The sequence below is a fragment of the Ascaphus truei genome, chromosome 3 (assembly GCF_040206685.1).
Source record: "Ascaphus truei isolate aAscTru1 chromosome 3, aAscTru1.hap1, whole genome shotgun sequence".
Classification (NCBI taxonomy): Eukaryota; Metazoa; Chordata; class Amphibia; order Anura; family Ascaphidae; genus Ascaphus; species Ascaphus truei.
In genome coordinates this window covers 87,685,765-87,757,853 of record NC_134485.1, presented here as the reverse complement: position 1 = coordinate 87,757,853, position 72,089 = coordinate 87,685,765, and the positions used below count along the sequence as shown (strand labels likewise).

Sequence of the window (72,089 nt, the reverse complement as noted above, 5' to 3'; positions counted from 1 at the left end):
TAAGTTGGACGGTAGGAGAATGGAAGATATCAAAAACTATTACCTCTTTATGACTGTCGGCCAAGGTCAGTGTGAGAGGAATGGACTCCCAGATGATAAATGCTGGCTGGAGCAGGCAACCGTCAATGGCCACGAGACCAATAGGTGCTTTTCTCTTGACAATAGGAATTTGGTTCTCGGAGGCGAAGGTCTGGTCGAGGAAGTTACCGCCAGATCCAGAGTCAATCAAAGCCTTTACTTCCAGTAGGAGGTCAAGGCCCTCCAGAGTAACGGGAAGCATAAACTTCTTCGGGAGATCCTCAGGGAGAGAGGGGCAAGGAGAGACAGTACCCAGTAGAAGCCCCTCTACCTTTACTGGGTGTTCCCGTTTCCCGGCTTCAGCGAACAGTTCTGGAGGCGATGTTCCGAAGAACCACAGTAGAAACAGAGTCCCTTCTGACGGCGTCGCATTCTCTCCGCGGCCCAAAGTTGTTGGCTACCGATTTGCATCGGCTCCGGAGCATCCAACGCCAGGAGAGATGAGGAGGGCGACCTGAGTGAGACAACAGGGGAAGGAAGAGAACGAGAATAGTGTCTCTCGTGCCGTCGTTCCTGGGTACGCTGGTCCATACGTACACTGAGTGTAATCAACTCCTCCAGGGAAGAAGGCCAGGCATGGGTAGCAAGGTCATCCTTCAAGGTGTCAGAGAGACCATGCCAGTATGCGGCGGCGAGTGCCTCATCATTCCATTGAGTCTCCGCGGCGAGAGTACGGAACTCGATCGCGTACTTGGCAGCAGATCTTCGAGCCTGTGAAATATGGAAGAGAGAGAATGCGGCTGTCTCGTGCCGTGCGAGAGTGTCAAATACTTGCTGGAATTCACGCCTAAATTTGGGGTAATCTTGAGTCAATTCACTCTTATGCTCCCAGAGGGGAGAGGCCAAGCGAGGGCGTCACCGGTGAGCAAAGCGTAGATGTAAGCCACCTTAGAATGGCCAGTAGGAAATTGAGAGGGAGACATTTCGAATTGCACCTCGCATTGGTTTAGGAAACCGCGACAAGCGAGGGGGTCCCCATCATAGCGGTTAGGCGGTGGAATTTGGGGTCCAGTGTTAGCATGAGTCGTAGCAACAGGGGGTGAAGGGGCCATTGGAGTTTCCTGGACAGGGAGATTAGCCAGTTGCTGGCAAATAGTGGTCAGCTGGTTGCTCACAAATTGCAAGCGTTCCAAAGTCACACCTTGTCCCACCTCAGGGGGGTCTGCATTTGTTTGGCTCTGCATAATGTAACGCCTGTATGCCCGCAGACCTGGCCAGTCCCCAGTACTGAGGTGGGAAGGGTTTTACCACGCACCCACAGCAGTGAGGGCGTGCCCGGAGTGTGGTATGGCGTTGCCGGGCCTGTAGAAAGATGGTTAGTGATACTTGCAACGCCTTTGGAGTTCAGAGTAAGAGTAGTGGTGTCCGTGTGCCAGAGTCCTGGGATATAGAGATCAGGATCGTAAAGTTCGTAAGCCAAAGTCCAGGGTTCACAGAAGTCAGCAAAGTCATATCCGTAAGCAGAGTTCAAGGGCAGTAGAGTGCAGGGTAATCCAGTACAAGCAGAGGTCAAGCCAGGGAAATCCAGGGGTAAGCAGGAGCAGGAACAGAGGCTGGAAAACACAGGAGAGCCAAGCATAGGACTGCACACACAGAGGTTACAAAGAACTATGCAGAGCAATGAGAGAAAGGACAGACAGGGGTTATAAAGGAGGGAACACCAATGGGAGAGAGAGGAGGAGCAGAGGGAGAAGTGGGAGACAGCAGGGATAGGTGGAGAGGAGAAGAGGAGGAGACAGGTGAGCCAGAGAGGGAGATGGCCTGTAGAGTGTGAGAGGAGGAGCCAGGGGTCTGAGAAAGCCTACAAGAGGAGCGTGTGCACGCGCCCTCTGTAAGGTTAAACGATGGAAGTATCTCTACCACGGGTCCCGGTGGGAAGGAGGCAAATCCAAAAATAAGGACAGCAAATACTATACAGAACCAGTGCTAAGCGTACCAAATCCAGAACCTCCCTTGGATCGTGGTGAGAGCTACCAGTGAAGAATACCAAATGCATCTTTATTAATGCTGCTTATTATTGTCTAAAGAGAAGATGTCCTTATATGTAGAGCATAATCAAGGCAACGAATAAAGAGCTCTTGTTTGTACCAATAAAGCTTGTGGCACCCTTCATTACCACCTTTTAGCATACAGGCCCAGCCAGCCCAGATGCCAGCACCCTGAGAAGGTAATTAGAGACCCTGAGCACCACTGTAAATAAGACACCCCAATGTAGCACTCTTTTTGAGCCTGTAAAGAAGGGATATATATGTAGCCATGTCTGGTACTGGCTCACCTTCTGCCCCTCCCTGTCATGTAAGTCCTGATAGCTTACTTGGTCTGTGTGCAGCCAATCCAGGTGCAGACCTTGTGCCCTCTCCCTCTGTACTAGGGAGGACGTATGCCAAATTATAGTCAGTCCAAGTCTCTCCCGGCTGGGATTGAGACGTGCTCTCAGCCCCTGAGGGGGTGGAGGAGAACACCAAGCAGGATTGTGAGGCCTCAATTCTGAGAAGAAGCCAGGCACCATCCAGAGGTCTGGGACCTATGCAATAATAGACTGCATTCACTGTAATACCATCTGCAGTGGATGCTATGCAATAAAGATGATCCTTAGTCTACAGTCTATTGGGTATATGTATGCTTGATGACTTTCACAGTGGGGACTGTCTCCAGCCAGGGGGAGGGAGGGAGGGGGGGAGGGGGAGGGAAGCAGCGCTACATATACATATACATATTCACATACATATATATCAAATGGAAATATTACTGTATGCTCATTTGCATCTGCTAGACAGGTCTGCAACCTTGCCTTTCACCATTATCGCCCAGCATAGAGTGCTTCCACTGCAGCAAGGGATTCTTGGAAATGACATGCAAATGAGCACACAGCCTTTTGCTTCAAATCCATTTTGACATGGACCCCCATAAGCTTATGCTTGCTGCATTGCACAGCTTTTCAGCACAGCCTGGGTTATGCTGCAGGGCCACCAACAGAAATCATGGGGCCCAGGACAAATGAAAGAAGCAGCCCCCCCGCCCCCCAACCCATAGCGCACCTACCACGAAAAAAAATATTTTAGCGCGCAACTTTTACTTAACAGTTTTCTTCTTATTGTAATACGGAAAAAAACATTACAATGCAATCTGTTTATTTTTATATTTTCAACAAAAGACAAACATACCCAATGCTACATCCTATGTGACAAAAGGCCTGGGGGGTTCAGTATGGGCCTGGGAGGGAGGGGGGGTTAAGTATGGGCCTGGGAGGGAGGGGGGGTTAAATATGGGCCTGGGAGGGAGGGGGGGTTAAGTATGGACTTAAGGGGTAACGTACAGTATGGGACTAAAATGAATTACAGTACCTCTCTTCAACCGGCCGGCGGGGGGGCCTTCAATCAGCCTACGCTTCAACCGGCCGGGAGAGCCTTCAACCGGCCCATGCTTCAACCAGCCAGGTGGGGGTGGGAGAGGGGTGGAGCCTTCAATTGGCAGGCGCAGGCTCATTTCGGAGGGGAAATGGAAGGCACGTTGACTGACTAACTGACTGCCTGGGTGGGTGACTGACTGACTGCCTGGGTGACTGACTGACTGAGTGCCTGGGTGACTGACTGACTGACTGCCTGGGTGGGTGGGTGACTGACTGACTGCCTGGCTGGGTGACTGACTGACTGCCTGGCTGGGTGACTGACTGACTGCCTGGCTGAGTGACTGACTGACTGCCTGGTGGGGGGGGGGTGACTGACTGCCTGGATGCATGGATGACTGACTGCCTCGGCTGACTGACTGGGTGACTGCCTGTGTGGGTGACTGACTGACTGACTGACTGCATGGGTGGGTGACTGACTGACTGCCTGGTTGGGTGACTGACTGACTGCCTGGGTGACTGACTGACTGCCTGGGTGACTGACTGACTGCCTGGATGACTGGCTGCCTGGGTGACTGACTGACTGCCTGGGTGGGTGACTGACTGACTGCCTGGGGGGGGGGACTGACTGCCTGGGTGGGTGACTTACTGACTGCCAGGGTGGGTGACTGCCTGGGTGGGTGGATGACTGACTGCCTGGGCTGCCTGACTGGGTGACTGCCTGTGTGGGTGACTGACTGACTGCATTGGTGGGTGACTGACTGCCTGGGTGGGTGACCGACTGGGTGGGTGACTGACTGCCTAGGTTGGTGGGTGACTGACTGGGTGGGTGCCTGACTGCATTTGACTGACTGCCTGGGTGGGTGGCTGATTGCCTGGGTGGGTGGGTGACTGCCTGGGTGGGTAGGTGGGTGACTGCCCCTTGACTGACTGCCTGGGTGGGTGACTGACTGCCTGTGTGGGTGACTGCTTGGGTGGGTGACTGTCTGCTTGGGTGGCTGACTAATTGCCTGGCTGGGTGGGTGACTGCCTGGGTGACTGACTGCCTGGGTGTGTGGGTGACTGACTGCCTGGGTGGGTGACTGCTTGGGTGGGCGAATGACTGCCTGCCTGCCTGGGTGATTGACTGCCTGGGTGGGTGACTGACTGCTTGGGTGGGTGACTGACTGCCTGGGTGGGTGACTGCCTGGGTTGGTGACTGATTGACTGCCTGGCTGGGTGGGTGGGTGACTGACTAACTGACTGACTGCCTGGGTGGATGACTGTCTGGGTGGGTGACTGACAGGGTGGATGACTGACTGCCTGGGTGGGTGACTGACTGACTGCATGGGTGGGTGACTGACAGGGTGGGTGACTGACTGCCTAGGTTGGTGGGTGACTGCGTGGGTGGGTGACTGACTGACTGCCTGGGTGGGTGACTGACTGACTGCCAGGGGGGGGGAGTGACTGACTGCCTGGGTGGGTGACTGACTGCCTGAGTGGGTGACTGGCTGCATGGGTGGGTGACTGACTGTCTGGGTGGGTCACTGACTGCCTGCCTGGGTGGGTGACTGACAGCCTGGTTGGGTGACTGACTGACTGTCTGGGTCACTGACTGACTGCCTGGGTGGGTGACTGACTGACTGCCTGGGTGGGTGGGTGACTGCCTGGGTGGGTGACTGACAGGGTGGGTGACTGACTGCCTGGGTGCGTGGGTGACTGACTGCCTGGGCTGACTGCCTGTGTGTGACTGACTGACTGCATGGGTGGGTGACTGACAGGGTGGGTGACTGACAGGGTGGGTGACTGACTGACTGCCTGGGTGGGTGACTGACTGCCTAGTTGGGTGGGTGACTGACTGACTGCGTGGGTGGGTCACTGACTGCCTGGGTGGGTGACTGACTGCCTGGGTGGGTGGGTGACTGACTGCCTGGGTGGCTGACTGCCTGTGTGGGTGGCTGATTGCCTGGGTGGGTGACTGCCCTCTGACTGACTGCCTGCGTGGGTGACTGACTGACTGCCTGGGTGGGTGACTGCCTTGGGTTGGTTACTGACTGCCTGGGTGGGTGACTGACTGCCGGGGTGGGTGACTGACTGCCGCGGTGGGTGACTGACTGCCTTGGTGGGTGACTGACTGCCTTTGACTGACTGCCTGGGTGGGTGACTGCCTGGGTGGGTGACTGCCTGGGTGGGTGACTGACTGGGTGGGTGACTGACTGCTTGGGTGACTGCTTGAGTGGGTGACTGACTGCCTGCCTGGGTGGGTGACTGCCTGGGTGACTGACTGCCTGGGTGTGTGGGTGACTGACTGCCTGGGTGGGTGACTGCTTGGGTAGGTGACTATCTGCTTGGGTGGCTGACTGACTGCCTGCCTGGGTGGGTGACTGCCTGCCTGGGTGTGTTGGTGACTGACTGCCTGGGTAGGTGACTGACTGGGTGACTGACTGCCTGGGTGTGTGGGTGATTGACTGCTTGGGTGGGTGACTGACTGCCTGCCTGGGTAGGTGACTGCCTGGGTGGGTGACTGACTGACTGGGTGGGTGACTTCCTGGGTGGGTGACTGACTGCCTGGGTTGGTGACTGACTGACTGCCTGGGTTGGTGGGTGACTGACAACCTGGGCTGGGTGGGTGGGTGGGTGGGTGACTGACTGCCTGGGTGGGTGACTGACTTCCTGTGTGGGTGACTGACTGCATGGGTGGGTGACTGCCTTGATGGGTGAGTGACAGCCTGGGTGGGTGACTGACTGCCCCTTGACTGACTGCCTGGGTAGGTGGGTGACTGCCTGTGTGGGTGACTGATTGCCTGGGTGGGTGACTGACTGCCTGGGTGGGTGACTGATTGCCTGGGTGGATGACTGACTGCCTTGGTGGCTGACTGACTGACTGGGTGCGTGTCTAACTTTGGGGCGTCACTGACTGACTGCCTGGGTTTACCGACTGCCTTGACTGACTGGAACACTCCAGTGGCTATTCACGCACTAAGAGGGATTTTTTGATGGAGAGTATTTGGTTCATTTTAACACATAATTATTTCACTTTTAATTCCCACTATTACATTCAGAAATGTGGTACCGCTATGGGCACGAGGTTTGCTCCTAGTTATGCCAACTTATTTATGGACAGTTGGGAGGAGGAGTTCATTTGGAACAACTGTCCCCTAGGAGCAAACCTGGTGCTCTGGCGGCGCTACATTGATGATGTGATTTTCATTTGGTCAGGCACTCAGGATTCATTAAATGATTTTTGCACTTATCTAAATCACAATCACCTTAATTTAAAATTCACTTGTAGTTTTAGTACTGAACACATTGATTTTTTGGACCTCCACATATATGTCAAAGATGATATATTGCACACAAAAACCTTTTTTAAGCCTGTGCAGGCAAATAACTATGTGCGCGCAGATAGTCACCATAATCCGCAGTGGCTGCGAAACATTCCAAAGGGACAATTGGTACGTCTTAAACGTAACTGTTCAGAAGACGAGATTTTTAAGAAACAAGCAGAAGATCTAAAACAAAAATTCATTAATAGAAAATACCAAGAGTTTGAATTAAATGAGGCTTTTAATCAGGTCAATGAGATCAATAGGGACACTTTACTTCAATATGAGGTCAAAAAGAAGGAAACAATAAATACACGTCACAATCAGGTAGCGTTCATTACTCAATATAATGAGATGGCGCCAAAAATTAAACAAATTATAAATAAGTATTGGCCTATTTTATTACAAGATGAAGTATTGGCAGATATCCTTCCAAAAAAAGCCAATATTATATTTTCCAAGGCTAATAACTTAAAATCCAAACTAGCTCCCAGTTGTCCGGTGAACCAAAAAAAGCAGAAACTAGGAGGGAATTTAAAAGGTTTCTTCACCTGTGCAAAATGCGTAGCATGTTCATTTAGTAAAAATTCAAAAAAATTTACATCCAATGTTACTAATAGGAGTTACCCTATATATAATTTCATCAACTGCCACTCTACATATGTTATATATTTATTGGAATGCCCTTGTGGCTTGCAATATGTGGGCAGAACAGGGAGAACATTCCAGAGACGTGTCTATGAGCATATTTACAACATCAGAAGGGGCTTAGTGACACATAGTGTCTCACATCATTTTTCTCTGTACCACGATAAAAATCCCAAGGGTCTTATCTGTCAGGCAATTGAGCAGGTTGATGTTAATCCTAGAGGGGGGAGTAGACTCCAGCAGGCCAGTATACGTGAGGCTTACTGGATATATGAACTTAAAACTCTCTCCCCTAAAGGAATGAATATCGACTTTGAACTCAAAGCCTTTTTATAATTATTTATTTTTATTATCCATTTTAAGTCATTAATTCATTGTTCTGCCACTGTATATTTTTAATGTCTTTTTAAATGTTTTTAACGTTTTTCCTCTCTTTTTTTCTGTTATCCCAATTAATGTTGTATGTTTGTTATGTATGTTGATTAGCATAGGCCGTTGTTTATGTGCTGTTGTCTATTAGCCCTAAGTGGGGTTAATACCAATTATCCAATTAACCAACCAGGACTTTGGACTGATGGTATATATACCATAGAGACTATTAGACCAGCACATCCCTTGAAGAAGTACGCGCATGCGTACGAAACGCGTCGGGAAGTTTCAAGTTTTTAGAGTGTTCCAGTGTGGTGTAGTCTGCAGTTCCAAAGGAGAAATCTGCAGTCTCCAATAAGTGCTTTAAACCGAGGTGCGGCGACATTGCGGCTGCTGAGGAGGACTGGAGGACTGGAGTCTTGTGAGACGGTGGAGAAATTACAACGGAGGTGACGTCACGTCCGCCCAGAGGCCTCGTCATCTGAGTCATCTGCCTGGCATCTCAGTCACGTGTAGACGCCAGCCCAAGTGCTCCGGTCGCCATCTTGAGAGCCCAGCTGCACGCATCAGATCGTTGCCTGTACCCTTCCAGCATTTTGTGAGTAGGGTTGTAATTTTACCCCTCCGGATGCGGTTTATGCACTTTCCACACCAATAAATATGCTTTTTAATAATATTTAGGCCGTGCTAGTGTTTTATGTTTGTATGTCTTGTTTGTTTTATTGCTAGTATCTGTGCATTCCCCCCCCCTGTGTTGATTTACTGCACTATTATCTGTTTCTTTTTCTTTTTCTTTTTCCACATATGCACTGCTGAGGTGAGAATCATCCCTATTCATCATCCCAAGGACTGTATTTGGACTGTTACACCTTCTACTGGTCTGGTATTTACCCCTTTTTGGCGCCGGTAACCCCCTTTTTTTCATTTGTTTTCCCTGACTGGTTGTACCACCAGTCTTCCACCTGGCTGCCTGAACATTTATTTGATTTCATTTAATATTATTAGCGCTGTTTTGCACCTATTCTTTTTTTCTGTGACTGCCTTCGGGTGACTAACTGCCTGGGTGGTTGGGTGACCTTGACCGGGTGGGTGCTCTTTCCTTGCCTCACTTCCCCCCCTGCCCCTGATCCCTGCGGCTGCTGTCCGGGGTGGGAGGTAGGCTCGGGGTGCGGGAGGTAGGCTGGGGGGCGAGACTGGCAGGCTAATTCCTGCAGGAGCATCTAGGAGCTGGGTTGGCGAGTGCACCATGGCGCTTCCCCTCCGTCCCATGTTGGAAATGGGGGGGGGGAGCAGGTCCACGTGGCTGCTTCTGGTCGGGCGGGAGGGACAAGGCCAGACACTCCGCGCATGCGCACGAGACATCTGCTCTGCGCATGCACATCGCCAGCATTTAAAAAAAAAATTCCTGACACTTTTTTTGTGCAGGGGGCCCGGGCGGTCAGGCCCCCTGACTCACCGGGTCCAGGACGCCAACCCTGGCAGACCCCCCTCTGTTGAGCCCTGTTAAGATGCATAGCCATTAAACCTACCCACAGACCTTTTTGGTCTCATCAGTGTGAGGCTGGTTATACTGGCTATGCAATTTGAAGCTTGGATAGGTATCCACCACACATTATATATACACACGCATAAAGAGAAGAGATCTCAATGGGACCTCTAATTCAGGTTACTAAAAAATAAATTCTGCTTTAAAAACTTTTTGGACGTTGTGTTACATTAATGGACTGATGTGTGTATTTCTTTATGCTCTGGTCCTTGTTATTTTATTATGTGACCTTTCCTTTCTTCTGCTTGTTACTGAATTGAAAACTCCCCAAAAACGTCACTTTAACAGTGGTGCCTCCCTTTAAACACTGCACGTGAGAGACTTAGTCTCCGACCCAAGTGCGCGCGCGACAGGGTGCCTGGCGGCGCTCGTTCCCTGCATCAAATCGATCTGATGGACTCCAGGCAACTCATGACGGGGAGGGCAGCGGGGGCGTGGCTATGACATCACACGGCTGGTTTGCACTCATTGGCTGAACTGCTGTCGTGACGTGGCCAATGCTTGGCCGCCGCCCCAAAAGACAAAAATCTTGTCTTTTGGCAAAGGTGGTCGTGCAACGCGCTTTGTGTGCGCACGCACACACGCCGACTGGGGCCTGCCCCATAGAGGGCTGTACTTTGTGCGCGGCGCGCACGCCATCGCAGGCGCAGCCACCGGGGACGAAGCCTAATAAAAGACCAGGCAGCAGCACAATGGTGACAGGGCTGTGACAGAGCTGTACCTGGTGCACGTGCTGCAGTACAGAGGGGCCCTGTGCTTTCTGAGGAAGTGCACAGAGATAAAGGGAAGGAAACCCAGGCCACAACGTTTGTGAAACACACAAACACACACACACACACACACACACACACACACATGTCGACTTTGAAGCAAAGAGGAACGTGCTCATTGTACCAATAGCCTTGGCTTGCTAAATTGCTAAAATATGTGTTACCAACCCCTTCTGTGAGGCCTGCAACATATTGCTATAAACCTAGTACGAACATGCTTAAAATACTTATTTAAAATTGGACCAGACGTGCATTTTGACCCCATTTCACATCTGGAATGTGATCTTTACCTGTTCCCCAATATCGAAGGCTGCCAATCGTCCCAAATGTGCAGGTAATGTCACAACTCAAGGTTTTTGGATCAGTAAACTGTCCCCAATTATGTGACAGCTTTCATTTTATGATGGTATTCACAGAGCTTAGTGGTGGGCATGTGTAGGCTGTAGGGAATAAGAAGTATAAAGGCCCCCATTCAATATGCTGTGAATACACCTTCCTTGTGCTGCAGAAGATGTTTGTCCCCTTCATGTGAATGGAGATGAACTCTTCTCCGACAGGCGCCTCCACAGCCTATGAAATAAGTGCTAGAGAGGGAGAAAGGAAGGCAGGTCTCATGTTCAATGTAAAGATTGCTGAGTGGTGCTAGCAGGAAGAAGCTTTGCGAGCTGCTCACCACCGACTTGTCAGCAGTGTAACCAGATGCTATTTGGCAACGTCATGAATACCCACGAGTGTCCCTTACTTTAACTATTTGAAACTCGGTAGCCCTACAAATACAAAACTTCCATGAAATGAGGGGTAAATGTTTAATGAATTGTGTTGAACACACTTGGCCAGTTGATTTTGTTCAAATCAATTCAGTTGGGTAAACTGTAAATCGGTTAGCAAGTGATGTTCAATAAAATGAACATGTAGCAGCTGATGGAGAAAAGCCATTGAAGGCCACATTTTTCAGTTGAATGTGAAATTCCACAGGAATGTGATGAGCCAAAGTCTTATTTTACTAGTACAATATCTGAAGAAAAATGTAGCTTGTCTGCTCTTGGAGCAAGATGGTGTCAGCTTCCAGTAGAGATATTCCCAGGCCAAAATCGGTAAGATTTGGCAGTTCTTGGTGAAAATAATGACATTTTAACGAAGTACTGATTATTATCAGTGCTAAAGGCTATGAGACGCTGATGATAAAAATCTGTTAGACCGACTCTAAATCAGTGCTAATCACAGGAAATCAGTGAGTGTTGACAAGTCTGGAGGAGGAGTAGTGTGCATCTTACAGGAGACCATGCATTGCGTTTGTATGGTGATTTAATGGCCATCGGATTGCATGTGAAACAATCTAAGGACCTTGCGTGCAGCTGTTTAAGAGATATAAAGGTGTGTGCACCATTCACATATGAGCTAGATTTTAAAATGGTGCAATCAGCGAAGTGCGATGCCTCTGCAGTGTGGGCAAATCTGAAACATGGTCCCTTTCATTGTTTGAAACAGTACCTGCTATAGATGAGGTCAGGGTTATAGATTGTGTGAAGAAGCGAGAGGGGTACATGGTGAGATGCACAGCTGAAGGTACAAGAGTCCTGATCATTACGGTAATCACTGTGATAGACAGAGTAACCCATTTTAACCTTGGTATTTTATGGCCTATGGATATGGTCATGTGTTTAAAGTAATGCATTGTTCGAGTATATACAAGATCCCTCAAAGAATAGAAAACCCAATGGGTGAATGACCACTCAGTAATACCTAGGTTCTCCTCTGCAGGATTGGGAAGTGAGAATGACAGAAAGAATCCTGGGTCTCTTGGATTTTCCCACCAATTGAACATACTATATATTGCCTTCTGCTTAATCCATAACCTCTAACCATACCTATTTAGCAGGTACCTCTTTTTCTGGGTTCCGTGCTTAGTTACAGATTTCTGCAATTGTTAGAAAGTAGATTCAAACCCCAATGCTGGTTTCCTGCAAGCATTGGGCGAAGATCAGAATCTTCAGGTAATAAGATCAGCATGTGATGGATGACAAAAGCTGATCCGATAAACATTTTTATCAGAGGGAACCCTTCCTCCTGTTGAGTGTGTGCATAAAAGATCATACAAATAAAACCAACGTTTTTCATGGTAAATGGCATTAGTGTATAATACATTAAAGAACCTCCACAGGAAGTGCTTGGAAGCTCTTTGAACCCACATGGATGAGGCACTAGTAGTAAGGAGTGGCTCAGTGAGTAAAGACACACTCTGTCAACAATGACACAGAGTTTGAATTAGGGGAACCTAGTTAAATTCCCGATGTCGGCTCCTTGTGACCTTGGGCAACTCACTGTATCTTTCTGTGCCTCAGGCACCAAAAACATAGATTGTATGTTCATCTGAGCAGGGACTGTGTCGGTAAAACTCCTATGTGTGGTGTACTGTGCACTATACTATAATTGTGACGCGCTTTGAAACACATTGGGAGAAAAGTGCTATATGAAATAAAGTTATAATTATTACCTATTTTCACATCCGCTTAATCCCATTGTGGTACTAAAGCATTGAATATCTAATCAACGTTTATGGCCCCAAACCAGCTCAATTTAGGGTTTTATTTTAAAACTAGAATTATTCGATTACCATTTCTATTTTGTCTTGTGCTCCTGCAAATAAGGTCACAGCTCAGCAGGACTTAAACAGAAACCAAGGTTTGAGATGCATGCGTTGCTTTTTTTGTGGTTTGACGCCGTATTGCGAGAGGAGTTCAGTCCTTTGGGATTACAGACCTTGTTAAGCCTGTGTTATAATAAGGCTGTTATAATGGTGGGGGAAGGTGCGGTAACTTAGCCATTGCGCCTGAGCAAGATAAGAACGTTAAAAAAAAACCCACTTATTATTTCAACTTTCAATTTATCTGGGGAGTTGAGTGAAAATAGATATTTAGAAATTGACAGCATATAAAGACCATTTAAACCACCTAGTCTGAAAATGTCCCTACTTTGACGTCTGTGAGGATTTAAAACTTAAAAAATAATATAAAAATTGAAACGTGTCTGCCCTTCACTATTTTTGTAAGACTCAAAGTCCTGGACTAATGTGCTGAATCGCGCCCAAATCAGTGATATCTATCAAAGTCAATGGCGGATATCGCCGAATTCAGGCGCAATACAGCGGATCTCAGTTTCATAACTCCGGGGCGAAGAGTTATGTTTAACTTTTGTGTAGTTTCATATTGTTTGTATATCCTTTCTTACGTAAAAATAAATATAAAAATAAATATATATATATATATGCTTTTTTTAAATTATTGTAAGCATTTTTACCCCCTTTTTATGCTTTTGATTGTTTACACTGTATTATGGGAAACGGTATCTAGTAAGCATTGCACACACACACACACACACACACACACACACACACACACACACACACACACACACACACACACTATATAGTGGTAAGAGTGGGCATTCATGGAAGTGCATAAAAAATTGATAACCATAAAGAAATAAAAGGATATTACAACTTTGTATAAAATGTGGTGTGTGGTCCCCGCACTCATTATTCTACATCCTTGCTACCTTATCGACCAGCCGCCTGAATCCTGAGTGAAAGTAACCCTATGGCAGCGGTGCGCAAACTGGGGGTGCAAGATTATTCAGGGGGGACGCGGGCGGTTGCAGAGGCCCCGCGCTCTTCCCCAAAGGCATTTAAATTAATGCTGGGCGGATCGCGTGAGGCCTCTGCAACTTCACTTACCTTCTCTTCAGCGACGCGTCGCCGTGGCAACGCGGCGTCAAATGACGCAGCGGGTCATGTGACGTCACGTTGGCATGGCAACGTGACCCCGGCGACGTCATTTGACGCCGGAGAGGAGGTAAGGGAGGAGGTGCGCGAGCCGGGAGGGAAGCAGGATGGCGGGCGCGAGCAGGAAAGATTGCGCAGCGCTGCCTTATGGAGTAGCCATACATAACACACCAACGTAATCTCCTTGGAGCCGGTTATGGAGGGTTACATTTGGTGCCCAATGTGGGGCTGTGCAAGCAAGAGAAAGAAAGGAAGAAAGAGGAACAATGTTTGTGTTTTCCCCATTTTGGTTATGGCTGAGCTTCCTAAAGAGAAGCATTTGGTTTGAGTTCTATTCGGAAGTCCGATGGGCCGCAAGCTAACATGGCTGAGTTAGGCTGATTGGCTTATCTGGGATTGAGTCAAGACCTGGGGTTATGAATACCCCTATGTTCCAGAAAATACTATGAATATTGTAGATATGTTTAGGCGCTACTGGTTACAATGTACAGCTGAGGCTCCGATGCCTCAGTATGGTCATACTCAAATTACCGCAGATCAGGAAAAAGTAGATAATATAGTGAAAATATGGCACATTGGTCGGAGCATTATAAAGACCGGATGGAGTATATAGATGAAAAGGGGCCTAAATTGCTTCACTATGTAGAAGTACTTGATGGCAAGGGTGGTATGGTCAGGAAGCCCGATCCAGCCCATTATTGGCTGTCGGTGTGTTGCTACTCACCTATGTGCTAATAAGTGTCTGATCCCGTCTGGGTCAGATGTCACTGCAGTAATGGTTACGTTATAGGTTCATGTGCAATACACTACCCTCTCCGGGACCGGAGATATATTGTATTCTGCTCCCACTGCCATGTACGACACATCCATTAGAATATAGGAAGTGGTAATATAAAAAGAGTACGCACTTGCCATACGAAACCCATGCATGTAGTGCAGCTACCTGGTTAGGATAAGGTTAGGTACATACATCTGAATGTTAATGTGTAAAGAGTACAATATGTTATTAGATTGTGTGGGTATATATAAATGTGTGTGTATTTTAGTATAATTGATGTGTATGTGCAATGTAGTGGGCAACATTGGGTTTTGTTAGGGGAGAGTGTAACCCCCGTTCTAAATGGTTACTAATATGGTTAGCAAGTACCGGGCTCCACCCTGTGTTGTCATGGGACCATGACATCACAGAGTATATATAGAGAGGGGAAAGCTTGAGGTTACGTTCCAGAAAGACACGAGTAAAGGAGCCTCGGGGAGAGTGGATAAGTTATGTTTATTAAGTAATAGCCCAGACCAGGCCCCTCTGTTTATTATGTTGTAGATAGGGATAGTACCCTTAAAGTCAGGAACCCATAAAAAGATTAAGAGGTCCAATGCAAGCTTTGAAGTATGCAAACGGCATGCCAGAGTGCCTCAGTAACGAGGACTCATGGGTGCTGGCGGATTGGTTCTGACCGCGGATCTGCATTAACAGCCATCTCCGCGGCAGGGGAGTGACAGTTCCTGCACCTACAAAAAGGTATTAGGGTCACTTGTACAGTACCCCAAGGTGTCCCAATGGGACTAGCATTACTTAAATAATACAGAGGGGTTTCCCGAACAGAAGAACAAGGGGGGGGCCCGGGTCTCAGAACAGTTAAGCAACTAAGAGATATACCTCCCTCTGAGTGTTAAGAGTGGGCATTCATGGAAGCGCGTAAAGCATTGATAACCATAAAGAAAGAGATATTGCAACATTGTATAAAGTGGGGTGTGCACCCATTATTCTACAACCTTCCTAACTCATCGGCCAGCTGCGTAAACCCAGCACCCCGAGTCAAGGTAACTCACGCGGCGTAGCCATACATAACATACCCATGTAATCTCCCTAGAGCCAGGCAGGGAGGGTTACATGTATTTTGCTGATTGTCTTAAGCAAATGTAGTGGATTACTGCCCAACTCTAATGTTGATCCTCTAAGTGTATAACATTCTACAACAGTGATAGTGAACTTTTTGAACGCCGCATGCCAAACATGAAGCTTACTTAAGGTGGTGCGCTGGAGAGGTTTGTTAGTATGTTTTCCAGTGCGGTGGTTTCTCCTGAATTTATTCTCCTGTCCTCTTGGTTGAGGGTATAACATCATTATGATGAAGCACAACGCATTCAGAAACAACTGAAGTCATTTCAGCACCTACCTTCCCACCCCTTATACACAAATAGAAAGGTCTTCCCCTCTCTCCATCCAGTAGATCAGACAGCCAGATGCCACCATGTGCCATAACCGGACTGGGTGCCGCAGATTACCCATTGCTGACCTACGAGTACATTTCTCTAGAAGCAATGAGAGCACTTGAACTGTGAAAATAATGAGTGAGTTGGTTGCAGGGTCCCGAAAAAATATTCCAGCTTGGAGACCACCAAAGGTTTCCAGTTTCTAATTCTGCAGAACGGTAAAGAGGTTGAGAGCAACGCAAAAGAGCACTAATTCAGTACTAACAATTGCACTAGTAGGTAGTCATGGCCACGTGTCTACAGAGAAATCGTCCAGTGTTTATTGCTTATAAACAAGTGCATATCTATAAAGGGAATGAGACCGCTCATCCTACAATATACAATAAATGAATAGTATTGGCAGGTGCATAAGGGACAACGGCCGTCGGGAATAGACGTCACTTGCTGACGTCATCAGAGGTGGCGACATCCTAGTGAACCTGTAGATCGAGGGAAGACAGGCTTGTATATGCGGCTGGGTCTTGACATACACACTACCCATGATCCGCCGCGATCACGGAGTGTAATTCTGCTTATATAGAGCCAATCCATGTATGTTGGGGTATACAGTGTAATTTTTGTTGCCGGGTTGAGATACAGACCTAGGGTACGATCTGCTGTGATCACTGATTTCTCCCTATACTACGAGCGATTTGGTATGGTGTATCTGGCAATAACACAGGCATGATTTAAATGCAGTTTGTTTACTGATTGTGCGATACAGACCAGTACTATCTAGATATAGACAGGACCCTAATATTACCGCTACACAGATCGATATATTTGAAGGACAATTGTACAAGATGACAGTACATTAAGCTTATATGTGTATATATCTATATAGTCTGATACTTATGCTCTAGATATTGGAGACCCTCTATAGGATCACAGTACTGTTTCGGTTCTCAATTGTTATACCGATATGGATGTATGTGAGTCAGCAGGATTTATACTAATATAGATGAATTCATAAAAAATATTGACCACACCAGCCACCTCTGGATGGGGTATTTTTAACAAGTGTGAATGATATGTTTGTGTTTTTAATAAGTATTTACTAATAAAATGTATTATTTTTTTTCTTTGGACTTGGTGGGACTATAAGGGTTACCTAATCCCTGTACAACTGAATATACAGGTAATTTTGCCCTGTTGGATCATTGTTATCCAGTTAAACACATTTTGGCATTGAGTGCTTTTTTGGGGGATTCTTTTTTGATCCCTCTTGAATCTTATAAACAAGTGCAGCTGCTTTATTTTAAATACAGTTTCTGATCTGCTGCGTGTCCTAATTCTATAGACACAGCATTAGGATTTATTATGTACGTTTGATAAGATATCTGTGCATTGTGACAACGTTCACGGTATCTGCAGGTACAATGTCATTTGTTGAAACAATAGAAAATTCAATAGATCCTGAAAAAGAGAGCATATCTTTTGATTTTTTTTTGTACGCGATAGGAGTGTCTTGTGGTTATTACTGATAAGGGCCTGAGACAGTGACGTAACTACCGCCCGGATATGCTCCGGAGGCCCCAGTTTGGGGGGTCCAAAGGGAGTCGTGACCCTCCCAACTCGTAATGAACCCCCAAGCATTTACAGAGACCCCGCACTCTGCCGGGGAAGAGCTGGGCCACTGGAAGAGAGCAGCCCTCCATCAACGTTGTGGTGCCATGTGACGTGACATGGCGATGCGTTGTCATGACAATGCGCTGTCACGTGATGCAACGACATCACGTGACTAGGGCTGGCAGGTAAGTGAAATGTCCTGGGGCACCTTACGCTGTGGTTGGGCCACTGGTCTGAGGCAACTATATGCTGTATACAAAGATTACAGTGGAATGCAAATGTGTACGGTGGTCTGACGTTACGCTCGCACATTTGATAGGATCAGCAAATGAGGAGCTGCAGATTGCATAATGTTCCAATAGAGATTGGGGTTAGCGAGTAGAAGGGTAGAAGATATAATGTTTTGTAGGGAAACATGTTTTTTTTGGGGGGGGGGCGGATTTGGGGTTTATTTGTTACTAGATGGTGGACGTAGCTCTGAAACGCACACAGGCTGTTGCCTTGTTCACTGCTGCCTGCTACGCTACATGAAAGAAATGAGCTTAATCTAACATGAAACCGACCACAAGAATCTGCCCTTTGACGTGTCTTTGTAAGACCGTGGTTGTGTTAGCTGCGTACCTAAAATGTAAGACATCTGGTTTGCAAGAAAAGGGAGTTAGTGTCTCGCTACACGAAAATAAAAAGTTGATAGTTCCATATTTGCTAAGCGTGCTAAGCACATTAGAGCTCATTCAAGTTAATGGGCCATAAGGTGGCTTGTGGCTTAGCACATCTTAGTAAATCTGGCTCCGTCTTTTATTTTGATAAGAATAACTCAACATCGTGTTTCTTAGGGAGGATAGAGAAGCCTGCAAAGTTCTGCAGAGCCGACCTCTCTGTCAGCAGAGTTAAATGGATGGGTGGTGACTGCGAGTTCATACATCAGGAGACACACTGGCTTAAATAGCATATTAAAAAATGGGTTCGTTAATATAACCTATATCCCCATTACAATGAACATCCATTAGACACAAATCCATAGGAAAACAGGCTTTACTAGTTCTTCAAAGAACTACTTTTTTTCTTTTTAAATATAATACTTTTACAAATATACAAAGCATATCTTATTTATACAATTTTGTACAAGGCAGAAGAGAGGCACAGTGACGCTCTGCTGCGAAGAGCTTACAATCTAATTTTGGTATAGGAGTCACGGGAAGAGGTGACACGCAAAAGGCTTTACGGAGTCGAAGTCCAGACCTGGCTTTGTAGTTCAGTGCAGTAAACACAGAGCAAAGCAAACGGGTGAAGGTCATCACCGACCAAATATCCTACACAGAAGTGACCTTGAGGTCACACGTTTCAAGCAATAGCCTTTGCTGCAATCTCTGGCACCTGGAGCAGAATGGGGGCTATGTATAACGCGTCGCTAAACACAATTTTGTCATAAAAAAGTGACGCACAGAAGAATAAAAAAAAAAATGTATGCGTTAATGTGTCAAAACGATTTTGACATGATGAGCGGCAAGCGCATAAACTTTGTTTACTCCAAGAAAAAAAATTACGCTAGGGAGTTAGAGGGCGTGTTTATGTGTTGTCGGAGGCACTTGTATGCAAATTATGTGTATACAAAAATTGCAACCATGTACCACTTTTGTGCGGCTGAAATGCTTCCAAATTGTCCGTCAAGTATTTCTCGGCGCAAGAGACAAATGCATGTCGATGCAAGCAATTCCCAATTCTCGAGCATATGTACCGTATGAACATGACGCCCACCGTACAAAGAATAAGAAAAACACGTGGCAAATATAAGCCTGTGAATATTGACGCACTAACATACGCCACTAATGATTTCAGACGGGAATTAGATCTTTTTGACGCCAAGGCACTCTTTCAATAAGACAATTATTTATACATGGCGCCCTATGCTAGCTCTTGAATGTGATGAGCAGAATATCATTGAAATCCGATTCATGCTTTACATGGCATTTGTTTGACAGCCTTTAATTAATCCATCTAATTAATGTTGGCCCCCTAGCTTTTGATCATTTGCGAATGTCCAGGTTTCGAAACTAGAAATGCTTGTTGCAAAAGGTTGAGCTGGTTGAAGCATTCCTTTAAATAGGAGTAGTGACTCCATAAACATCCACAGGCTTGACACGGGTGGACATCTTCGGGCCATCAGGAGACTGGTGGATCAATTCTCCATACTGTACATACGAGAGCGGCCTTTAATTAAAGAATGTTTTAAGGCCAAAAACCTGCAGGAAATCATATTCCTGCACTGGGATTACCAACAGGAGCGGATAAAAAATAAAAAAGTGAAACAAGAATAAGTGCAAATTATGACAAATCAATATTCTACAGTTGTCTTCTGGTGAACTATAGACCAGGATTTGGCGGGTTGGAAATTTAGCTCCCCAATGCCAGGCCAACAGAAGTAGCAATAAAACAAAGTTTGCTGATTATGAAGACCGACTGCTTGAATCCCTGGCACATGTTTTAATAAGATGCTTGAGTTCTTGTTGCAATAAAGGTGTTAATGGAATGATGCTCTCTTGGAAAAGGTTCATAGAGCGATGCTCAGCAGGTGACCAAGACACCATGCTCTGCCCGGCTCTAGGAATGGGTTCGCAGAGCAGCGCTCTTCGTGTCTCTCTGAAAAGGAGGTGATTGACGTTCTGCAAGCCTAGAAAAATAGGTTTGTTGTGGATCGATGTCCTATAAATCATGTCGAGGGTCTGTGGAGCGATGCTCTGCAGGTTTTCCACAGGGTTGCACATTGTTCAGCTGTTGTCACTCTGCCGGAGTCAGGAAAAAAAAGAAGAAGCTTTAAATCTTCAGATAAAAACACAGCAAAGCTCCCTGAGAGGAGGTACAGTAGTGATACTGGTCACAACGGGGATACCTCAGCAGGGGCACATCCATTAACACAGTAAGGGCCAGGCCAAAGTTAAACAGCATTTCTGTTCTTCGAGCAGCAATCCTGCTTTCCATTATTTTACAAACATTTTTTAGAGTTATATTTTTGAAGCAGGGGGTCTCCGGAGCTGAACCGCGTTAATTTCAGCTTTGGGGACCCCCTGCTTCCCGAGATACTTACCTCCGAAGGGGGTGCCGGTAGCAGCTCAGGTTGGGCTATGTGGGACTATCAAAAATGGCGGCATAAATGTCCCGCGGGCCAATAGGAAGCCGTGACGTCATCCGTTGCGGCTTCCTATTGGCCCGCATGACCGGGACATTTAAACCTGAGGAGCTGCTACCGGCACCCCATACAGAGGCAAGTATCTCAGAAAACAAGGGGTCCCCGTGCTGAAATTAACGCGGTTCAGCTCCGGAGCCGCCCCCCCCCCCCCCCTCAAACATATATATATATATTTTTTAAGTAGCACCATGTTCTGCTGCTTTAATGTCTCTTACTGCTTTTCTGCATTGTTTCAACTGCAAGGCAGCGGTGGATGTTTCATTGTACAGTGCACCTTGTTATTCCTTTAATGAAACCTAAACTGCCGCCTCCAATTCATATAAAAGAAGGATTTGCAGTGCAGTGTTGTTGCTGGCCACTTTGGTAATGAACGGGTTAAATGGGTCAGTACTATTCTGTACTTAAAATGAATGAAGTGTGTGTGTGTGTGTGTGTATGTATACACACACACACACACACACACACACACACACACACACACTGTATATGTTTTAAAACTAGTAAACTAGTGTCTGGAGAGCTGTGTCACAATGCTGAAAATAATTGTGCAGATCCGCTATGAAGCACAGTGCCACTGTAACACTGCAGCCCAGGCTGAGAGGAGCTCCATGTGTCTGCTTAAGAAATGTATCAGGCTTGAAACCAAACAGTTTAGCAGCCTCGTCTCAGACACTGGAGGGAACAAAGAAAATCCTTCACATACACCCCTCATTGGATGATATTTCACTGGGGTTTTGGTTTTCTGTTTGCCTTTCTCTGGATCAGTATACTGTAAGTACGGATATAGGATAACGTATCTGTCGCCTAAATTTAAGTAGGTTGAACTTCATGAACGTAGGTCTTTTTTTCAGCCTCTTCTACTATGTAACTATGTAACCCCCAAGTGCCTGCCTGGCTGTGATTAACGTATTAAAAAACACCATCGCCTGATCATCTTAAACCCCATAAACACCTGAAATAAAGCCTCCTTTCCTATTAAATTCCACCTCTTGTGGCAGCCCATCCAGAGGTAGGAGACAAAGGCATCATGGGGGGATTGTGGAAACTAAAAATAAGTGCACTGATAAACACCACATTCAAAAGCGTGCCAATTTTTTTTTTTATATATATTGTTAAAGCAGCATAACATGTATCACTGCGATTTTTCCCCAGAGTTTTTTTTAGTATCGTATTGTACCAGGGGGTCTCCGGAGCTGAACTGCGTTAATTCCAGCCCTGGGGACACCCTGCTTCCAGAGATACTTACCTCCGAAGGGGGTGCCGGTATCTCTGGGGAGTGCAAATGTCCCAGGCACGCGGGCCAATAGGAAGCCGCACCTGGTGACGTCACGGCTTCCTATTGGCTGCGTGAAGCGGGACATTTAAACTCTGCTACTTCGTTAGGCACGCGAGTTCCCTGGCTGCAGATACCGGCACCCTCTACGAGGTAAGTATCTGCAAGCAGGGTGTCCGCGGAGCTGAAATTAACTCCGTTCAGCTCCCTGCTTCAATCCTGTAATAAAAAAATTATTTAAAAAAAATCGCGCCATGTTTTGCTGCTTTAACATTGATTTTTTTAATCCAATGAAAATAATAATAAATAAACGCTACTTTTATGAAAAACTAAACACCGGACACCAGAATCCCGAATTATAGGTAACTATAGTGCCATTAAAACAGCACAGGAGAGTACTTTCCTTCTTTTACTGGCTGGTGTTCTTCAGAACCGGTGTTATAAAAGATTGTTGGTATATATATGTCATAAGAATACGTAAACGTTGGGATTGAATCACTACGATAACAGCCATTGACTTCAATGATGGTGAATTTCTGCCAACGAAGCAGATTATTCTAATTTTTAAAACACTGCCCATACGCATCATAAAAACCAACGACAGAATACATACAGTAGCGGTATTTAATATCGGACTAGTATCATCACTCTTGACCACTGATTAGAAGTCTAAGGAGCTGGCACATGGAATTGTGCGTATGAGGGACGAGCTCAAACTTACCTGACCGAGCTCTGCACAGATGTTCTGGGGGATTCAGCAGCTGCACAGACTGTGACAGGGGATGAAGTGGGTGAAAAGTGACTGCGGGGGGCTGAGGAGGGACCTGGATGTTTGGGAAGAGAGGCAAAGTACTGGGGACGTTGTAGCCCCTGTTACTGCAGCCTGTGCTGTAGGGTCAGCCCAAACGTATCTGTATTCCCTGCAGTTACACGGCGTGTTCACACACAGCTTCAATCTCCGCAGCTGTACCTGAAACACAAGATAGGACTGAGTGCAAAATGTACGTCTCCTAAAGCAGTCACCAGAATTGTGATCTGGAGAAGGTCTCGAGACGGCAATTAAACCCAACAACAACACGTGTCATATAATTGGCTATATTCAATATGCTGTGAAACCATTTCCCAGTGCTGAAGAAGAGTTCAGGGCCCCTCGAATGCATGGGACTTCTGCAGCACAAGGAAGCAGCCTCATTGCATATAGAGTACGGGGCATTGTTGTGTTCATGTTTTACGTCACCCTCAATAGCTGTGATGCAGTAGTGTTACATATTTTGCTTGTGATAAGGTTGATGTAATACATCTCTGTGGTTCACATGGACTACAGTGTAAAATCGGTGTGATTGTGATGCAATTGTGTTACACAGCCTGGTTGTGATCTAAAATCTATGAGGCTGTTGCGTTACATTGCTTGCTGATGTTGCTGATTATGTTATTCAAGTATAAACTAAAGTAACACACTGTGGTTTGTATAATATGCACTGGATACACAAGTTTGGATGCAACTCCACAATTGTGAGATTGTTTTAGGACATAGTGGGTCTGATACATTTATGTAACACACACTGGCTATGATTGACGTGGCTGATGAACATGCTATTTGTTATGCCATTGTGTTACCCACCCTGGTTGCGATGCGGTGGATGATACAAATGCACCATTGCTGTGTTCTCTCGGTGTGTGTTCACCCTCGCGTGCAGAACTCTGACCCCTTCTGCCCATCCAGGCTGCGCTCTTTTGCAGCAGTGTCCACCCTGCGTAGGGCACCATTGGTGGGTACTGTATGAAGCAGGAAGCTGCACAAGTGCAGATGCTCCTTTTTTTCGATGACTCCTGCTTGGAAGTTCAGTTCTAGTACCCCTGGGAGAAGTGGGGGTATCAGGCTCATCTGAATCCTGTACTGTGGAAGGAGACAGTGGTTTGGCCTGGCTGTGCCTCTCAGCCTCCCTATTAGTTCGGGGGTCAGGGCAGAGCCTCGAAGACGGAGTCCTGGGTTCTCTGTGAGTCAGCAGTGACCTTGACTCCCCATTGGTCCCTGTTGGAGCTCTAGGCTCCCTGTTACCCCCCTGATCGGGCCTTGAATCCCCCCTCGGAGGCCTGGGCCTCCGCTTGGCTCTGTGGGGGTGAGAGTGGGATACATTGGTCTGATTCCGTCGATAGTGGTGATGCCGGTGTTGGTGATAGTGGACGTGACTGGCATAGTCCTGGGATGGCAGAAGAGAATTGAACCCTGGGAGATCTCCCTGAGGTAGAACAAGGGGGGCATGTACTCGGGGGGAAGGATCCCCGTGGTTGCTCTGGGAGCTGTGGCAGGAGGAAGAAGAGGAGCCTTGCAAGCAGCGCAGGCTGATATCTGTACAATTTTCGCTGGAGGAGCCGTGACACGGTCCCGAGCTACTGTCACTGCCTGGGTCATCGGGCAGGTACCCGCTGGACACCTGACAGAGTGGAGAGATAGCCAGCTCCCCCGCACTCTGTGGCCCTCGACGTTGAGAACGAACTCGTGTGGCCAAAGGCTCTGGCAAGTCCCAGTGATGTCCATTGCCCAGATAATAAGGAGAGCGAGATAGGAAGATACTATTGTTGGAGGGAGGATAGACCAATGGCGTTGCATGAAGAGGCAGGCGATGCTGGAAGTGTGCAGTCCCTGGATACCGTCCCCACAACTGTGTTTGCGCGGACGGTCTGACAGCTGGGGGATGTGACGGGGTGTCACTCTCTAAAATAGAAAAAGCAAATGGTCAGACATTTAGTTTTTTTTATGGTCTATAGCTTTTAACCTCTTCACAGCAAAAATGGCCAGCAACACACATTCCTTTTGGACTTCAGTAAATGTTAATCAGATCTCCCCTCGAATTGTTATATTAAACTAGATGTAAATTGTTCAGCATATTTAAAATGGGTGTGTCGGGTAAGTGCATGTGTAACGTAGTTGTGCTGGGTAAGTGCATGTGTAACTTAGTTGTGTCGAGTAAGTGCATGTGTAACGTAGTTGTGTCGAGTAAGTGCACGTGTAATGTAGGTGTGTTGGGTAAGTGCATATGTAAAGTAGGTGTGTCGGGTAAGTGTATATGTAAAATAGGTGTCGGGTAAGTGCATATGTAATGTAGGTGTGTCGGGTAAGTGCACGTGTAAAGTAAGTCTGTCGGATAAGTGCATATGTAAAGTAGGTGTGTCGGGTAAGTGTATATGTAAAATAGGTGTGTCGGGTAAGTGCATGTGTAATGTAGATATGTCGGGTAAGTGTATATGTAAAATAGGTGTGTCGGGTAAGTGCATGTGTAATGTAGATATGTCGGGTAAGTGTATATGTAAAATAGGTGTGTCGGGTAAGTGCATATGTAAAGTAGATATGTCGGGTAAGTGTATATGTAAAATAGGTGTGTCGGGTAAGTGCATATGTAAAGTAGATATGTCGGGTAAGTGTATATGTAAAATAGGTGTGTCGGGTAAGTGCATATGTAAAGTAGATATGTCGGGTAAGTGTATATGTAAAATAGGTGTGTCGGGTAAGTGCATATGTAAAGTAGATATGTCGGGTAAGTGTATATGTAAAATAGGTGTGTCGGGTAAGTGCATATGTAAAGTAGATATGTCGGGTAAGTGTATATGTAAAATAGGTGTGTCGGGTAAGTGCATATGTAAAGTAAGTGTGTCGGGTAAGTGCATATGTAAAGTAAGTGTGTCGGGTAAGTGCATATGTAAAGTAGGTGTGTCGGGTAAGTGTATATGTAAAATAGGTGTGTCGGGTAAGTGCATATGTAAAATAGGTGTGTCAGGTAAGTGCATATGTAAAGTAGGTGTGTCGGGTAAGTGCATATGTAAAGTAGATATGTCGGGTAAGTGTATATGTAAAATAGGTGTGTCGGGTAAGTGCATATGTAAAATAGGTGTGTCGGGTAAGTGCATATGTAAAGTAGATATGTCGGGTAAGTGTATATGTCAAATAGGTGTGTCGGGTAAGTGCATATGTAAAATAGGTGTGTCAGGTAAGTGCATATGTAAAATAGGTGTTGGGTAAGTGCATATGTAATGTAGATATGTCAGGTAAGTGCATATGTAAAGTAGGTGTGTCGGGTAAGTGCATATGTAAAATAGGTGTGTCGGGTAAGTGCATATGTAAAGTAGATATGTCGGGTAAGTGTATATGTAAAATAGGTGTGTCGGGTAAGTGCACGTGTAAAGTAAGTCTGTCGGATAAGTGCATATGTAAAATAGGTGTGTCGGGTAAGTGTATATGTAAAGTAGGTGTGTCGGGTAAGTGTATATGTAAAATAGGTGTGTCGGATAAGTGCATATGTAAAGTAGATATGTCGGGTAAGTGTATATGTAAAATAGGTGTGTCGGGTAAGTGCATATGTAAAGTAGATATGTCGGGTAAGTGTATATGTATAATAGGTGTCGGGTAAGTGCATATGTAATGTAGGTGTATCGGGTAAGTGTATATGTAAAATAGGTGTGTCGGGTAAGTGTATATGTAAAATAGGTGTGTCGGGTAAGTGCATATGTAAAGTAGATATGTCGGGTAAGTGTATATGTAAAATAGGTGTGTCGGGTAAGTGCATATGTAAAGTAGGTGTGTCGGGTAAGTGTATATGTAAAATAGGTGTCGGGTAAGTGCATATGTAATGTAGGTGTGTCGGGTAAGTGCACATGTAAAGTAAGTCTGTCGGATAAGTGTATATGTAAAATAGGTGTGTCGGGTAAGTGCATATGTAAAGTAGGTGTGTCGGGTAAGTGCATATGTAAAGTAGGTGTGTCAGGTAAGTGTATATGTAAAATAGGTGTGTCGGGTAAGTGCATATGTAAAGTAGATATGTCGGGTAAGTGCATATGTAAAGTAGATATGTCGGGTAAGTGTATATGTAAAATAGGTGTGTCGGATAAGTGCATATGTAAAGTAGGTGTGTCGGGTAAGTGTATATGTAAAATAGGTGTCGGGTAAGTGCATATGTAATGTAGGTGTGTCGGGTAAGTGCACGTGTAAAGTAAGTCTGTCGGATAAGTGCATATGTAAAGTAGGTGTGTCAGGTAAGTGTATATGTAAAATAGGTGTGTCGGGTAAGTGCATATGTAAAGTAGGTGTGTCAGGTAAGTGCATATGTAAAGTAGATATGTCGGGTAAGTGTATATGTAAAATAGGTGTGTCGGATAAGTGCATATGTAAAGTAGGTGTGTTGGGTAAGTGTATATGTAAAATAGGTGTCGGGTAAGTGCATATGTAATGTAGGTGTGTCGGGTAAGTGCACGTGTAAAGTAAGTCTGTCGGATAAGTGCATATGTAAAATAGGTGTGTCGGGTAAGTGTATATGTAAAGTAGATATGTCGGGTAAGTGTATATGTAAAATAGGTGTGTCGGGTAAGTGCATATGTAAAGTAGGTGTGTCAGGTAAGTGTATATGTAAAATAGGTGTGTCGGGTAAGTGTATATGTAACATAGGTGTGTCGGGTAAGTGTATATGTAACATAGGTGTGTCGGGTAAGAACATTTAACCGACTTTTCCTCAGTACTCAAAGAATGTAGTTAATGACTTTTACCTCTACAACGATGATATTAGGTATTGGCTTGTGGCACCTAAAGAGAGGTTTGGAAACCACTGCTCTACATCAAGCCCAGCCTCTACTCAGAGACCGTCACTTCTGCAGCATCTGACAACCACTCTCCCCCATAGGCTGGTCTTTCCCTCAGCATGTCCCTCAAGTGTCTAGCTATTATTACCGTAGTCTCCTTAGATTGTAAGTTGCTCTCACCGAGACATCCTTTGCCTATTCTATTTGTGTAGTCAAGGATATATCCTTCATTATGTATGTCATTATTTATAGTATTGTCGTGTCCCATTTTGTGTTGCCCTACTGAATATGTTGGTGCTATTAAATACATCTAAATGGTGTTCATTGACTCCCTTCTCGTTTATGTTTGATTCAATTATCCCAGGTTGGTATTATATTTCCCTGTGTTATATCTTACTATCTATGTCAAACACAACTTGGTGCTTTATAAAAGTTATACTTACATACAGAAGCCTTTAAAGCTGCAGTTGAGTCTTTTTTTTTTTTAATTTATTTTTTTACTTCAATAGTTTCATGTGTGCAATCTCTAATTACCTAAAGAACTGTATAGCTGCAGGTCAATTCGTTCTCCATGTATTGATCGGCGAAATTTGGTGACATCATTAGTGAAGGGATCTGTTTTTCTTCTGCTTCTTTCTCTCAGTGGAAGCTCATGAATATTCATGAGCACTCCTGCACTGACATGTGCTAGAGGGAGGGCAGGGCTGACAAAGGGGTGTGCCAGGGCTTGTGACAGGACATGAAGGGGCAGTGCCTTAGCAAATGGTTGTTAAAATAGAATACAAGAAAATTGGTCTTTCAAAGTTGTTTTTTTAAAAACTGAAAATGCTAAAAGTATTTTTTCTTACTACAGAACTGATTTATTTAAAAAAACACACATGCAGGATATTGACTGAACTGCAGCTTTAAACGGAGTCTTGTAACCCTAAAGCCAATGCGTATCCACCTCACCGCTTCAGTGACTAAGTGGAAATGTCTCATACCCTGTTTAGATTTCTAAATGTAAGCAAGTATCACTACACTTCATTGTACGACCTGTATGGCAGAAAGTGATTTCTAGTGACTTGTACCACTGCAACATATTAGTAGCACACACAATATTCAAATTCTTGGATGGTACATCGACCGTGACCCCCTGCAAACACACTTACCAGAACACCCTCCTACTGTCTCAGCACATTCTTCCTACTTACCACTTAGATTGTAAGCTCTTCTGGGCAGGGACTGCTTTTTCCTAATGTTACTTTTGTGTCGCAAGTGCTTATGACACATAATAATATAACATATAATGGGAATATTATTATGTCACGTGTATTACAGCTGTGAAGCACTATCTACATTGATGGTGCTATATAAATAAAGATAGACATAAATAAATACATACATGGTTATGCTGTCAAGTCTACAGGCTTTGTAATACAACTAGAATAAAATGTGTACAGTATGTATGTATATATGTCTGTCTATCTTTATTTGTATTGCTCCATCCATGTACATGGCGCTTTACAGCAGTACTACATGACAATAGGAGGAGACATAAAAAGGTATGTTTTAAGATGGGCCTTAAAGGTGGAGAGAGAGGGTGCTGGTTGATATTGAGGTAAGGGAATTTCAGAGGTGTGGGGCAGTGAGAGGTTTTTGGCGGGAGGCTTTAGATACAAAGGGGGTAGACAGAAGACATCCTTGAGCAGAACGCAAGATTCGGCAAAGTGTACAGCGAGAAATTAGGGCTGAGATGTAAGGAGGGGTAAAGGAGTGTATAGCCTTAAAAGTGAGGAGAATTAAGTAACAGAAGAAGTAATACAATATTGAATAGGAAGCCAGGAGAGGGATTTCTGCAGGGGAGACGCCGAGACAGATTTAGGAGCGAGTAAAGTGATTCTAGCAGCAGTGTTTAGGATAGCTTGTAGGGGAGACAGGTGAGAGACAGGAAGGCCAGACAGTAGGTTACAATAGTTGAGATGGGAGAGAATGAGGGCATGTGTTAGAGTTTCAGCAGTAGAGCGACAGAGGAAAAGGCGCATCTTTGCAATGTTACGGACTAAAACTCGACAGGTTTTAGCTACATTGAGAATGTGAGAGGAGAATGTGAGGGAGGAGTCAAAATGTGACACCTAGGCAGCGTGCTTGTGATACTGGGTGTAAGATAGTGCTGCCAAAAGTAATGGAAAAGGGGGCAGTGGGCCAGGCTTGGGAGGAAGTATGAGGAGCACCGACATGTTACGTTGGAGTTGATGGAGGGCCATCCAGGATAATATACCGGAGACACATTCAGAGACTTTGGTCTTGACAGCAGGTGTAAGGTGAGTGGTTGAAAAGTAAATTTGTGTGTTGTCAGCATAAAGGTGATATTTTAACCCAACAAAATGTGATAATGTCACGTAGAGAGAGTTTGTAGAGGGAAAAGAGAAGTGGTCCCAGAACAAACACCGGGAGGTACACCCACAGAGAAAATATTAATAAATACACTTACCCAATATATTATACATACAGAGAGGACAGGTGTGATGCTGCCTCAACCACGGATCCACACACGTCAGGTGGTACTCATGGCAACAAGGCAAAATCCGCAGCTCCTAGACAGAATTAGAGGTCAAAAGATGACCGATTTCAGAGTGGGTCATAAATCCACACTTTGCAGGGGTGAAGTTAATGGAGTGCAGTGTGTATAGGCTTTCGGTTGCCGCCATGACTGTATGCAATGCATAGGTTAGTAGAGCGACTGCCCGTTATAAAACAGTTAACAGATACATACTTTGCAGGTCACTGTGTGATGTGTGTTGGCTACAGCACTTACCTGCCCATCTGTAAACTCCTCCAGGCAGATGGCACACACAGGCACAGAGCTGCTGGTGCTGGCAGTATCTGGCCTGCCACTTCTTGCATTCCTTGTACGCCTTTCCCTCGATTTGCGTGACTCGTACTTTCTGGTGCCTAGACGGTTGATGGCCAGGAGAGTCTGCTGCTGCACAGAGTCCTTAAAGGAGAGAGGGGCAGAGTGAGCACAGGAGGAGGAGGACATGCGGTGAGGGACACAGACAAAGGGTTCTTCTTAGTCAGAACAATGTTAAATCTATAATAATAAAAGAGCCTGTGTGTCTGTCAGAGCCATAATTCCAAGACCATGTAACCTAGAGACCTAAAACTGTGCATGCATATTAAGAGGACCCTATGGTGTGCGCCTGGGGGATATTTTTTATTTTGGGACGGTCGTTTTTTTTCTTCTTGTTGTTGTTTTTAACTTCTCCGCCTCCGACTGATTGTACCCTCTCCACGAGGCCACCGATTGCTCTGTTTCTCAGCGCTAGGCCTTTGCTTTGGAGGGAGGTATGTGAGTGGTTGCCGTGCTGAGCTGGCAGACTTCGGGACATTCCTTAGGGGGACAGTGTAGACCACGGAGGTGTAAGAGAGGCAGGGGGAGAGTTGGGGGTGTAAGAGAGGCAGGGGGAGAGGTGGGGATGTAAGAGGTGGGGGTGTAAGATGAGGAGGGGGAGTGGAGGGGTGTTAGAGAGGGAGGGGAATAAGAGAGGGAGGTGTGAGGTGTAAGTGAGGGGGAGGAAAAGTGAGAGACAGAGGGGAAGAGAAAATACAGGGGGGGGGGTGGAGGGGGAGAGAGAAGATGAGAGGGGAGAGTGTGACAGGTGGGGGGATGTTAGAGAAAAGGTCACTGATGGGGTGCGAGTGTTACTGAGGGGGAAGGTCACTGAGGGAGTGTCAGTGAAGTAGGTGGATGTCACTATAATTTGGGGTGGGCGTCTCAGTGACAGGGGGTTGGGGATGCAGCCTCCCTCACTGGAAGGTGCAATTATTGACCGGGTTAAAGAGGGCGCCATTATCAATTGATTCACAGTATCAAGTCTGCAGTGGAAAAGATTACAGTACTGCAACCCGTGCGAGGGCGGGAACTTTAGCTAGTTTACAATAAAATAGGCATTTTTAAAAATGATTTCCGCCATAACAAAACTTTGCACCGGTTGTGTCCTGCAAGCGTCTACTCGGGAACGCGATTAGGAGAACTAATGTCCTGTGTCTTTCTGAATACTTTCCTTCTCTTCCAGGGAATTCTCTCCACCTCGGACCCCTGAGAGGTCCAATGTAACGAGGTCTCGCACCTGAATCTTTTCACAGCTTCAGAGCAAGCCGCTTCAAAAAGGCATAGACAAGCGAGTCCTTCATCCAGATTAAAAAAAACGTAAACATCCATGTGGAAAGCTGAAATCTTTTTGATGCAGTCATAGCGTAACTTTTTGTGCATAGGCTGCTGGTAACAGATCTTCACAGAAGGCACACATCCTAGGCTGCTGCTTAGAAGTGGTTTCCCTGGGTCTCTCTTCCTCCTTGGAATCAGGTTGAGGCTTTACATTGGGATCAAGCTTATGCTCAGGAGAAGCAGGGGCAGACATAATGTGCTGCAAGGAAGGGAGAGAAAAAAAATACAAGTGGCCACAGCTCCGTGAAAAGAAGAACACAGAGCATTGACCTGGCTTCCTGCCAGAAAGGTAAAGCTCCCGGCTATTGCTTGTTGTAATGTCATCAGGGAGCCCCAGCATCAAAGGTTTACAGCTGTAGCCTGGTGAACGCTCGGGGGACATTCAGCGACTTAAGGAATGCTCGGACGGTGGAAGCAGAGAAGTGATCAGGTGGCGCCCTGCAGCCCAGAAATATCATCCCTCTCTTCTGGCTGCCATGCCTGCGGAGGGACTGTGGGCCCCTGGTGAGTGAAAGGCTGGGGTGGGATGACCTGGCAGGACGGCACTCTGGTGGAGCAAAGTAGTGTGAGATGGGAGGTAGACAGATCGCTAAACTCCCCCTGGGCAGCACTCTAGAGGCCCAAATAATCCTTCTCTTCATCCATACAAATAGGACAAGAAGCAAGTGGCATAGAAGACGAGTAGTTATTTGCCCCTGACACCGTTACTTCTTGTCCTATATCTAGGAGGAGAGTTAACACATACGTTGCTGCTGCAGAGAAAATGTAAATGTGTTGTAATAGACTCAAGGTTCTGATACCAACATTAGAATTTTCAAAACTTCAGGTCTTTACTTCTAGTGAGCGCACTTGAGACCTGCAAGGTCTTGTACACTATAATATAAATGTATAAATAACACTACTGTTGGTAACCTAAAAAGAATTATAACCTACAATAAATTTTAATAATTCTTAAAAAGTTTTTAAAAGGTTATGATTTGTAAAAAGCATTAGCTGGAGTTTACCAACTTTAGTCATACTTATCTCTCTCTCCCTTACTAAGTTGGTAATAGGCCACAATATGGCAACTACATTAGGGGGAGAAAAGGTATAACACAATTCTTAATCTATGATTCACAGCTGAATCCACTTCATTTTCTTATACTCTTAAGAAGGTGACCATTACCGGTGTTGGGATCGGCTTGCAGCGAAGTCGCACAACTGCACATAACACGATGACTAAGACGAGACCAACCACCGTCAGAAGAATCCAGATGTCATAGTCAAGCTGTATGTGAGAAAGGATTTCTGTTTAGTATCAGTGTTCCATCTCTGACAGTGAAGGATCAACTGGGATAATCACTCCCCAACATACACAACAAACAGGTCCCCTCTCCCTCCAGAACCCTGCCTCACCCTCTTGGGCTGCTCCGGCACCTCGATCTTCACGTGAGCCTCTCGGTTATTGTTGACAACGTCCATCAGCCGCTCAGCGTCAGAGCCCCAGATTAACACTACGGGCTGAGGTAGGCCGGACGGCTGTTGCAACTGGGGGAAGAAAAACAGAGGCGTAACATTTTTCTGTCATTCAGAATCCCGGTCCAGGCGGCTCAGGGTAAATAGTTAGGGTAGTATTCTAGGAGCCTTCACCCTATTTAAAATGGAGCTTAAACGTGTTCAACATGTACATATATACGCCCAAGGATCTACAGGAAAAGAACAAAAAGGTACCAGTTTGGATCAAATGGTCATTCAATACCAGTATCCTGTGTCTAAGTGGTAGCACAATAAGCTTTTATAGAGAGCGCAAAATAACATCTCTAGGACAAGACAACCATAGTCACCCCATGCAAATAACATCTAAAATAAAGTGACTGAGATGTTCTCACTTCTGCTTAAGGAAGCAAGAGTCAGTCATTCTGAGGTACTGAATGTATATTGTAAAAATTAGAAAGGCTGCAGTTCATTGAAATTCATTGCTAACCCATTCTGGTTCTGGTTGTAAGAAAAAAGCACAAAAACACTACAGCACTGTGAAGGAACACACGGGTTTTGGTATTATGTGCAAATTATAGGCTGAATTTTATTAAGGGCATTTTTTTAAAAACTGTTTTGATGCTTCATTTTAGTATATTGTAGGATTTGCATAAAAAAAAGCGAGGCAAACATGGACAAAATAGAACAATATGTACGACACACAACTAGTACTTCATAAACTGCCACATTAATAATAATAATAATAATAATAATAATGGAAATTGCACCGGTCTTTATGACTTGAAAAATCACCCTGATTTGCGTTATAGCAACTATTCAGTAGTTGATGTAATGCAGAGCTGTAGTATCTGTGGTGGTCTTAGTCTGCACTTATAGTGCCGGCGACAGCGACATCCCGTCAAAACACATGCATTGCCGCCGCCGTCGCGTGCACTTATAGCCAGCGCAACGCGACGGTTTGGTCGCGATCGCTGGAAGTCATCTCAATTTAATTTTTCCCACAACCGCAGCCTGATGTCGCGGGCACTGTAAGCGCGGCCTTAGAGAGGTTTGTAACAGGTTCTGATATCATGTATTTATTTTACACACAACATAAAATAGGGCATGGAAGTACAGAAAACAAAAAGGAAAGAGGGGGAAAACAAGAGTGCCAAGAGGAAGTTACACACGTAAAGAACAGAGAATATATATATATATATATATATATATATATATATATATATATATATATATATATATATATATATATATATATATATATATATATAATTAAATGATTTCTATATATCCACGGCAGTCATGGGTCAAACAGCCTTATATTGAATGGATGGGACAGTGCTCAGATGCCTTTAGCTACACATGCAATAGTAATAACAGAAAGGGGCAAGAGGACAGCATCAAAGGGGTCTCCATCCAAATGTCCCAAAATCCCATCCCTGACTTTTTGGGGGGTTAACACAAGGAGCACCGAGGGTGAGCAGTGTATTTTCTCAGACTCCAGATTCTGTCCCAAACCTGACTCACATTAGGCAGAAGGTTTTGTTTCCAGAAATGTGGCAAATGTTGCAATAGGTGTCTTAGCATGTTTATGAATATCTGAGGTTGTCCTCCCCAGACAACATAATAGCAAATAATAAGAAAGAAAAAAAAAAAAGGAAGAAGAAGAAGAAGAAGACTTGAATGGTCTACTTTAAAATAAGTCATACACAACAACAGCATCAAGTGAACCAATAACCTCAGATAATAAACATCTGAGACTGAATGTGGCCTGAAGGACAGCACCTGGTTAAATGCTTCTCGGTCATTGCTAATATCAAAGAGTGTTGCGCGTGCTCCTCTCTCCCCTGCCAGCCGAGCCTGAAACACACAACAAACAATATCACCAATGGTTGAATTGTGCTGGTACCCAAGTGTTTCAGAGTACTGCAATTGTTCGTTTATTTACAAACCTAAACTTTACAAAGAGAATCGTTAAAACCGCCATTGCCCGTCCTGCTTTTATACTACAGCAAACATTTGAAACATGCTGCCAGCTGTTACTTATTTTCGGAGAGTCGTACTGATATTTCAGCTTCAGCCCTCTCATACACTTGAAAGGGGCCTCGCTCGTAAAAAATAAAAATAAATAAACAAGGAGCTTTCAATTAATTATTATTATGGGTTTAGACCCACAAATCTCATTGACATAGGACTATGACGGTTGTCATCTCTGTTCAGCGATTTGCTCCATCACTTAACTCCTGAATGCATTGGTGGCCACTGGCAGCAAAAAGACCCAACATGTTGCCGGCCAGAGGACCTGCACCTTTAGGGATCACAACCATGGTGATAGCTTGTGTAGCGAACTCATGGTAGCAACCCAGCCCCCCATGGCGTGACTGGAAGAGGACAGTCCTCTGAATGAGCTCACTGCTCCTGGAGAGCGGTGACCACGATCTCTCCCCTAGAAACAGGCACAAAGCCGTGACGTCCTCAGAGTGTTAAAAGGTCCTTTAGATCAGTGGTGCTCAACACCAGAACTCGAGCCCCCCCTCCCCCCCCCACAACAGGTTAGGTTTTAAGAAAATCCAGCTTCAGCACAGGTGGCTGTATATCTCAATCTTCGGCTGAGCCATTGAGTCACCTGTGCTGGAGCTGGGATAGCCTTAAAACCTGACCTGTTGGAGGGTCTCGAGGACGGGAGTTGAGCCCCCCTGCTTTAGGTTCCTGGCCCCTGTGATGTTTAGAAGGAATGCACTCTCCGACATTCAAACACGTTCCCTTTAAAGGGATTTCATTTGAGAAAGACCCTCTCCCTTTCTGTTTTCACAGCATCAATTGTTGTATACGCCTTTCCAAAATAAGATCCGACCCGTAGAGATGTCGAAGGTTGCCTTACTTTGCATTAATTTATTCAACAATGTAATGATGCAAAGGCCATGGGGCTGTCAGACGTCTTTTTCTTGTTTGCAATAAAAATGTTGACGTGTGAAAGCAAAAAAAAAAAAAAATGGCATATTTCCAATTAAAAATTTTTTTTTTTATTAACATTTCTCTTTAAAAGCATAGCAAGTTCAGCAAAAGTGGTAATATTTGGCAAATCGGTTGCATTTCTGTGAGGAAATTGTTACTAGTGACTTTTGGTGACTTCTCTGCCAGATGCAACAATCTCACGTTTGCCACGTTCGTTCGCGAGCTTGGGTTTGGGTTTCACTAGTTCCTCATCCACGGATCTGTGCCCCAATGTTTGAACAGGTTTATCATTTCTAGAAATGAGGCGCCGCACCAGTACTATTCCTTAGGGCAGAGCGACCACTGAAAGGGAAGCAGATACACGAGAGCACGCATGCAAGTACTGTACAGCACACCCATGGACACAATATATATGCAAAGTTGACAGGGTGAACAGATGGATCTCGCTCCCATCCCCCAATTGCATTCCGGCGCTTCAGGTGCGGGGTCGGAGGTCGGCAGCCAGCTGTGTGATCAAAAGCGAGAGCGAAAAGCACCAGGGGAGTCGTTGAAGGCACATACACACAGTACTGTGTACACTGCCATTGATATGGCAGAATAGAGTACAATTAGATAAAGCAAAGGTTTTTTATTCATTTTGGTTGGTTTTTTTTGCTTTTCGACTAACCTTTTTATGCACACAACATGACTTCTTTTACCTTTCTCCTTCGTGTGCTTCACATATATCTGTTTCTATTTCTTAGCTTTTTGGGTGGAGCTAAAATTGCTGCCGTATTTTTATTTTTGATGGGATGTGATAGATTCGACTGGCTACCTGATTTCTAGGAATCACTGAGAAAGATATGTTTTCGAGAGCTCCGAGTTCCTTGTACAGCTTATTGTGGCAACGCAACGGTTCCATGATACAATTACAGGGACATCCCCAGTGGATTGTGCTAACCCAATGGCTCCATTACGCGTACAGGAAGATATCCTGAAGGTACCTTGCTGGCCAGGGACAGGCACGGCTGGGGGTCACGATCAGGAGTCTCCAGTTTGACAATTGCGATGAACCCAGATTCTGTCTGCTCGTCCTCGCTTGTGTTGCACAGCGACAGTGGGTGAAACTGCACAGAGAGAGACAAACAGAACCAAATACATTACTGCAGTGTCAAAACCAACCTCTGTTTTTTTTTTTACCCCAAACACACTGGGAGTGCTCATTTGCATGTCATTACCCAGAATTCCTGGCTGCCGTGGAAGCATTGTATGCCAAGAGATAATGGGGAAAAGTCGGGTTGCAGACCTGCCTGAGACATTTGAATGTGTTCACAAGTGATATTTTTATTTGTTCCCCTTTCCCCCCAAAGGAATCCCCTATTTCCATTGTCTGTTAGTTTAGGCAACTCAATTGTTTAACAGGAGCTAGCTTCTTTAAAAACTTGTTAGTGCCAATAAAAATTAAATGTCTATTTGTTGCTACTAAATGTTACAATTACAGTTACAATGATCGTGTTACCAGAATTGCAGTGTTCATAAATGTAATTGTCACCTTTGCTATAAAATTTTAATGTGATACAAAATTGTTCACGGACAATTAAATTCATTAAAGGAGCAATCCATGCAATATCCAACATGTGTTATTATTATTATTTTTTTTTTTAAATAAATCAGTTCTGTAGCATTAGATAATACTTACAACTTTATTTTTTTAATTCAACGCTTAATACCATTTTTGATGAGTTTTAATATACTGAGCATCCTTTGATTTCTATAGCATTCTTTGGCACACCTCCCCAGCAGTGCAAGATCTTCGCACCACTTTCCTGTTTTGTGATAATCTGTTGAAAATGTTCCCAGCAGTTTGAGCTGCAAACTGTAACAATAGATAATGTTACCTTAGTAATATCAGGATCCATTGTAGCCAGGGCCAGCTGGGATGTTTGCGGGGCTCGATGCAGGGAGAGCTGCAGGGCCTCAGCTCTTAGGCTACGCTTATAGTGCCAGCGACGCGACGGTGCGTCCAAACAAATGCATTGCAGCCGTTGCGTGCGCTTACAGTAAGTTACAGTAAGCGTGGCGCGCCGGCATGGTCGCGATCGCTGGAAGTCATCTCAATTTGATTTTTCCAGCGACCGCAGCCTGACGTCGCTGTCGCAGTCACTGTAAGCGTAGCCTTAGGCTGAGGCTATACAGGGCGTGTGACGTTGTGCGCGCCTGCCGCAAAGGTGATTTGTGGCCTAGGGGGAGACGCGACAGGGAGGCGTGACGGTGACGTCACAGAGCTGGTTCGCCCTCATTGGTTGAACCGCTCACGTGACCTGGCCGTCGCGCAACAAAATCTAATTATTTTGTCTGCTCGGCAATCGCGTCCGGCCTCGCAGAGGCACGGCCTTTTGTTTGCGTCGCACCAAGTACGGACGCGGCCTTACCTTCTCCGGGAGCGGCATCTCTTCCCAGCATCTCCCCCTGCTTAGTCCAGTCATCGTGGCTCCGTGACGTCACGTGACATTGCGGTGCCATGTTGTCATGGCAACGCGACGCCATTGGACATTGCGGATCCATGCCGACGGGACCATGCAGCAGGAGATGCCGGGGAAGGTAAGAGTTACAGAAGCCACGCGCTCTCCCCCGGCAATCAGTTTCATTGTCGTGGGGAGAGTTTAAACGCGGGGCTCGGTGCACAGACACCAATCACCCCGGCCCTGATTGTAGCTGCTGAGTCACACTGACTGAAGGATTGATTGAAACTGAAAGGCAGCCATTTAGTGAACCCCGGGCAGCAGAAATTTGCGGATCGGTCACGGGAGAACGAGTCGATCAGCAGTTTAGGCAACTCGTTTTCAATAAAGGAAATCAAATGCTGCATATATTAAAACAGGGGGGGGGGGAATGACGCTGCTTGGATTTCTTCTTTAAAATAACAGCATACAGTACTGTCTTTTTCCATAGAGGACCCTTTTGGTTAATCAGAGGCACATCTCGGAGAAACAGCCCCCTGATTGGTACTGCGTTGCACAACACATTGGTACTGTGCGCCGGGCCACTGGCTGAGGGGTCAGTCCTCGCCGGTCAGCGTGCCTGCAAACCAGCATCAGGCAAGCTGTAGAGAGCTTTTGCCGGTTGAGGCCGTGACTGACAGCCCAGTCAGCGCGTAGGTGCCACGGGCTACATCGTGAGCGCCACGGATTATTCCACCCCGGGTTATAAGTAAATGATAATATTCAGCCTCGGATAGATGCTGTAGATTAAAGTTAACCCTTTCACTGACAGAGGGGGGGAGGGGGGTTCTGAGAAACACGGCTCTGGCTGCAAAGAGGTTACGCGACAAGCTGCAGGCAAGCCGGCTCCAGGGCGCATCAAAGACCCAGCCCTGCTTGGAGAATTCAAATAATCATAATGAGATTCGCTTTTACAAAAATCCCTACGCACCGTCTTGCACGTCACAGAAATACCGCTGTCAAACATGTTTTGGTGGGGCTTTCTAAATATGTCTAACCCTTGCGTGCGGACCAAATGTCAGTAGGGCCCGCTTGTTGGCCCCATGACAAAACCAGTTTGTGTGGCTAATTTCGTGGAATCGGTTGTGCGTTTTGAAGTTCCGGATTTGGGGACCTTAACCTCGAGAAGGGGAACAATGCCAGAGTGCTTTGATCTCACTGCAAAAGCCCAGCAGATGCTGCCCGGATCGCTGCAATTTGAACTGAAATTGCTCTCTTCTTTAGTTTCATACGAGCCACTGTGATATTTGTCTCTCTGCTGTTATTCTGTTGGAAGTTTGCAGAGTTCTGAAGCAGAACAGAACGTTGCTTTCAATGTCATTTGGATTGCTTTCATGTGGTTACTGTTTTTTGCTACCACTTTTCCCGACAATGTTGTTGTTGCTGGGAGACTTGGATATATAACCCATAAAGAAAGGAGGCAGTGAAGCCACCTCCCTTTATTGGATACGAGTAGCTCATTTGAATGGAGCGGATCTCTTCTCCCGTACTGGGAAGATGGTTTCATAGCCTAATGAATAGAAGCCAGCTAGAGAGAAAACAAAGAGCAAAGAGACCTAAACAACCAACAATATATATATATATATATATATATATATATATATATATATATATATATATATATATATATATATATATATATATATATATACATATACCATAAACAGTTTGCGGTGCATGTCCTATACCAATAGTAAGAGAAAAGTAATCCACTCCAGCAGGAGCAGACACAAGACAGCACTCAAAGGTAAGTAAGAAAACTTGTATTCAAATAGTTTGTGCTATGTTTATTTTTGAATACAAGTTCTCTCTCTCTCTCTATAGATATATATACATACACACACACACACAATATTTATTTATATATATATATATATATATATACAAATAATCAAAAAATAAATAGATGATACCATTCTGTGGCTAACGAAATGCTTTTATTTGTGCGAGCTTTCGAGATACACTGATCTCTTCTTCCGGCGACGTTACAATGAATGAAGCAAGCAATTAGTCACAGAACGGTATCATCTATTTATTTTTTGATTATTGAAGCTCGGCTAACACGGTACTGATACATATACATATATATATATTCAGTGTTCGACAGACCTATACATTTGCTCGCCCCGGGCGAGTGGATTTAACCCCCGGGCGAGTAAATATTGGCCCAAGCAGCACACGTTTGGTACTAGGTGGCGAGTAGATTTTTTTGTGTGGCGAGTAGATTTTTTGGTGATTTGTCAACCACTGTATATATATATAAAGCAGAAAATAGCCGTGTTAGTCCAGTTGCGATAGTGCAGAATTAATGAGTTCTTCAGTATTAGGTGATACCTTTTTTATTGGACTAACAATTTATATTTATATATATATATACACACACACACACACACACACACACACACACACAGAGAGAAAAATAAGCTGAGAAACAAATAAGCAGAGAGAAAGACTTAGGGGCTTATTCTATATTCTCCCAATTCGGCCGGTCGGGCTGCTTTCGTATGCAATTTCCCATGCACCAATGCGGCCACCGATCCACCCTTCCAACCGATATAGATTAAGGGCTAAGGCCAGTGGTTTCTATCCTTTTTTTCAACCCTCTCTAATAGCGCGTCTGAGATCAGATGCATTGTAAGGACCCCCAACCTTCTCTAATAGCGCATCTGGGAACAGATGCATTGTAAGGACCCCCAACCCCCTCTAATAACGCGTCTGAGATCAGATGCATTCTAAGGAACCCCAACCCCCTCTAATAACGCGTCTGAGATCAGATATATTGTAAGGACCCCCAACCCTCTCTAATAGCAAGTTTCAGATCAGAAGCTGTGTACATTTTTTTTTAAAAAGGCATGAAGAGAGAGCTGAGATTTTCGCTCCCTTGCAGCAGTGACCTGCCTCTCTCTCCGTTTCCATCTTGTATTAACTGTCGGCCCCTTTAGTGCTGTTTGAACTCTTTGCAGAGCAGAGTTAACGATTACAGGCAGTTTGTGCCTTGGCCGGGAGCCCAAATTCTTACACACCCGTGGCACATTCTCACAGAAGCTCAACAAGCTATCCCGGGGAGTCACAGATCTAAGGCACACGGGGAGGATCCCTCGGGCCTGTCAGCTTTTCTAAAAACCCGCATTTTTACGCTCTTGGTTTTTTTCCCCTCCCTCGCCAGGCTCAGCAGGCGAAGAGGAATAATAATAAAAGAAATAAAATTTAAAAAAATTGGTAGTACTGTGTGAGGTCAGACTAATCCTGTTAAACGAGCGGCAACAGGTTTTTGGAAGGAAATGGATTTGGCGGGCACACGTTAAAAAAAAAAGTTCCTAATTATTTAATAACGAGAGAAAATAGTAAGTTTATAAATAATAATAAAAAAAAATCATACTCCTCTCCAGTTTTACTATTGCACTATGGTCACCAACTAGGCCAAATATAATCTACCCTTAACTGGCAGGCTCATTAACCCTTTCAATGGTTCCCCATCGTTAGGGTACTAGCTACCGTTCTATTTAAAAAAAAATATCACTTTATGTTCTTATTGCATAAATACATCATCTAACCATATCATAGGCTGTCTGAAAATGTGGTCCCATGCTTTGCCCACTTAGTAAAAGTGTAGTTTCTAGCTGTGTAAGGTAATAGCATCACTATTATTTTTATCTACAGACCCAGAGTACCACTACTTTTAATTTGTTATTGGCTAATGGCTTACATTTTTATTGAAAGGAAGAATCATTTACTTTAGGACGCTTCTCTCTCTCTTCTGCTTTCTACTCGTGGTATCATGTTTCCTAAAATGTGGTAATACATCAATGTTAAAGAAATATAGAATTTTTAAAGGCAGGCACAGTATTTTTTTTAATGTATTCTTTAAGCCACAACGGTGGGTGGAGATGCTTAGGCTGGGGCCATGGTACAGCAGACCATGTGGACGCGACCGCACGCTGAGCGAACAGACTGCCTTAAGGCAGTGTTTGCGTGCATGCGGCGTATGGGCGCGTGCGGGCGGAAGCGGGGGGGGGGGGCGCGCGTTGCGCAAGAAATCAGTTCAAACTGATTTCTTGGCGCGACAGGCCGGTCACGTGAGCGGTTCGCACAATGAGGACGAACTAGATCCGTGACGCCCCTCAGCACGCCCCGCACGGCCAGGTAAGCACCCGCTCACTGACCAGCCTCCGCGCGGGCGAAGGCACCACGGTCCGGGCCTTAGGAGGCATGTTGGATTGCAGCTCCTTTTTTGAAGGTTTTCTATTAACCCAACCGTGGCTGCCACACGTGGTGAGGGGTTAAGGCAGGAGCTGGTGCTAGCCATAGAGTGGCATCATGTCTCACTGAGCCTGTAGGACAGAGGTGGCCAACTCCAGTCCTCAAGGGACACCAACAGGTCAGGTCTGCAGGATATCCCTGCTTCAGCACAGGTGGCTGTATGTCAGTCTTCGACTCAGCCACCTGTGCTGAAGCAGGGATATCCTGCAAACCTGACCTGTTGGTGGTCCTTGAGGACCGGAGTTGGCCTCCCCTGCAGTATGAAAATGAGTGCCAGGCTCAAGGGAGATCTAGCCTTTCGAGTGACCAGGACTCCATAATGCGAAGGGAAAGCCAAGAACAATCCCAACACTGAAAACAATCCCCCCAGAATGTACATGGGAGGTAGGTGGCAAGTTTCGTGAGATGTCAGCTGCCAATGACCCAAATCAGTGGCATATGTTGGTTTTGCTTTAAAAAAAAAAAAAAAAAAAAAAAAAAGAGAAAGGACGTTTTTGGTGGAATAGTGCTGGTTTCAGGGAGAGATTTTCCAGTGATGTCCCAGAGACCACAGATAAAAATAAAGGACACTGACTCCAGATAAGTGAGATACTGCAAAGCATGAATCATGAAAATCATGCCAATTAAAACAGCAACCCCAGCTGGTTTCCTTTCTTCTCATCTTATCCTTGCAGTTGACCAGTATTCCTCCGGTGTTCAGGGACAAGCCTGATTTCCCGGAGATACTTGTATGGTTTGTTTTTTTTGGTACCGTTTTAGACACACACACCCCAAAAAAACAAAACAAAAAAAACTATAGACACGCCCACCGAGGTCACCAAAAAACAAAAATAAGCATGTGGTGGATTATCTATTGGCTTCCGGAGCATCTTGGTTCCCAAGTTTGCCTGGTGGACGCTCAGTCCATCCTGGACTTGACGCATCTCTAAACGGAGAGTCCCCGGACACCGGTGGCACCCCTCAGGTTCGGAGATATAGATATATATATATCTCCGAACCCGAGGGGTGCCACCGGTGTCCGGGGACTCTCCATTTATATATATATATATATATATATATTTATAATTATAGGCCCATCTGGCCGTGATATGGTTGTGTAGTAGAGCACAACTGAGAATGTGCAGCAACACTGTAAGATTTAATAGCCTCTATAACTATGTTTTCTGTCATATTGGGGTTCACATGCTTCCCGGGGCAGGGCCCTCATTACCTCTTGTTTAACTGTGTTTTAAGTTGTATGTATTTTATGTTTTGCTCCTGTCATTAACCCCAGATTGTACTTCGCTGCAGAATAGGTTGGCCTCATAAAAGATAATATTAATAGCAAGGCTTCATAGATGTTCCCAGGTTTGCGTTTCCCATTTCACGTTTGCTTGCCTGCATTTTCCCCAGCAGTGGTTCTCTTTAAATCCTTGCAGTGCAGAGCAAAAAGGCTGCAGCACCGCCGTGGCACAAAGAGAGTTAATCACGAATAGCTCGGTCTATGACTATTGTACGCCTGCCAGCCAGTAGGGAGAATAAAGATCTGGTTGTGCTGGCAGTGGCTTCAGTGGCGGAGTGATTTTCTGATGTGTGATGAGGCTCCAACCTTGACGTAATATAGTCCTCTCAAAACTAGCCACAAAACAAGCCTTTAAATTCTCAACAACAAAAAAAAAATCGTGAGCAGGAATGACCTAACATTAGGTGAGCTCCTTGTGACTTTGGGCAAGTCACTTTATCTCCCAGAGCCACGGGGACAAACAGAGCGTCAGCTCTTTGTAGCAGGGACTTATCGTGCCCATTAATATTTGTGTTCACGGTCCGCACTTTGCGTGTAAAAATATATTGAATGATTATCAAAACACCAATGGAGTTTAGTTACATCATGTATGTGTGTGTGTACAGCCCTACACAAAGGGTACATGAGTGAAATAAATCCAGCACAGGGCAATGGCGATGCTCTAAAAAAACAAAAGAGCAATTTATGTTTCTATCTTACAGAGAGTGAGCATGCGGCAGTAATATACAGAGAGTCTCTTTAACTGCGGGGAAGCGGGCCTCATAGCCTTGATATGGCCCTTGGACTCAGCTGCCGAAGCAACTAGTATGAAATTAGCAGGACCAAAGTGCACTTTTTCCACACTGAAACGCACTTGTAAGTTAAGGTCATGTAAATATACGGTATATGGCTCAGATGTTGCGCATGCTTTGCAAAATGTTGAAATATGATCATTTTCACGTCTTTAAAATCCATCTAAAATGGCATTATAAGAAGCCTGTGGCCCTTCTGCTCCTAATTGTTTTCTAACCGGACCCCTTTGGAGAGCTGGTTGAAGAGCCCTGATATACACTAATGGTGAACATCACTAAACACTGGCAAAATATTTTTGGGGGGTGTATGCTAATCATAAAACAGTAACAGGCCTACCAAGCTTAGCTCAGGGAAAGGGAATCTGACTGGAGGAGAGCCTTGCTCATGTTTAGCACAAGTGACCTCATAGATTTCTATGCATCGCGAGTTGCGCACGGGAATTCTGACATTAGGTTGGTGCCAATAGTACCAGATAAGTACCTTTTTGGCATAAAACGCACTACCATAAATCCACTCCCTGACTTGGAATGTCTTGATATTTCTATTGAAAACCCCATTAAAGACACCTAATTTTCAGAACTTGTCATATCAAAATACCTTCCTTTTTAAATAGATTTTTTCCTGCCAAAAAGAACATTTAATTGCCCTTTTCTCAGTACTCCAAGAAAGTAGTTAATTACTTTTACCTCTGCAATGACGATATAGATATAGAGATACTGTATATACATATACACACACACACACACACACACACACACACACACACACACACACACACACACACACACACACACACACACACACACACACCTCTGAAATTACATCCTATCTACTGATCCTGCCACTTTTACACAGGTCACCCTGACAAGATACTGGTTCCCATAACACAGCTCTACTCTTCCCCTGGGGGACAGTGATTAGTGAGCAGAGCTCTGTAGGTCTCTGTAAAGTTGGGAATTGTATGAAACCTCCCTCTCTCCCTCAACCCATACGCTCCCTTTTATCATCACTGCCAAGCAGCTGCACGTAGCATGGTTATAAAACAATTTCCTTTGTCCAGGGTGTAATAAAAAAATAAATAAATACGTTTCTTCCCAGGGCGTGTTTTCAAGGCAAATGGAGCGGTTGCCTGTGAAGTTTATTAGCCTGCCTTCCTTCGGTGCGATAAAGCACAGAGAAGTCCTGGGCCGCTTCTCGTTAGATGTTGTTGACGGGTCTATTTACTAAAGTCTCCCGGCTGCAAAACGGGGGCAAAAATCAGCGCAAAGAACAGCACCATATTTATCAAAGACAAGGAATCCCAGCGGAAGCAATTAATAATATAATAATAATTTAAATAATAATTAGAGTTTCTCCTTTCATAAATCTGGACCATAGTAGCCGCTCGGGACAGTTTTGGATGAAACTCCCTGTTGGGGCTTTTTGGCCGAAAACAGCCGCTGTGGCATAAATTAACTCCAAAGCCGCTGTTTGGGCAGTTCTCAGCTGAAAATCCCCATTGAAGTCAATGGGCTGCTTTGGAGTATACAGAATGACCCCCCTTATGTCCAGATTCACAAAAGGGGGGCTGAGCTTTAGCTCGCCTTTACTTCTATTCATGCGACTGGGGGTAAAGGCTAAAGCAAAGTGCTAAAGCTTAGCCGCCTTTTGTGGATCTGGGCCTCAGTGTCCTTGTTCTTAACCTTCAAGGTCAAATCTGCGAAACACAAATTCAGAAAATTGTTTTTTTTTTTTATTATTATTGCATTTAAATATTTTATTAGTTGACAATTCTAAACTAATTTCTTTCACCCTATTTAGCATTTTTATTTATTATATAAATGGATGCAGAAGCTTACTAGGTACAAAAAAAAAAAAAAAGGATTATACAGCAACCACATAACGAACGTACACATAATAAAAAAAGAAAGCGCAATCAGCTAGTAGATTATAGCTTTGTTTGGACCAGACGGAGATAGAGTCTGGAAAATGATTTATTATGTCCCCAGGTAATCCTATGGCTTTTCATTTAATAGCAGAGAAACCAGGGTGTGCATACTTTTGCACACTTGAGATTTTTTTGAATTGCTGTTAATATCTCCAACGGGCACATACGCCATGTTTCTTTCCTACATTGTAAGTTACATGGGGGTTTTGGCAGTCGCCCATTGGCTGCAAGTAGGCATCTAGCTGCCATAATCCACTGTGGGATTATTCTGTCCTTGGACTTGACGGTTCCTAAGATTTGCCTACCTAACAGCCTGCCCCGGACCAGCTATGGGATATGATGTTCCAGAACTGAGATACGAGTGAACGCTTTAGACCAGAAGATTGCTAATCTTGGACATGTCCACCATCAATGGTAAAAAGGACCCCGACAGCCCATAGCCCTTCCAACAACATATCGGTAATTTGGGTTGATTTTATGTCATCTCGGCTGGGTTCGGCTACATACATATGTTTTATGTTTTTTACAGTTTCTTTAATATTCCTCTTCCTGTTTTTTTAGCATACTATGCTAAAGATATGCAAGTTATTGATCAACTACATACATGCTTAGAACAGGTAACGTTGTATCCTGACCCTGAAGTGGTAAAAAGATTTCAAGAGCAACCCTCTTTTGAACAGTATATCTATGTGAATATACTTAGAAGTACTCATGGGGGCGATGCGTCGGCAACACATTCATACTGTACGTATAACCAGACATTAAGGTCGAAATAGCTGTCTCTTAGCAGGTGTACTGGCTATGCACTTCTTTAACCCAGGCTGTGCTGAAACGCTGTGTAATACGGCAGACATACGCTTATAGGGGTCACATGTTACAATGGAGAAGTAGTGACCCACGATGTGCTCATTTGCATATCATTACCCAGAATGCCTGGCTGCAGTGGAAGCATAAGAGATCATGGGGGAAAGACAGGGTTGCAGACCTGTCTGAGATATGCAAATGCACCACAAGTGGTATTTTTATTTACTGTATGTTAGTTGACGCTCTCACGTCTGGTGAAATTTGTTGAGCAGCGAGGTTTTGACGCGTGGGATTGAGGAAAAGGTGGTGCAAATAAGGAGCAGAATTTGATACATTCCATTACAACACGTGAGTTAGGCAACTGTTCTTATTGACACTTCCTATATTGGATACTTAGGCTGCGCTTATAGTGCCTGCGACGCAACGGCGATGTCAGGCTGCGGTTGCTGGAAAAATCAAATTTAGATGACTTCCAGCGATCGCGACCAAGCTGTCGCGCTGCTCTTACTATAAGCGCACGCACCGGCTGCAAAACATTTTTGACACAACGTCTCTGTCGCCGGCACTATAAGCGCAGCCTAATGCACGTGACAATTTGAGCACAGTGCATATATATTGTCTCAAAGAGTTAATAAATGTGTGTGTTAATAAATATATATATTTACAAATCCTCGATTTTCTTAATTGTAGAAAAAACAACTAAGTGTACAATAACATGCACAGCTTGTTAAACACGGTGCTACTTAAGAAACAGGAGTTTCAGTCTTCAGAGTAACGTGTCATTAAATTAGAACGCAAGTAAATACATAATATATCATTAAGAAAATGTATTTTTTTGGGAATGATTATTTTCACTTCGATGAAGCTGCAATATATTGTACCTCGCTCAGCAGGACTGATGAAGGCCTCCTTTTATTTCTGATCAACAGTTTATATGCATGATGACTGCAGCACTGAGCTGGTGGCTTACCAAATTCATCTAGAACAGCACAAAAACACTGCAGGTGGTTGGCTGCCATCTTAGAATTCTTACAGAACAGTGGTAACTAAAGCAGGGAACCAACACAAGGCCTTTAATACAGTGGGCACCTTGTTCCCCAAGCTCAATAATGCAGAGCAAGGTACTGCGCCATGGTTGGAGAAACAATATATGATCAGGGGAACAGGTTCTGCAGTACTGTAATAGTACCAAGTATAGCTATACATTAACAGCCTGTCAAAGCTTATTCCTTTTAGTCACTGCTTTTTGCCCCTCTTACCCCGAGCTTGGAAGCCCTGTATTCTGACAACCTGATGTAGTTCAGCAGAGATAAACACCCAAATAAATGTTAAAAATCTGCTAGCGTTTCCCCTATTTAGCCCATTTCTACTTAGAATACATGACAGGTCCGGAAGTGTGGCCCATATCATCTAAATGGGATCTCCCACAGGTGAGGCCAAATCAATTCTCTAATTCAGGCTAGTTAAAAAAAAAAAACCCCACAAGCTTAAATTGGAATGGGAATTGCTAGTAAAGTTTTCTCCACTGAGATCAAAGACCTGACATTTTTTACTAGGACACCTGTGATAATCGCTGTTCCTAACATTAATAAAGAAACACATACTGAGGGGAAGGTCCCCCGTCATTTGTGATTGTGGTGATCCAATAATGTTTGGGGGCATAAGAGGCTGGACATGCGGACCCCGCGTCTCCTTATACGGCAGCGTGTTCATTTTCAGGGGTAGTGCCAGACCTGCACTGCTGGCGGAATGCACACACTAGTTTAGTCCTGGAGATAAAGCCAGGTTGAAAGAGAGGAGGGCAGATTACTTTCTGGAAATCTGTTTGCAAAGACAGCATCAAGTGATATAGTGCGTCTTCCTCGTGCCATGTCATGTTCAGCGGTAGCAGAAAGAAACCTCAAAAGGAAGTTAACCGTGTCGCGTCCAGGAAGAGTTTGCCACACGGTGCAGAGCAGAGGGAAGAGATTATGGAATGCATTCTACACCTTTACAATGGGGGGGTGAGTTGCAGGGAATTAAGCTTGGACACTTCCATTGTCACGGTGCATACACAGTGATACAGAGCTGCATCTTATTTACACCAAGCAAATTCCATGAATATTCTTACAAAATGGATATCATTTGGTATTTGCATGATGGTCTATAGCAGCGGTGCGCAAACTGGGGGGCGACCCCCAGGGGCGGAGCAAGAGTGAGTGCGGGACGAGGTTTACAGAGGCTCCGCGCGCTTCCCGAAGGCACTTAATTTAAGTGCCGGGGGAGCTGCAGGGCCTACGTAAACCTAACTTACCTTGGCTCCGGCGGCATAGCAACACGCGTCGCCATGGCAACGCGGCGTCAAATGATGCTGCTAGGTCATGTGACGTCACAAGGCGCCGGAGCGGGGGTGCGAAGATTAGTGGACCGCCGGCAGGGGGGTGCAGGGGAAAAAAGTTTGCGCCACCCTGGTCTATACTACCAATACATTATGTTTTCTGATAAGTTGTAGTAATGATATTTGCTGGAATACACTTTTGTCTTTAAAAGGAGACTTGCCTAACATATGGTAATCTTATTAGCCGTGTAATTATATATTTTTATAGACCTTAAAAAGGTATTTTACAAGTTCAGTAGTGCTCCACCATTCTTCTCTACTTGTATTTTACAAGTTATTTGCTTTGTGACTATGCATTCATTGTATCGCAAAATCCTTTCTATACTGTAGTTATGACACGTTTTATATGCAAGTTTAGTGTTGTACCTGTGTCATTTCTCCCCTTTCCTTCTCTCACCTCTCCGTACCCTGTAACCCCTCCTTTTTTCTCCACCCGCCCTCTCCCCCACAATTGCACAGTACAACATTTTTAATAAAACAGTACAGTATTAGTATAATAAAAAGGATGTCATTTAAGAGGGTTTCTTATCTTCCTTCTATAAATGTAAACCCTTTAATAAAAAAAGGATAATGTTCTCCGCATGGCTGTTACTAGGAGCACGATAAGGCCACGTTCAGGGTGGCTGCTACGGACACTTGCGTCCGTGCGTGCCTCACCCGCGTGTTCCTGCAGCCCGGCGATCTGTGCCCAGGCTGCAGGAGTTGGGTCGCGGCGTGGCGGGGTAAACATGTCACTGAGCTGGTTCGCAGAACCAGCTCACGTGACACGACTGCCACCCCAAATATCATTTCGGGTTGTAGCGGCAAAGTGTAGCAGCGTCAACGCTGCACTTTGCCGCCGGTGGAGTTTTCAGTTTGAACACTCCCACCGAACAACCCGAACTTGCGACTGACAAGCACGCGCACGTCGCGTAGCAGCCACCCTGAACTCGGCCTTATATATGCTGCACACCATAAAGTAAACAAATTGATACAATTAATGGGGCTCCTGAGACCAGGGAAAACCTGTCCGTAATCCAAATCTGCTGTTGAGGAAAAAAGCGAATCAGGGCACTACGGATGCGTGAAATGTAAACTATTTTATTCAAGCCATTAATACGACGTTTCGACCTTCACCTCAGGCCTTTCTGAAGTGATAAAAGTGGCATGAAAGCTTGAGGCTTGAGAAAGGCCTGAGTGAAGGTCGAAACGTCGTATTTATGGCTTGAATAAAATAGTTTAAATTTCACACATCCGTAGTGCCCTGATTCGCTGTTTTCCTCAACGGTTTCTAGGAGCACCACAGAAATGTTTATAGCGCACTCCTAAATAGATATGAAAGGGGGTAAGATGTGCCTTGTTCTAGTTTGCCAGATGCACTAACTGTTTGCAGAAAATAACCGTTGTCTTACAGATTTCAGAATGGTAAATCCTGCACTAAGCAACACCAATGAGACTAAATCAGACACGTGTCTGTGCATGGCAACTTTTCTATCCACATGTTAAAGCAGCACAGATTACATCATACAGCAGACTGACTCATAATGATATATGGGAGGACATTTCGGAAGCCAATATCACAGGGGTGATCGGTTGCTTGTCACTACCCAGAATCCCGTTCTGTGGCCTAACCACTGTATGACTTGACAACGCGGTGAATGAAGAAGCAGGACTGTGGACCTGTGGAAGACATTCAAAACTCTCTTGGGTATTTCATCTTTGCAAGATAATAGGAGAGCATGTCATCTGCTCTTCCAAATGTTCATACCCAGAACCCTTTGCCTGTGCCTCTAAATACTGGAAGCTTGGAATGGGCTGAATAAAACTATATGGGGCAGGCAATACATTAGACAAGGGGTGCTAAACTCCAGTCCTTAAGCCCCCCTCCCCCCCAACAGGTCAGGTTTTCAAGATATCTGAGCTTCAGCACAGACAGCTCAATCAGAGGATCAGTCAAAGAATAAGCCTCTGGTTGAGCCACTTGTGCTGAAGCTGGGACTGATTGAGCCACCTGTGCTGAAGCACGGATATCCTGAAAACCTGACCTGTTGATGGGGGGCTTGAGGTCTGGCGTTGAGAACCCCTGCATTAGACGATCAAGCATCAAGTCCCCATGAAGGGGTGATGTAGATAAGGGTGTTTAATTAATCGCGGGACCCAAGAATGAAAGAGAACAATAAACATTTGCCTAGTCACTGTTATTTATACCTACTGATAAAATAAGTGATGGAAAGATATACAAAAGAGGCACTGTTATAAATAAAATAAACATGGGGTGGTCCCTGTACCAATGTCAAGCAATAGACCAGGCGCTTTTACACAATGTGGTATCACAGGCACTGGCGCAATAATAGCATTTACTGCTGTTGACATTTGGCTCCCCATGGGACATTAGTGAATGCTATTAATGGGTGAGTGCATGTGGTACCGTTTTGTATAATATAAGTGGAGAGACATCTGAAGGCTACTCGGGAAGTACTTTAAAGATTTTGGGCCATGTCTACCAAGCATACAAATCAGTGGCCTGGAAGATGTCTTGCAGCAGAGGACTGCTTAGTAAACATGGGTCCATGTCTGAGCAGTAGCCCGCAGCGTTAACTTAAAGTACGTTAATAATGAACACAAAAGTCAGAAGGTGTAGTGACTACCTTACTTTATTCTTCTTGCCTAGTAATAACTGGGCCCTCTTACAAGCATACGCTTGAAATCTAATTGATAACTTATTCCTGTAGAATACTTAATATTTAAATGGGACAAATCTGTACATATTTTGATAGCGCCTTTTTTTATTTTTATGAATTGCCATTTAGGATTAAATGTACATTGTATCATTTCTAAGAATAAAAAAAAATTGTGATAACAATGATGGGTACTTTAAAAAAAAAAAGGCTCTAATTTCCTGTGTTTCTTAAAAAATAAACTACTTTTAAATCATTGCACTTTTAGGTCCAGATCTTCTCAGTGGTGCTAAGCTTTACACTCCAGTTGAATGAGTTGAAGGTTCACTAAAGGTTTAGGGTTCACACAGTGTAGTAAATATAGACCTTAATGGTTTTACAAGTGGTCCTGAAGCCATGAGTCAATTCTGCAGGTAACTTCCACACATCTCTCCTTCATGAGTGCTAAATGAAATAAACATGCTGCCAACTGACCAATCACACTATAAGGCTGAGTCCCCTGTACCGCGCTCATGCTTGGAGAGCGGTGACGTCACCAACTCTCCAAGCATGAGCGACGGATGTCCGCACTATTTCGCAAGCGCGCACGGGGGGGGGGGTGCGTTGCTGGCAAGCTGAGCGCGGTTCAAAGTCGTATTTTTTTGTTTACGCAAGCGCCAAGCGTGGGTGAGCGTGTGTGCCCGCGCACGAGCGCACGAGCGTGCATGCTCTGCGTGAGCGGGGACATAAAAATTGAGATAGCCAGAAGCAACCTCGCCAAGCACCGCACAGTCAGCGGCACAGGGGACTCAGTCTTAGGCTGCGTCCATGGTAATTTCTCCCGTGCGGAGGCGCGCGGAGGCTGAGGGAAAGCAGGTGCTTTTCCCGGCCATGGTACGCGTGCCATCCGTTGGCGTGTCATGGGGCGTTCCAGTGATGTCACGGAGCTGGTTCGCCCTCATTGAGCGAACCGCTCACGTGACCGGCCTGTCGCGCCAAAAATCAGTTTCAACGGATTTCTTGCGCAACGCGCGCCCCCTCCCGTGCGCACGCAGCATAGACGCGAACACTGCCTTAAGGCAATCTGTTCGCTCAGTGTGCGAACGCGCGGTCTGCCATACCATGGACGCAGCCTTAGCATGGTCAAGTGAAAAGTATTGCACCGGCACCCATCTTTCATGTATTCAACCCAAAAACATGGCGTTTCTTCTTTGAAGCGATTAAATAAAAATGCAATTTCTTTAAAAATGGATTTTTCCACAAATATGAGTGAATGTCCCTTAAAATGGGCCAGCATCAGCCTGTTGTGGATCTAGACAGTTAACCATACAGCATCAATACGTTACCACCAACATCTATACATTACTAGAACCTCTTGATGATGCGAATGGTGAGATGCCGCCAACTAAACCGCTTTCTCTGCTCTCTACCTGGTGCTAATAAAACAGGGCCAACCACAACATTAACAAGCATAAATATTTGCCCACTAATTACTGTGAATTCCTTTTAAAATGTCACTGCCGGGGGAAATCTCTGTCTGCATAGTACACAAACTTTTTCTGTTATTTACATATACTGTAATTAGGACACCCAGAAAGTCGATTGCATTTGGTAATGCAAACAATGTTTTATACCTCCTGCGTGACTTCGCATGTGCCCCAGCTTTTAATAGTACCAATACCGATTTATTCTTCCAAAACCACATGTGATGCCGACATGCCTATAGAAACGTCTAGATCCGATGACCCTCGAGTCTGTCCGTCTTGAAAATCCTTGAGGAACTATTATGAACATGCACGAACGGTTTTCTTAAGTGCATTGTGGCTTTAAAAAAAACAAAACAAATATCACTGATTTACCCTACTAAAGGTGTATTAAAGCAATGGTTTGCCCTGTCTCTGACACTAGCTCCTTCCTACCTGCCTGTGAAAAACAGATATAATAACTTGACCCTTATCTACAACAACTTCCTGTAAACACCTTCTCTGCCAGGGGCCTGCAATAGATTGTTGGGGAAAAACACATTGTTCGGTGTTTCTGGTAGCGAAGGGGTTAACTAGTGTGCGCTCTTTAAGTCTATATCACAACGGACGCCCCCGCTGGTCCCTTGCACAAACTTTCAAAGCCCTTTGGGCTGCGGAGGCAAGCAGCGCTCATGAGTAACATGACAGAATGACCACAAGTGGCATTTGACAAACCCAAGCAAGATGTTCACTCTGTGCGAGTTTTGGCGTTCCCACTGCTCCTTCACGTTCATAAAATTAAGTGCATGTTTCCATAAAGGCACGAGCGTGTGTAAACTTGTGGCACGGTGTAGTAAGACATTAAGGCGTTGAGTCGTATTCAGCTATTACGTTGCCCTGTCGGGCCATGTGCCTGTTATCACTGTACCCATGTGCGTGTCCCTATAACTTCCCAGAGAGAAGTCTCATTCAAAGAGGAGAGAAATGGATCCCTTCAATGGACTCTGATGAACTTCCTTTGTTTAACTCCTTCAATGCTTAAGGGGCTTATACAGCCGAGCTCTGGAAGGATCACATTTTGTCTACAAATATTTGTCTAAACTTGTCCATTTAAAAAAAAAAAAAAAAAAAAACTTGCCTGAAAAAGCTAAACCAAGCAATAAAAATCAATACACAACATTTTTGAGGCAAGTTTGACAAAAATGTACCTTTGAAGCGCGATGATTGGCTCTGTGTGTGACCATACTGTACAAGCTCCATTGTCTACACTTTTATTCTTGCAAATAATGCTATATAAAGATCTTGTCCCTATTATGCAACTGCTTGTGTTTAATTAACCCTTTACACCATTAAGGTTGGAGGAGGCACACCTATGTAACCTCTGTCCTATTGGAAAGGCCTGTAACGGAATTGCATCTTTCCCCCATTGTACGAAATATATTGGAACTTTAAAAACAAATGTATGCACGTATATCTTTATTTATATAGCGCCATCCATGTACATAGTGCTATACAGCAGTAAAACGTGACATACAGATGTAGCCAGGTCCCCCTCTGGGTTTTGTTCCCCCCCTCTCCCTGCACTCACCTCCGTCGCGGTCGGGAGGGTTGAGGCCATCTGGTAGGAGCTCCAGGGGGCGGGTGGGGAGTGTGCAGCGGGTGCTGGGCAGCAGCAGAGCGGCGACTGCATCGCCAAGGGCTACCGGTGGCTCCCTCAGCAGGGTGCCGCCATTTCTACCAGGTCGTGCATGCGCAAAGAGGAATAGCGACGGGAGGCCCTCAGGAGTTCGCGCATGCGCAGTGTGGCAGCGAGCGAAGCTGGGCCATTAGGAGAGGCTCTTGGCAGGGACCACAGGTCCCATGAGCCTTAGGGACTCACCACATGACGCCAGGGAGCAAATAGGGTGCGAGGATTCCCTAGGAAGGAGAAGGCTGCAGGGGAGCACGTTGGGCGAGTCGGCGCCAGGAGAGGCTAGGGGTTGGTGGTGAGGGTGCAGGGGTCAGTGACTCACTCCATTAGGTCAGTAACCCCCCAGGCCCCAGATAGGCCCTGAGGCACCTATAGCTTGTGGCTGCTCCAGGGACAGGCCCTAGGATAGGGAACCTGCCCCATTAGCGCTGCATAGTAAGCAAGGGATCGAGCGGACGCTGTATATCCAGGAGAGGGGTCTGGGACCAGCCCCCCCTCAACCCAGAAAGACTACCCCAAGGTGGGATCACCTCATAGGAGAGCCTTCCACATGGAGACCACATCGCGGGAGCAAAATTCGCCAGATCGCGGATCCATTCTGGTTGGAGTGACCGGGTGCAGAAGCGCCCGGCAGGTACCTTAATAAAGTGCACCAACACCTTATACTTTACGGCGCTGATCACACCAGGGTGGGAGAGTCACACTTGGGGACACTCAGTGGGTGGAGTGACTAAGGGACTCACAGGTATTAAGGACACGGTGTGGGGACACGGTGGTGGGTTGCGCCCTGCGAGGTGCGTTGGCTAGTTGTGCTATTAGTGGGAATGGGTCTGTTATATTTCATGCACCTTACAGTAATAAGTATATGCTTAAGTAAAGGTGGTTCTTGTTTTATTATACAAAGTGTGTGTTATTGGGTTGTATCCTGTGAGGGGCTCCTCCCGCTCGGTCGGGATCCTTCCCAGGTGGAGGCGTTGCACCACGAGTATTGTGAATATCTATATATCTATCTATATCTATCTATATCTATATATATCTAGATAGATATATATATATATATATATATATATATATATATACCCCAGACTCCCAGTGCGGAGGCTTAGGCTCCTGAGAGCCATACAGGTACATACAGCATTAGTAGCTTCTGTGATCAGGGGGAAACAGTGCTACACAAGGAATAGGCGCGTCATACATAAAAGTAGAGATTAGGAAAGGCGTCCCTACCCTGAAGAGCTCACAATCTAAATCACAAGAGTAATCTTTATTTACATGTGCCAATCGTATACTGCCCGGCGGAGTATTGTATTGTTAACTCCTTCAGCACCTTTTCAAACTGTAGCATTATCTCTTTCTCTACACACCAACAGTATACCCTTTTCCCTGTCGAACTACTGATTTCCATCTCCCCTGTATGTGTCATTTTCATTATATTGGGCCAGCACTGTATGCAGCGCTTGCCAAAATGACAAGACAAGGAAAAATAAAAGTACAAACAGTGGGGAGAAGTGCAGCAAGTCAATGAGAAGTAAGAGGCAAAGGGAAAACCTTGCCCCCAAGAGCTTACTATCTAAGTGCTGAAAAAATGGCCTCAATATTACATGTCCCACTATGCAATGCAGAAGAACAACCTGTGGCCTTGCACAGTATAACTATCCAGGTCTCTGGGAAGCAGCACATTGCCAGGCCCTGCACCAGAGGCTCACACTTACCTGCAGCAGCCTCCCCTCGGCAGGGCTAACCTCAGCCACTCCGGCGAAGATCCCGTGCAGGGTCAGGTTCCCGGCTCCTGCATTCTCCATCCTGAGTGGGAAGACCCTGATCAGCGCCTTGTGATCCACCGCACGTTCCGTGTCCGCGTCCATTGCAGCCGCCACCGCCTGCAGAGTCACCATGAGCAGCCAGAGGGATGCCAGCTGCAGCCGGGCTCTACTCATACTGCAGCCAGCAGCAGCAGGCATCCATAGCTCAGCCTGCTAGTTACTGAGAGATAGAGGCATCCATAGCACAGGCTGCTAGTTACTGAGAGATAGAGGCATCCATACACAGGCTGCTAAAGAGATAGAGGCATCCATAGTCCAGGCTGGTAGTTACTGAGAGATAGAGGCATCCATAGTCCAGGCTGCTAGAGAGATAGATGCATCCATAGAACAGGCTGCTAGAGAGATAGGGGTATCCATAGCCCAGACTGCTAGTTACTGAGAAATAGAGGCATCCATAGAACAGGCTGCTAGTTACTGAGAGATAGAGGCATCCAAGCACAGGCTGCTAGTTACAGAGAGACAGAGGCATTGGCTGCAGCCCTCTGTGACAGGCGATCTCTGTTACACCCCCAGGGAAGGGGACCACAGGGACCCCCTTCCATGACAGCAGGGCCTCTGGGATTAACTTTCTTTTTTCTTCTTCCCTACCCTCTTTCTAGATCTGAAGTCAAAATTCACTTCCTATTCCTCTTCCCCCATTCATTTGGGCACTTGCTGCTTTCCTGATCTCTCCAGTCCTAATGCCAGGGAGGCTCAGTCTCTAGCTGGCTTTCACACAGCAACCGAAGCTTGCAAACATCCAGCAACATCATTCAACGTGACCGAAATGCATGACAATGAATAGCACAGGGAAAGCACATCGCCTCCCCCAGATTCACAAGGTGAAAAAAAAATGCACAGCTCTCTTCTCGACAACGTGTCCCATGAATCAAAGCACCCCCCAAAAAAATACCAGGAGGGAAAAAATGCAAGTGTGTGACACACGCCTCGTGTGTGAAGGGTTAATAGGGGGGTATGTCTACGAGCAAGGTAACAAAGTATCGGTGGGGTGGAGGGTGAGTCTGCGATCCTGTGAGTGCTAAGTCTGCAGATAGGTGAGTGCCGGGTATGTAACCCAAGCTAATCACAGTCACACAACCCCCTCCTCTGCTTCAGCTTCGGGCCCCTCGGGTCTTCTCTTCCACCCACGGGGAGGTTGGCAAGTACGAGTGAGGGATCCGGCACAAAGTTTCCTCCAGCTAAACTTTCGGCGGACGAGGGAGGGAGAGACCCATCTGCTCGGATCTATTGTCAGCTAGTAAAAAAAAAGAAAAAGAAAGAAGATCTTGGCGAAAAGTTATTGTGGGATTAGCACTGTTTCCCTCGCCTGCTGCATTCTTGCTATTGACTTGTTCCCAGGACACTGAGCCGTCCTTCCCCTGGGACTGCTGCGCCTCTACCTGCTGCTGCTGCTGACACAAAGTGAGGGTGGAGCAGCTGCAGGCAAATCCCCTCCCCCCTGTGCGAGAATGCGGCTCTGCTGGCTCCCAGACTCCCTCTGCAGCCGGGCAGACAGATGGCAGCTATGCTGCCTGCTGCGCCTGTTTGATCTCTGCATGTGGGTTAGTGCTGAGGAGGAGGAGAGCCTGTGTGTTGTGCTGAAGGAGGAGGAGAGCGTGAGTGTGAGCCCAGCAGATAATGCATGTACCTATAATTTATTTATATATGGAGGTGTCTGTGTATGCTTTGCTTTACATAGAACAACAGTACAAACATAATGAATCCCCCCCCCACCTGTTTTTTTTTCTTTTGTTTTTTTTCCCCCCCAGAGGTCACACAGTCTTCCACATCAAAGGCAGGTGGCTTAACACCTTTGTTGCCAAAGGGGTCTGCAGTTCTTTACTATGCAATCAAATGAAAGAGATAAGGAAGCGCAGTAAAACGGGTGATGGCAAACAAGCAACTTTATAATAAATGTATAACACAAATAATATACAATAAACAACCAATGGTGTAATAAAAATCAGTGATTGATAATGTCCATGTGATCTTGGAATTACTGGTAAGCGGCAATCAAGGCCCGCTGCTGCTGCTGCTGCAAACAGAGAATCAAGCAGGTAAAAACAACCTGGTGCAAAAACAAAGTTCCAGGACCAGGATGGCAGCCCCAGATATGTGCACAGTTCGTTGGTTGATGGAAAAGTTAATAAAATAGGAGTGTATACGGGGCCGTTGATGAGCCACTGCTAGATAAGCTTTACTATGCAATGCAAGCCCATCCGGCAGTGAAGAGGTTACCGGACTCGCGCCAATTTTAAGGCCCGAAAGGTTGTCTCTTTGGTTTTGGGGTGAGCCTGATATCGTTTTTTTTATTATTTTTTATATTCTATGAAGGTTTTCTTGGGGGGTACTTTTTGTATTCTAAATATTTTAAGCTTTTCATATATGTTTATATTGTATATAGTACATATTTTTTCTGCTGTAAGTTTGTTGTTTAATATATATGTCCAATACAAATATGATCTTTTATATTATGACTTATGTCTTTGTTCCCTCTCCCCCCCCCTTCCCCCTGTGTGACATATGTCCCTTCATTTCCTCAGTGAAGAGGTTGCCAACACAGCTATAGGACGCAGTTGTATGGGTTTCTAAGATGATAGATAACATCATGAACCCTTTCAAGTACAGTAGGTAGATTCTTTAAAGAGCAAGACGCCAATAAAATGTAAATAGATGGACAGTTTATGCACTTTCATGAAACTATCCCAAATATATTTGCGCTGCATGGTCCGTCTCTCGCTGGAAGGTAAGGTACAGATACGTACATAAATTTAGCCTAGTCATGTACAGTATGCATGTTAGATATATAAAGCTATGTGAAAGAACATGCTTACCACAAACTAAACCAAAATGGCATAAAGAACCAAAAGCAAAGACATGTTGGGTGCTATACTGAAGGGCCGTGGTTTTCAAAAAAAATTTTGGTTAAGGAACCCTATAATTATAGTGTAAAATTCTGTGGAAACCCGAACCTCTCTAACAGCGCGTCTGAGATCAGATGCATTGTAAGGAACCCCAACCCTCTCTAATAGCATGTCTGAGATCAGATGCATTGTAAGGAACCCAAACCCTCTCTAATAGCGCCTCTGAGATCAGATGCTTGATATAACTAAACTAATAAAGCATACTAAAAGAGCTTTACCTAAAAATGTAACCTGTGAGGTATAAGTACCTAATATACCATTATGTGTGATAATGATCAATCTATGTGTAACTTACTTAATGATTCCAAACTGATAACAGTGATAATGTGATATGAAAATAAAAGTGGAACTCAAGAAACACAGTGTCAACTTGATGAGTGACTTTCTCCTAAATAAGGAGTACTGAAAAAGTTCCCAATTAGGCGTGTGTACTACTATCCTCGATTGGAAACTGGCAGCCTAATTAGGGACAAAAAGGGCAGGTCTTTCCAAAACCTGTCAATACAGACATAGAACAAAAATATTCACGAAACTGGCGCAATGAAAACAGTAACAGTTCCGTTACCAGTCCCAAGATAAGGTATGAAAACCAGTCCTGTTAATCAAAGGGATATCCAGATACTTGATCCAGATGATGGTGATTCTGTGTAAAAAAATTAAAAGAGACAGACCATAGCGCAGTATTCCTCCACACTGTGACACGCTGCACAATACAATTGCCTACTTGCAGCAATCTGGTAGGTCAAATGCATAAAGTGTGTGTTTTTAAATGCCCCCCCACCCAACAACCCACCCCCAGTGTCGGTGACCTTGCATGACCCCCCCCTCTATCTCTTACCCCACCCCTCCATCTCTACCCTCCCTCTCATCCTCTCCCACTTTTCTCTGCAACACCCCCACCTCTCTCCCACGCCCCTACCTCTCCCTCCCTCACATCCCCACCTCTCTCCCCCTCACCTCTCCCAATAAACATAATAACCCCCTTTCCCCATATACATAATACTCCCTCCCCACATAATACCCCCTCCCCACATAGCCCCCTCCCACACACACACCTCTCTCTGCCTCTTCTTACCTGTAGGCCTCTGGTGCCATGCTGATCAGACCACGGGGCCTACACAGGTGGCTGGCTGCAGAAGGGAGAGAGGCTTCTTGCAGGGGGGGAAAGCTAGTGGCGGGCAGCCGGATGCAGATGTTGGTCCGGTTGCTGGGCTCGGAGCAACTTGGGCCTGGCAGTCAGCCCGGCCAGAGGTTGGGCCCAACTGCCAGCACCAACCAGCAAGGCCCCACGAATCGGCTGGGCCCGGGACAAATGTCCCAGCTCTCCCCCCGTCGGTGGCCCTGCCAGGGGAACCCAAGGTTCCTAGCAACCCCTGTTGAAAAACACTGCTGTAGAATATAGATCACAATTGCTGAAATGACAATAAGGCAAAGACAGCAGCACACAAAGGTTTTAGTGCAAAAATATAACTGTTACCTAGTTACAGTATGTTTTACATCATTCCTATTGTTTTACTTTCCTTCAAATGTGACACATTTTGAAATGCAGAATTATGGGTCTATGACTCATGTTTCATACACTGTGAAGCTGCTTCCTTGTGCTGGAGAAGAGATCAGCTCCATTTCAACGGATGGCACCAACATCTTCTCTATCACGGGGAGAATGCTGGGTGCTTTCCCAGCATTTCAAAAGGCCTATGACCTATAAATTGTGTTTATCATAAGCCACAAATCATATAAGTACTGTTCAGCTTCACTATGACCTGTCTGACCTTGTGCTCCCTATTGACAGCACGCTATGTGCACCTTTGAATTATGATTTATGGGACATTTCCTGAAGCTCAATGCAAAGGCATGCTAACTGGTGAGCGGTGTCACACACAAGTTATGAGTATGTCATGCTCCATGGTCCCCATTCAGTATATGAAGGAGTGGGCTAATGCAAGGTTAACAGTGCCATAATGTTTCAAGCGTAATAAATAGGTACTTGTTATAGTCCTGTTCAACAACGGTGAAAAAAAAAAAAGAAGTGTGCTACATTTTCTGTCAAAAGGAATTTATCTGAGCTGATGTATAGATGTGATTTATACATACAGCGTCATTAAATGTGTACATTATATAAGCAGTCCACCATAATTAGCTGAATTCTGAATGTCAGCTAAAAGGAGCAAGGGAAAGACACCCTGACAAGCAGGCAAGAAACAATAACTGAATGTACAGGAAGCTTTGAAATACACCAAGGAGACGTCCCCTAGCATTAGCTGGCTATACAATGGTGGGTCATTGCATCTACAATTAATCTTGTCCTTACTGACCTCAGGTAAACTTTGCGTGACTCTCCTGCAAGTGGTGATTAACAAAGATAATAAAATAGGTAATCATCTCCTACATACTGTACATCAAAGAGATGGGTAGAGATCACACCGTACCTCATTTTATTTTAATATGTAACCAAGTTTTAACGTTTATTGTGCATCACATTATGAAGTAGGCGTTTACTCTATAATGTGATGCAGGTCTCCCACAACCAAAAAGTGAGAGCCCCCAGCTTTTAGACACTTACCTTACCCTTGTCTCTTTCCCATGCTTTGCTGCAGCTCAAGACAAATAGGGTCCCTCCCCTCCCCATCTCAACGGTAATCAGGTTAGAGATCAAGCTGATGTCAGGGGTCAGGAATTCAGCTGTTCTCATCCTTTGATATCACTTGGATGATGGGGGCAAATGCTTTGCTGGTGACCTCTGACCTCACAGTAAGCCTGCAAAGGTCAGTGTGTGTCTTCAATAGCACCAGGCGCAAACCCCTTAACACTTAGACACTGTCACTTTTCCCCACTTACCTGAATAAATAAAACAACACTCCGCCGCAGTGTGTCTAGTAAAACAAATAAACTCGGTCTCGGCCATGGCAGCTATTCTGTGTGATTCAGGATTTCTATAGGAACTATGTATTAGTTCCCAAAAAGTGCATCTTTATGCTTTCTAAAATGGTATTATTCATTCTGCGTCAGCTATGGCAAGCCTGATATAAGAGTGTCTTACCATGGATGCAGGTGTTAGGCAGCAAGGTTTGCATCATCCCAGACGCGGCAGCTTTTTTGAGGAGTAGAATTTATGGACCGCATGTGCTGCCCAGGATGAATGGCCCTTTAAACTTCAAATAAATAATGAGGCCAGGCAGTAAGTAGTACATGGAAATGGTGTTAAAGGCCACCGTTTTATTAATTAAACATTCATCTTTAATAATCAAACATAAACCAACTTTAGTCTTCCGGCCATCAGGTAACCAATTATATACTGTATGAATATTGTGCCAAATATTACTCTGCCTCCCCGCCAAGATCTTAAACTTAACATACAATGAAATTAAGCTGTGACAACCAACAAATTAATATATTTATATACAGTGTGCATATGTATGTTTGTATGTATGTTGGGTGTTGTTTGAGCATAATAAGGCATTCCTTATTTAAATAGCATTGCAGTTTCATAAAAATCCGGACAGTTTTTATATATTTGTACAAAGTTTAAGCACAATAATAATGCATTTATTTGTTGTGGGTGTTGTTTGAGTCGAGGACATACAGCTGCAGCGGCCGTTATTCAAACAAATCACGGTGCCGATTTCGTGAGCGCTGCTGTACTCCACGCAGCATAAACGTGGCCAATCGCCCCAGGCACCCGCGCTTATCACGATTGCTTTGTTGAATTTCATGGATTCTGTTTCTTTGTATGAAATAAAATGAATGAATTGTAATGTGTACAGTACTGTGCTACTGTGTCAATTTCAGGTGTTTAAAAAACAGAACTCTAAAATGCCATTTTCTGCACACGCGTCTTATGGCGGTAAGGTTGGAAGACCCCCCGCGTCATGACATCGGTATTCCGATGTACACAACGCGTGAAGTGTTTGAATAACGGTCGCTGCAGCTGTATCTGCAAAAACTCTCTTCATTCTTTCCCCTGATGAAAGTGAAGCTTTAAGATGCAATTCCTTCAATATTTGATCTGTTTTTGTTGTTGTTATTTTTCTAAATAAGATCACTTTCAATTTACGCCAATAGGCGTTAATGCTGGATTGGGTGAACTAACCCATACCAGTGGGGCTTGATGAATCTTACCCATAGCGAAGGTCTTCATCATACAACAAATATTACTTTTTCAGTTATATAATCGTGCAAAAAAATGATGAAATCATGAACGGTTACTTTATACTCCTTGACATTAAAAGCTGTGTAATACGACATGCATCAGCTTATAGAGGCCAATGTTAAAATGGGCAAGAGTGGCACGCTGTACAGGCAGTCCTCGGTTATCCAACGGAATCCGTTCTGGAAGTAGCGTTGGATAGTGAGACCCATGTTAATCAGTGGCGGTGAGCGCTGGATAACGCATTCAGATGTCAAAAAACGGCCCATAGGGTTGTAAAGCCTTGGATATGCCATTCGTTGTAAAGTGAAACGTTGGATAGCGAGGACTACCTGTACTCATTTGCCTGTGATTACCCAGAATCCCTGGCGGCAGCGTACGTGTGCAATACGTATGCTGAGAGATAATAGGGAAAGACAGGGTTGCAGACCTGTCTGAGACATGAAAGTGGTATTTCTATTTGCTTTATACTTCTTAAAGCCTGCCTGTCAGATCACTTCTGGTCGTGGCTGTGCTTTAATGCATAAGTTCATTGAGTACAACCTGTCTATACTAAAGATATGGAGATCTTTCTGCGCAAGTCTGATGATAAGACAAATCCGTAGGTGTCTAAATCTCTGTGCGGCTTCCTTCTCTGTGCTGATGTTCCGCGCTGCCGGAGATAAAGCCCCCTCAACCGCGCCTTCAAAAACAAGACGAGTGGAGAAGGCGTACACCAAAGATTAGTGAATTGCTTAAATGATTTGATAAAAACAAGTATCATTTATTTGCAAAGCAAAAAAAGATGCAGGTGTGCAATTTGAACATTTTTATGTGGAGAGGGGGTGAAGAATTTTTAGATTATTTAAATTTGAATGATCCTTATCTGGTTTTTACTACGAGTTTGAGTATTTCTGAACTAATGTTTTTAGATATGATGTTGTATAAAGATAATAGTCACATACAGACATACCCCGCATTAACGTACGCAATGGGACCGGAGCATGTATGTAAAGCGAAAATGTACTTAAAGTGAAGCACTACCTTTTTTCCACTTATCGATGCATGTACTGTACTGCAATCATCATATACGTGCATAACTGATGTAAATAACGCATTTCTAACAGGCTCTATAGTCTCCCCGCTTGCGCACAGCTTCGGTCCATGTAGGGAGCTGGTATTGCTGTTCAGGGCGTGCTGACAGGCGCATGCGCGAGCTGCCGTTTGCCTATTGGGCGACATGTACTTACTCGCAAGTGTACTTAAAGTGAGTGTCCTTAAACCGGGGTATGCCTGTATATTATAAGACATATTTTAAACCCGTTGATTGTAATAATGATGTTCATAGGAGGCATTGGGGGTTATGCACTAAGCAGTCATAAGTGCTTTTAAGTGATATAAAAAGCCATTATAGCGTGATATTGCATGCTGTGAGATTCACAAAACAGTGATAAGTGCTTTTAAGTGGGATAAAATGCCATTATAGCACGATACTGCACTGTTATCATTGCTTTGTGAATCTCCCAACAGGCAGTATCACGCTATAAAGGCATGTATCTCACTTAAAAGCACTTATCACTGCTTTGTGCATAGCACCCAGAAGACCCACTTATCACTGCTTAGTGCATAACCCCCAAAGTCACTGCCACCATTGGCTTAAAGATATACTGTACGGCCAGATGAGGAGAACAAAGAGATATTGCACCGTGGACAGCATCTATCATAAAGAATCGGACATGCTAGAAAAACGATTGAGGCAGGATCCTGATTTGGGGAAGCAGCTATCAAAGTATCCCCAAATTATTTTCACTCACCCCTAATCTGAAGGACAAATTGGCCTCTAGTGCCTTCAAAGAACAAAAGATTGAGAATAAATGTTTGAATTGGCTCAAAGAAAAACCTAAAAGGTTTTTACGTTTGCCATGATTGCAAGGTGTGCGAACATGGCATGAAAAAGACTGATCACCCACCCCATGTACTGGTTAGCAAAGGAGGGAGCACAACGTCCATCACAGCATTAAGACAGAAACGGTGATATCTGTGGCTTCTACTGCAGTTCTTGGATTGTTATCCGACATGACTGTAACTTCTGCTACACTGTGAATAGCACTTGACCATTGCCTGATACCAATACAGGCAGTCCTCGTTTTACAACGAATGGCTTATCCAACGCTGTGCAATGCATAACTATGCTCATTTTTACAAGGCCAAAATGGCTTATCCAACGCTCTTGCGACGCTTTGTAACGTTGTTTATGTTTATGTGTGTGTATATATATATATATATATACACACACACACATACACAACGTTGCAAAGTGTCGTAAGAGGGGATATATAATATTATATCATACTATATAATATTAAACTATATAATATATTATTTATTATGTTATATTATATATATAATACAGTATATACACTATATAATTTATGTGTGTGCTGCATATCTTATTGCCTGCATAAAATATTTGGTGTATTTTAGTGTTAAAAATGCCTTCAGGAACGGAACCATTCATTTAAACAGTGTTCCTATGGGAAAATGTGTTTCGCTTTACAACGTTTCGCTATCCAACGCCATTTTGAGTAACGCATTGTGTTGGATAACTGAGGACTGCCTGTATACCAAACAGCACTTTACGATATTTGTCTCTTTCCTTTATTTCAGAAGTCTATTAAGATTACCTATTCCAACATTTATTTTACCAATATACTGGCACTTTATATTTACATATTGTCTAGGTTTTGCGCCTAATGTTACCGTTTCCATATATATATATATATATAAAGAGAAGAGAGAGAGAGAGAGAGAGAGAGAGAGAGAGAGAGAGAGAGAGAGAGAGAGAGAGAGAGGTATATATATATATATTACTCTTTTAAAGCTCAAAGGTTATTGAAAATGTTTTAAAGTTGTGGTGGGGTAGAGAGATAAAAATGGGAACAGGGGTTATAAAAGAACAAATTGCCATTTCAGATATCATAAACCAAACATACACAACAATATGGATCAGGATCGTGTCCTTTCCCTGCTTGCCCATGAGATCTGAGGGGAAGAAGACAGGAGCAGGGTGGCAGTAGGGGACATAGAGCAGGGAGAAAATGTGAGGTGGTACGGGAGTCAGGGCGAATCGGAAGGTGGGGTGGTTGTTGGTAAAGGAGGAGGGAGGGAGGGGAGGGACGAGGGAGGGAGGGGAGGGACAAGGGCGGGAGGGGAGGGACAAGGGCGGGAGGGGAGGGAGGGACGAGGGCAGAGGGGTAAAACAATTATATTTAAATTCTTAATCTAATAATTTACCAAAGGTTTCTATAAAGTGGACTTAGATTGGTGTGGGAAAAAAAAATATTTTGGTTTAAAACTCGAAGGGTCGCCTTCATTGTCATCCAAAAGACTAACGAGATCTTGAACCGGTTACAATTTCTATAGAATTATCAGAAATATCAGGCTGAATAAGAACCTAGTGAAGGGACGTGGGGGCCCGGGGCGCCAGTCCTCACTAAGGTTTTCGGTTTCCAGGCTGCTGTCTGCTTCTTTCCTGCCCTTTTGTTGTTTTATTTTGGTGGGTAAGTGTTTTTAGGATTTGTTTTTCCCCAACACTGCCCCTAATACATTTTTGCAAATATTTTTTTTCAATTTGTTTTGTTCTTTCATTTTTATTATTATTATTTGTTTGAGTGCTTGGACTGTGTTTACCATCAACAATATCAGCAATACAGTTAGTTGACCTATTAGAATCGTGACTTTCCCCATATTTCTTCAAAACATTTCTCTAACTAATCAATTAACTCAGGGGTGCGCAAACTTTTTTCCCTGCGCCCCCCTGCTGGCGGTCCTCTCACCTCCGCGCCCCCCCCTCAGACCCCCCCGATGTCAGACCCGGCGTCATGACGTCACGTTGCTATAGCAACATGACATCACATGACCTGACGCCGCGTTGCCATGGCGACACGTGTAGGAAGCTGCCGGAGCCAAGGTAAGTTAGGTTCACAGAGGCCCTGCAGCTCCCCCGGCACTTAATTTAAGTGCCTTCGGGAAGTGCGCGGGGGCCTTTGTAAACCCCGCGCCCCCCCACACTCAGTCTCGTGCCCCCCCTGGGGGTTGCGCCCCCCCAGTTTGCGCACCGCTGAATTTTTACTGATACATTTTTGGTAAAACAAGAAACATACCAAAATCATTGGGAAATGATGTAGGGGGAGGAAAGAAACAGAAAGACCCTTTCTCCAGACTGCAAAGAAATCATTATTGATTTTTCACTAAGAGATGAAATATACCATTTGATTTAAATGTATTAGGGCTTTTTGTAATCAGTTGGTCTACCTCTCCCTCATTTCCCTCTTCTACTAATGTTCTCTTTCTTCCACTAATTGTTTGTTTCTCATACAGGGGGAGGGGGGGGGGTATTGATTCTGGCTCAGTGCAGGTGTTAGCAATTTGTCTAATTGTTGTTATTTTTTTGTTATTGTTGTGCTGAGGGGACTCAGCACTGTCTATAGTAAGCAGGTGTCCTACAATACGTCAGCAATCATTTTCTCCTATATTTGGTCAACGGCTGCTTCAGAAAGCCCTAACCTCAAAATAGTTCATCTTGATGCATTATCTCAATATATTTTTCAAAGAAATCCAGTATGAATAGATGAAAGCCAAGCAATGCATTTTGGGTTCTTTTACCAATTTCAAGCCAAATTAGACACGAGTCCCCAATGAGTCAGTTGTGCCTTACATTTAAGTTTTTTTGGTCCAAAATGCAAAAATCTATTTATTACATCACAAAACATTCAGTAGCAGAGAACGTATGAACTGGCTGAGTTGAAAGCGCCTACCTCAGTGATGAATGATGAAAGAGATGGAGGTTAACATCGTAAAAAAATTCAAAGCGTTTAGTTACCATGATGGATTAAAACATAAATCCTGAAGCAATGCTTTGCAGGCCCTCTGGCAGCTAAATGGTTAAAAAAAAAAATGTGTGCAAATAATTATACTTGTCTGACTTGTTTACAAAATATATATGGCCAATTACACTCAGAACTACTATTAGTTATGAGGAGGAAAATCCGATTTATATTATTCAAATTGAAAGTAATATGTGTTGTGTTCTCCCCGATGCCCTGCAGGGTTTTTACTAATGTTTACTAGTTTAGGCAATTTAGATCTGAAAGGCTAATCATGGAAATTACAATGACAAACATCACAGAATATGCAATACAATTTTCATTTGTTTAGAAGCTCCGGCCTAAAGGTAACTAGATAAATTGTACAGCAACAATCAGGGCTCAGCTGTTTCTATAGGATCATCATTTCTTAAAAATGGACGCCAGCAAATGAATTTATAATTTAGTATTTGATTAGGTAGAAAATCCAGACTGAGTGAGTAGGGGTATCCTAATTTATCACACCAGGAATAAATTATAAAGCAGTTTTGTTTGAAAATAATAATAGAATAGAAACTATTTGAGAGTACATAAAACGCCAGTAAGTATTGTCCATTCAGTGGTATATGTTATTGTGTTGTACGGAGTTTGGTATTCAGACCAATAATAGATTTCAGCCCATATTTAGCAAATAATATACTGTGGCCCATTTTAAGGCCCATTAACTTGACAGCACTTTAAGGTCTGTTAATGTGTAGCATTTTTTAATACATGTGGGTCTCTGCTTTTGAAGGTTGTCTGAGGGTCATCATGAGGGCACAAAACAAAATACATATATATATATATTATTTTTTTAAACGTGTCAAATTTTAATTTGGCAAAGCTGTGTATTTTTCAAGTGTGAACATTTTCCATACTTTATCAATCCAAGCTTTCACTAATTAAATTGTTTTGGTTTTCTAATATATAACACCTATAGTTGGAAACTAATTAAGATTATCTGGAAATAAACCCTTCTAGTAATTACACTAATATTAGCCAGTCAGCGAACATTAGAAAAAAAGGAATTGGTCTTTTGATATCTCTTTCTTAGAAAGTTAATTTTAATGTATTGTTCTTTAGTTTTAGTACCTTTTGTTTGTAGTACCATTAAATTGAGGTGTGAAAATGTTTTAATGTTTAACGTCACGCGGTCGCGATCGCTGGAAGTCAAAGGATTTTGACTTCTTCAGCGTGTGATGTCAGTGGCACGTGAGCGGTTCAGCCAATGAGGGCGAACCACTCGTGGCCACGCCTCCCCTCGCCCTCTCGTCTCCTGCACCAGAGTGCAGGAAACACTATAGGGACGGCGACGGCTGACGTCACGCGGTCGCGCTGCCCTAACTATAAACGCAGACTAACAGTTGTCAAAAAACAAGTATGCCAATCTAGGATGTCCGTTTAATAAAGCTGGCAGGATAACACCAATTTGGCACTGTCAAATTTACAACTTCTTTTATTATATTTTATTATATGATTGCTGCCTGAAAAGTCATGTTTTTGAAACACTGATAATTTACCCCAAAGGGCGGTTAAGCAAGCTTCTTTATTATGTTTTATAGCTGAGGGGCCTGCACTGATTTTATAAGACCCCCGAGCCCAAAGAATTGACTGGCATAATGGCTTGATTAGGCGTTTCTGTTTGTGATTTTACATTTGTCACGGCAACCTTTGTTCTTTTACCCTTTGTAAAATACCTTCTCTGGTGCTTGCAATGTGAGACGTGTTCCTTTGAATGCTAGTGATATTGAAAGCACTCAGAATTGGGGTTATTACCAAATAATACCATCCTATTTTGGCCACATTTGCTTTTCAGGATGATACTAACAGTTGGAAATGCACATTTGTTTCTAAATGGATAGAATTTGCTTACATTGTAATTCTTTCTTCAAAATTACATGTTCATTTCAATGGGGGTTATTTTTGTAATTTCTCCCGGCTGCAAAACTGTGACAAATAAAAGGCAACAAGCGACAGAGAAGCCTAATGCTATATCCAATAAGACAAAAATACACAGTAAAATACTTATATATTCTCTTGAAAAAGGGTAATTTGGTTTAACCCTTTGGCCAAAGCATTGTAAGCCTGTGACCCACGACAAGGCAGACCCTGTTCACAGGTCCTAACACTACCAGATAAAATACTAATATACCTCTATTAGGGTTAAAATTCTCATTCACCTCTATTAGGAGGGAGAAAGACCAACATTGGATCTATATCCAGTAAAATGAAAGGGATCTGCTGACTTGGGAAGTGGGGAGGGGCGGGCTTAAAACCTGGGAAGGAGGAGC

General features: G+C 44.6%; 1 protein-coding gene across 2 annotated transcripts; it reads right to left on the bottom strand.

The window, feature by feature from the left end:
• Positions 1-18,684: 18,684 nt before the first annotated feature.
• On the bottom strand, positions 18,685-59,280 carry RNF43 (ring finger protein 43). Of its 2 annotated transcripts, none has more exons than XM_075594540.1 (10): positions 57,755-59,280; positions 37,315-37,437; positions 35,162-35,236; positions 33,299-33,430; positions 33,069-33,170; positions 30,491-30,670; positions 30,167-30,269; positions 23,747-24,841; positions 22,847-23,089; positions 18,685-20,448 (listed from the first exon to the last, which is right to left on the bottom strand). In XM_075594540.1, the coding sequence occupies exons 1-9, from the start codon at positions 58,001-58,003 to the stop codon at positions 23,052-23,054; spliced, it is 2,097 nt and encodes a 698-aa protein (XP_075450655.1). In that variant the 5' UTR covers positions 58,004-59,280; the 3' UTR covers positions 18,685-20,448; positions 22,847-23,051. The 2 variants fall into 2 exon arrangements, with proteins under 2 accessions (XP_075450655.1, XP_075450654.1); XM_075594539.1 differs by having other exon boundaries at positions 22,847-23,095; positions 57,755-59,278.
• Positions 59,281-72,089: the final 12,809 nt, after the last annotated feature.

Bases quoted from the DNA above. Each gene is read 5' to 3' on its own strand.
- RNF43 (XM_075594539.1), bottom strand. From the start codon at position 58,003: ATGCCTGCTGCTGCTGGCTGCAGTATGAGTAGAGCCCGGCTGCAGCTG. The intron at 33,431-35,161 runs GTGCTGTCCTTC...TTCTTCCCCCAG, and splicing joins ACCGAGAAGCATTTAACCAG to TTGCAACAGCCGTCCGGCCT. The intron at 23,096-23,746 runs GTGGGTAACACA...CTTGTGTTTCAG, and splicing joins TCCACCGCATCGCAACCAGG to GTACAGCTGCGGAGATTGAA.